This window comes from Myotis daubentonii, chromosome 2 (assembly GCF_963259705.1).
Source record: "Myotis daubentonii chromosome 2, mMyoDau2.1, whole genome shotgun sequence".
NCBI classification, from domain to species: domain Eukaryota; kingdom Metazoa; phylum Chordata; class Mammalia; order Chiroptera; family Vespertilionidae; genus Myotis; species Myotis daubentonii.
The window spans coordinates 22407941-22472273 of NC_081841.1; the positions used below are offsets into that span (position 1 = coordinate 22407941).

Sequence of the window (64333 nt, forward strand, 5' to 3'; positions counted from 1 at the left end):
GTTATAAAAGCTGAGGTTGTTTTTCCCTTGTTACTTCCTTATCATGTTTGGATTATGGTACCATAAAGGAAGTTCAAGAATCTGCCTGGACACTACCACAGAATAAGGGGAACTATAAACTGCCATGCTATATTTTTAAAGAGATTCATATTTTGCATTAAAAGATTTATATGGATTTTACTTAAAAGATAAAATATGTCACCAGGTTTGTTAACATTAACATGCATATTACAACAACCTATGTTAAAGGGACTGAAGGGAAATTACGCTGCTCAAAACTGGATTTTCTATGAAAATTTTGCTGATGTCTACATGAGCCTGGATAAACACATGTTTTAAAATATCCTATAACCTATGAATATACATAAATGGAGTCCCGGAAAATTAGTTTTTTAGTATCTATATATATAATAACTAGAGGCCCGGTGCACGAAATTCGTGCACTGGGTGTGTGTGGGGGGGAGTGTCCCTCAGCCCAGCCTGCCCCCTCTCACATACTGGGAGCCCTCAGGCGTTGACCCCCATCACCCTCCAATCGCAGGATCGGCCCCTTGCCCAGGCCTGATGCCTCTGGCCTAGGCATCCGGCCTGGGCAGCGGGGACCTGCAGTGGCAGCAGCGGGTGCTGTGATCACGCGGGCTCCGCCCCTGCCCCTGCAGGAAGCCTCTGGCTGAGGCGTCCGGCCCGGGCAGTGGGGACCCGCAGCTGCAGCGGCCCCACGATCGTGGGCTCTGCTTTAGGCCCAGGCAAGGGACCCCTAGCTCCTGGGACTGCCAGCTTTGACTGTGCCCGGCTCCCATCGCTGGCTCCACCCCTACTTCCTGCTGTCACTGGCCAGGGCGGAAAAGGCACCTGATTCTCTGATCATGGCTGGGGGGCAGCTCTTAGCTCCCCCCTGGGTTTCCGATCACTGTCAGTGGCAGGGGGCTTCTTCCTGCTTTCCCTTTCGCCTCCCTGCATTGTGCCTACATATGCAAATTAACCGCCATCTTGTTGGCAGTTAACTGCCAATCTTAGTTGGCAGTTAACTGCCAATCTTAGTTGGCAGTTAACTGCCAATCTTAGTTGGCAGTTAATTTGCATATAGCCCTGATTAGCCAATGAAAAGGGTAGCTCGTACGCCAATTACCATTTTTCTCTTTTATTAGTGTTGATATGCTAAGTCCCTCCCTCCATTCAACTGGTGGCTATGACATGCACTGACCACTGGGGGACAGATGCTCAACACAGGAGCTGCCGAGCTGCAGTAACTTGGCAGCGGCGGTTCTTGAGTGGAACCAGAGAGGAGGGAGCCTGATTCTCATGGGGCTGGGCGATTCCGCCTTTGGCTGTGGGTTATGCTGTTGCTGGGGCACTGTTGGCCTCGAATCTGGTTTACTGCAGACTTGTGTTTGTGTTACACACCCTGTACGACAGCAACTTTGCAGAGTGCCCTTTTGCACTCTGGGACCCCTTGGGGGATGTTGGACTGAGGGTTTTGGCCCGATGCCTGCAGGCCAGGCCAAGGGACCCCGCCTGCCAGAGGGACCCCGCTTACTCTGCAGAGCCCTTCAAGCCATGGTGCCGCCCCAGGTGCGGCTGACTGGGGAGGGACCATGGGAAGTTGGCTCCAGGGCATGTTCAGTCCTTCTTGCCCATTCCCGCCCCGGTGGCCACCTTCTAATGAATTTCCTTTCAATGTGCACGAATCTGGTCACTGGGTCACCAGTTAATAATACTGTGAAAAAAAAATGTTCAGTTTTCAGATGAGTTTGGAAAACATTGATTTAATTGATTTAAAACATTTAGTAGAAAACCAGAAGTGGCTTCTCAGCTCACAGTGATTGTTCTATGTTCTAATTGTCCTATATGTCGTACCAGCTTATTTGGAAACATTTTTCTCCTTGATGTTTGATATATTAATAATTAGAGCTTATATCTTACAAACCTATGTCCCCCTGATTATAAGGATAGGTCTAAGGAAAAGCCAACAAAGCCATCAGGGTGCTTATCTGGATTTTTCATACCATACTTCCATGTGGAGTAGGCTGATTAATAAAAATGAAGCTATCATACATCTTAAGTATTAAAACATTGAGTAGAGTTTCATATTTAGGGGACATATTGAGCAATAAGAGGAGGGAGGTGGTGTGCATTACTACTAACACCCTCTCAAGCAATGGTGAAAATTCTGAAAGTACCATCAATTTTCATTTATGTCCTACTAGAGTATTAGTAAGGAAATATTTTTTTAAAATATATTTTATTGATTTTTTTACAGAGAGGAAGGGAGAAAGATAGAGAGTTAGAAACATCGATGAGAGAGAAACATTGATCAGCTGCCTCCTGCACACTCCCTACTGGGTATGTGCCCGCAACCAAGGTATAAGCCCTTGACCGGAATCGAACCCGGGACCCTTGAGTCTGCAGGCCGATTGAGCCAAACTGGTTAGGGCAGTAAGGAAATATTTTAACAATTGACTGTATCATACACAACTTTGGTAAAATAAATCTAAATATAGGTAAAGACTCTACATTACATATTACTTTAAAATATGTACATAAAGATTTATATTAATTATTATATATGTGGGGTTCCTAGGTGTGTATACAATAATTGGATATATACAGAGGCCCGGTAGATGAAATTCGTGCACGAGGGGGAGGGGGGAGAGTTCCCTCAGCCCAGCCTGCACCTTCTCCAATCAGGGGCATCCTTCTCGAAATCTGGGACTGCTGGCTCCTAACTGCTCACCTGCCTGCCTGCCTGATCACCCCTAACTGCCTCTGCCTGCCTCTGCCTCCGGGCCTCTCTCTGGGCCTGATCCGGAGCCTCTGTGGCAGCTGCTGATCAGCCCTTGCCTCTCTCTCTCTCTCTCTCTCTCTCTCTCTCTCTCTCTCTCTCTTTCTCTCTGGGCTTCACCCACAATCATGGTGGCTGCTGATTAGGCCCTGCCTCTCTCTCTAGGCCTCTCTCCAGGCCTGATCCGCAGTCGCTGAGGCAGCAGCGAGGTCATTAGGCCTCCACCCGGACCGGAGGCTAAAAATCTCACCGTGCCCACCTTACCTCGCCCTGCCGTCCCTCCCCCCTCCCACCCCGCCCCCGCTTCCCTGCCCCACCCCCCACCACCTCCCCCCACCCTCACCTGGTGACCGGTTAGTTGTCTGCCTGGTCGTTTAGGATGTGATGGCCCCTGGTCTTTTTTAATGTAGATGTTATCCCAATAAATTTAATAAAAATTCTCTGCAAATTATGCTTACACTGAAAGTGAAGCACTTATCATTTTAATCATCACTATTGGTGTACCTTATAGGTATAAAATTTGGCTTCCACACTGTCAGCATTTCTTGGGGGCCAGACTTCAGAGATTTCATAGATAGTTCTGAGGTCTTTGGCCTAGCTCTGAAGTTACTGGCTGCCCAAGTTGTCACTTGAGGTGGTGAATTTTTCTACATTGTCTTGGTCTGTTTCTGGATTGTTTTTATTCAGTTCCTCATGTGGCCTGTGATGATGAATGACCACATATTGTTGGCTTTATAGCTTTCGTAGGTTTTCTTGAAGGGGTGAGAATTTTTGGAAAGGCTCCTTTCCTTGAACTCCCTTAAAGACATCTTTTCACCCCCATGGGTGTCTTTAGTACCTGGAAGGACAACAGAGTGAGCACAGAAGGGCATTGGTTTGTGGGTAAATGGCTGGGATGAAAGGGAAAAAAGTCTTCATGAGGAAAAGTATGGGTTGAGGATGGAATCTGCCAGGTAGACCAGGGAGTCTTGGGGATATGCCACTAAAGAAGAGGAGGAGAAGTTTGGGTGTGGTCCTTTCATCCTGGACGCTGGACCTGGGTTAACAGGGCCTCTTCCTCTTTTACCTTCTTTTGGTGAATGGGGTTGGTTGTTACATAACTGTGCTAGGAGTTTGTGGTTTCCTGGTCATCTTCACCATGTCAAAATTTCCCAGGGCCCTACCCCAGGCCTCCTGAACATATGCTTTTCTCTAGGACAATGAGGGGCCACACCCTCTAGGCTTTAATTAATCAGGAAGCCTCTCCTCCAGCTAATGGTAGCTCTGGGAGAGAAACTTAGACATCATAAAGCACCATCCTGACATTTCCAAGGGGAGGGGTGAGGAGGCCGAGATGCTTTGGTACGAAAGGGGGCATTTCTTTAGCACTCCTAATCCTTCTCAAGCTTATTGACCCCATGTTCAGTTCTGATGGGTCACATGGTAGGGAGATGATGCTTCCTCCAAACATTTCCCTAGGCCACCCATTTCAGTGGTTCATTGTTCTTTCTCATCCTTCATCATTAGCTAGTTTTCATAAGATTTACCTAAAATCTTTTCAAGGTAATGTGACTGTCTCTGTGGAGATGTGAATCATCCTGCTTCCCTAGTACAGGTTGCTCTTGAAAACCATTCACTTCTTGGCTACTACCAGAGAAATTTTCCATCTCACCCCCCTTTTCCCACTGTCCATGTGGCTCTCCCCAGCTTTCTGTTTTCAAGGTTGAAATCATTGCCTTTAGGCTGTCTTTAATGAATAGAGTTGTTCAACTGGTTATCTTAGCTTTGCTTAAAACCTTGGGGGTGATCATAGTAGGTATAGTATCTAGATTTGGGGTTTAACAGTATAAGGTGAATGAGGCAGGAATTTAAATTCCCAAAGTTGGGCTTCCTGTTTGTATGCTGAAAACTGCACCTCCTCCCTCCGACCCCCCACTTCCTCAGGGAACTTGGGTAGTCAGATCCTTGGTCTGAGGATTGCAGACTCAGGTTCTGAGGACAGGAGGCCCAGGCCCTGTCAAAGTATGGATCAGAGGCAGGGCTTAAGGACCCTATGGAATCCATCTCAGCCCCTGCCATCAGGCCTTGGAATTGCTGGGCTTGGTACTGGATGTGACCTACACTGACTTCCTGCAGAGGACTCAGGGCAGTGAGGCCTTGATCTGAGGAGTCTGGCCTTGGGTCAACAGAGGGAGGATCCCAGGACCTGCCAGGGCTCAAGGTGAGGAACATGAGGGAGGAGGGAGGGACCCTGGACCCTAGAACTACAATAGGCAATTTCTGCATCCGGGTCTCAGAGACTCGGGGGCTTTGGTATAGGGAGCGGGACTTCAGATATGCAGAGGACCATCCCAAGTCCTGCCAGAGTCAACATTAGGATGTAGTGACCCTGGATCACATAATAGAGGGGACCCCACAGAAGCCCACCTTTGCTGTCAGCCCTGGGAGTTCCCAGGGCGGGATGACCACATACAGTGTTTCCTGACTTCCACAAACGGGTCTGAGAGATCCTGGGAACATGGTATCAGGAAAAGGGCCTCTGGTCCACAGAGGGGAGGGCACAGGTCCTGCTGGGAGTCATCCACGGAGGCAGCGGCGAGGTTGTTAAGCCTCCGCCCAGCCCAGGCTGGAGGCTAATGACCTCACGGCCCCCCTGCCCCCCCGCCCCCCTCCCCCCCCCCCCCCCCCCCGCATTCGGTCGTCCCTCTGGTCATTTTGGACATGAGGGACCCTGGCTCATATATATATTTGCACACATATGTATATAGTTCCTAACATTGGACACATAGTACATGGCGTATAATTGAGTATAATTGAGTATTTAATGTACATACAATACTTGACAAATAGTAAGTGCTCAATAGATTTTGTGGAATTCACAAGAGGTATTAAAAATTGGAAAGTCAGACAGATATGTTTCTACAAGATAGTTGCTTTGAAGCCAAAAATGCCAGGAAAGGCAGTATGCAATATCTGAATATCAAGAAAGAATTAAAAATCAATTTGCATCTAACACTGATGCAAATTGAACAAGTTAATAGACTCGAGGCTTAGTGTTGAATTACTATACGTCTTATTACTATAACTCTTATTTGAATTACTATAACTCTTATTTAGATTTATATGAAATGTGGATAAGTGATTGTTAGTAAAATATAAACTTTCATTATAATCTATATATATAAAAGCTTAAGTGACTGAACGACTGAATGATTGGTTGCCATGATGTGCACTGATCACCAGGGGGCAGATGCTCAATGCAGGAGCTGCCCTTTGGTGGTCAGTGTGCTCCCACAGCCAACCTCCACTGGCCGGCCAACCTCTCATGGTACCTCCTCCCGGCCAGCCCGAGGGACCCCACCCATGCACGAATTTGTGCACTGGGCCTCTAGTAGTTATATAGAAAAGACATAATTTATGCATTTATTTCAGCTTCTGTTTTACCATCCAAAGGAATTGAGGAAGCGAGTTATTGAATCTTTTTTTTTCCTTACCAGTTGTTGCTGTGCATTTTTTGTCCATGACCAGAATTACAGTAACAAAAAGCAATTAAAGAACCAATGAGAATCATGCCTTGCAGAGGTAACCATATATTATTAACAAATCCTTCAATAATCACTAACTTTCCCTTTCTAACAAATTTTTGTTTTGATTTAATAATAATAAGAAAGTTATTATTTAGCCCAAACTATAAAAATATGTATTATATAAAAATAAAAACATTATCAAATAAAGACATCACATTATATTTATGAAACTCTAAAAAAGTCAGAAAGCCCACTAAGAAATATAGTCAAGAACAAGAAATTAAGACAAGTTTAAATCAGCAATATTCATTTTTATTTACGCCCCCCCCCCGAGAGTCTTATATACAACTTTTAGTAGTCACATTCATCAATTTAATTTTTATAAATTCAGCAGCAGTCTTTGGAATAGTAGGAGAAAAAGGATTGTATTGTGATCTTCAGTGAACCAGGTGAATTCTTGCTCCATTCAATAGTCCAACTCTTCAGATATCTTAAAAGACTGAATTAAAACCATACATAGAAAAATTGTTATATTCCTCTTTATACACACATGCTTATAAGAATTACATTATAATATACTGTAATGAATTACATTACCACACACTCTCACTCACTCCTTTGGATTACAAAACACAATACTTTCCTGGACAGAAAACTTAAATGCAACAATTTTCAAACTTCAGTGTGCATAAATATTATTTTTATTCCAAAGAACTACAGTGATGTCCAGAAATGTTATTTTAAAAGCACTCCTACATGATTCTGAAGCAGTTATTCATCAGTGATTACTCTTTAAGGAATAAGTAGTTTTAAACATTATTTATTATAATATTCATGCATTTGATATTATAAATCAAAAGTCATTCATAGTCCTCAGTTTATAATAGTGTTAGAATGTTTACATGTTTATATGTATACACACATGATTTTATAGATGGATTTAATTATTATATTCAATAACGTGAGCACATAGATGGAATAATATTATTGCATTTTCATGAATGGGTTTTCCTTTTTAGTTTTTCCATATCAGCCACTTCCTTACTGATTGCCATTTACTTTGTTTCCAACGTTTGCTACTACTAACAACACTGCAAAAAATAATCCTTTATATATGTTCTTATATACTAGTGTCTTTATCTGTATGGAAAAAATTCTCAGTGGTAGAATTGTTGGGTCAAAGGATCTGTGAAGCATTTTAAGTTTTTTAAAATAGAAGTTTCCATTTCCAAAGACTATCACACTTCTTATTTCCAAAAGCAATGTTTAAAATTACAGTTTTCTTTGTATTCCTACTAGCAATAAACATTGGTGCTTTTAAATTTTTGTTGGTCTGATTTACATAAAATGGCATCTCATCATTAGTCATAATTTGAATTACTAGTGAATTTAAGCATTTAAAAATGTCTATCATTTGAAATTCATTTTTTAAAAATGTTTTTTATTGATTTTTTACAGAGAGGAAGGGAGAGGAATAGAGAGTTAGAAACATTGATGAGAGAGAAACATTGATCAGCTGCCTCCTGCACACTCTCTACTGGGTATGTGCCCACAACCAAGGTACATGCCCTTGACTGGAATCAAACCTGGGACCCTTGAGTCCGCAGGCAGACGCTCTATCCACTGAGCCAAACTGGTTAAGGCTGAAATTCATTTTTTATGAGTTGTCTTTTCATTGATTTCCCAATTATCCATTAGATATTGTCTTTATCATAACAATTGATGAGATATATATGTGTGTGTAAAGTTTACATACATGAATTTACCCTTTTCATGCAATATACAAGTTATAGGTGCTCTATGTGTCTACATATGATATTAACACTTTATATTTATATACTTTTAAGAGTTCCAACTTTTATCCTTTGACTAAATCTGTATTTCTTATATGTCATAATATTTCTAAAAAAAAACACAACCCTTACTTTTGAAAGAATAGAAAATGTACCCACTAATTCATTTCACCATTTTTCTTTTTGATGTATAACTTAGCAAATTTTTTGCCTTGTTCACTTTTTTCTTGTTATACTTTCCTCAAGAAAGCAAATTATAAAATGCAAATCTGTTTCTTGACCAGCTTAATCTTCCATAGCCACCACTTCCCCAAGAATCACTAAAATAAAATATAAATATGAAATGTAGCAGATAAGACCATTCATTAGAGGGCTCTATACAGCCTTTTCATCTTAGGTTTTGCATCACTTTGCTTCTCTTCACAGAACCTCTCCGTACTCCTACCTATTTCGTTAAACAATCTTGTCTTTGTCAATAGTGTCTTTAATTTTTGTATTTTCAGCACTCAGGATACCACTTGTTACCATAAATATGTTCAATATATATTTTTGAATGAAAAGCTTGTTTCCCAAAGGTGTGCTTCTCTTTTATGCCTCCATATTTTGTACTTGCTATGTCCTTTCCCTAAAATGGTGTATATTTCAGTCATCTCCTATTTAGCTTGAACATTACATCTTCTTCATAATTTCTCCAAACTTTCTATACTCCTATAGTATTGAATACTTACCATAGCATGCATTATACAACCATAAATATGTCTTATTTCTTTCCTGAAATTACCCCATATATCTTTAAAAGATTTATTCATATTTATTTACCCAGTTTTTCCTTAGCTCCATTACATACCATTGTTATGGCTTAGAATATATAGGGTGTCCCAAAACACTATACACACTTAACAGCTGATAGTTCAATTGATGTTTCTTTTCAGATTTAACCCACTGGAATGAATAATTATTCAAAGTGTGCATACATTTTTTGGAAAACCCTTATTTGTAACTGAAAGGTGAAGTCATAGTAATAAAAACCTATTATATATTCTCTATATAGATATACATACATAAACATATATACATGTATATAAAATATGTGTCTATACATTCTTTCTAGTACCAGAGGAGCTCTCAATTTTCCAGAGGAATGTACTTGTTTAGAATGATGATGAATAAATTTTCCTCACTCACCTCACTGGGTTATAATTCTCATTTTCCTTTTCAGTGTATTTCAGAATGGTCCCCTAGGAAGAGATTTGGACATGGAAATTAGTTGAGCAGCATTAAAACCGTCTGGCTCATTGAGATTTTCCGAATGGAAGAAAATAATTATTGGGAAATAAATAAGACCTCCCCTCAAATGTCTTAGAAGCTCTTTGAACATTTAAAAACACCATCTGTAATTAGGAAAGGAAACAAGTGTGATGTAGGGGGCACAGAAAGTCTTTTCCATGCCTTAAACATTATGTTCCTGACATAGTTGCAGCGAGTATCAAATCCCTTGTACGGAAGAAGTGAGGCAGGCCCTTGTCAGAAGGTAAGAACTATCGAGAAGGCATTGCACCTTCATGAAGTAAGAAGGTATTGAGATATTTTTTTCCAAACCAGCAAAGTTATGCTTCCCAGAGGCAGAATTAGTACAGTGGTGCTAAATAGAAGTCAGAGGACAAAGAAAGAAGTATCATGTGATGGGAAATAAGGCTAGTGGCCTCTGATAGGATAAGATATAAAAAGTCCAAGCTTTTATGATTTTAGGAAAAATATGGTAAATATAAAGTTAGAGAAAGGAAAGTAGCAGGAGTTTTAATGGAAGAAACTGCAAAAGAGATATGTGAAAAGTTAAGCCATCTTTTAGAAGATTAATTTCTGTTTTAATAAAATGAGGTCCAAGTCATAATATTCTGCTTCATGGTTCTTTGTACCTCTGTCAGAAATATAGACCTCTTAGCCAGAGGTGTCCCCATGATTGCAATTTTCATGTTCTCGAAGAATAATTTTCAGTCCATTCCTGTCTTTTTCCTTACATGTATCATAAGTTTCCTATTAATACGTGTTTGTGATTTCTTTCCACGGTTATGCAAAGTAGATGCCTCAGCCTCAATTGCAGCTACTGGAAGCCCCGGGCCATTGACCCGTAAAGAACCACACACCTGAGGAGTTCAGCATGTCCAGATCATCTGCTTTCAGGCAAGAATTCATCTCCCGGTATTGAATTTGGTGGATAAAATTCTCTCTTGAAGAAACTGACAACAGACGTCTTAAGTTATAAATCAGCAGAAAATAGTAAAACTTCCCCTCCCTCTGTGTGCTTTTTCCTAGCAGTGCAAACATACCCAATCTTCATTCATACCCTTGTCTAGTTTCCATCCCATCCTACTACCAAGCTAAAGCTATTGCCATTGTAGAACAACCTACTTTCTTCCCCCCAAGGCAGCCAGAAGCTTTTCCGAATCCATTGGAGTGTTTCCTAAAGTCTCGCTAAAATCTATCTTCCCTTCATTCTCACTATAAAGTCTTTTTCATCTTTCATCCCAACTATTTAAAACTGCTATCCTTGTCAGTAATGTGATCCTTCAATTCCTCATACATCCTGTTGCCCGGAACTTTCTTAAAAGGCTGCCTGACTATTTCACTTTTCTACATAATACTCTTTAATACTATTCTTCTTACCATGGAATACAGAACTTCATGATTTTCCCCCTCTTCTCCAGCCTTATCAGTAGCTTCTCTCCTTGAGCTCAACTTTTATTCCCCCTTCCCAAACAACAAATGTTGCATCCTTTAAGCTTCTCTACACTTGTACATAGTTTTCTCTTCCCCTATAAATGCACCTTACCCAGTTATTTGAACTCTTAATCTTCAAAATTTATCTTGAATGCCTCCTAGAATAGGCCTCTGATACACCCCTTTCCCTTCCAGTTAATTATTCTCTTCTCTGTACCCTTATTCATATGAATATATAACACTACCCTGCAATTTATTTGTTTACATATATATCTCTTCCATTAGATTTGAAATTCTATGAAGACAGAAAACACTTGGTTATCTATGTCCATATCATAAGATCTTAGGCACATTGCTTGACAGAATGGCAAAATCAGTAATAAGTATATAGCAAAAGCAAATGAATCTTCGGGCAAAAAAAAGGATTCATGTTTAACTATAGAAGCATATTTATTCTAAACTAGCAATTCTATAATGTCCCAGTTAAATATATAGATGAAGTATAGGACTCATCAAAACAACCTAAGCCCTTTTTCTTTTCTAAAATCTTATTTCCTCTTTTTGAGAAACTGCTTAAGCCTCTTGTAGGCTCCATCTTTCTGGCCATTTGACTCTTGAATCTAATATTTTTATGAGTTGTTTTTTCCCCCCCAAGAATGTTCTTATCCCATAAAACATTGGAAAGACCATAATTTAGCTCAGACCTGCAAGTTGTTGTAGCTGTCTTCCCTTCTGAGACCGCAAGAAGAACACGATGAGACCAATCAACACAGTGACCCCAAGGACTCCAAATACAACCGGGAGCGCATTACCTAAGCGCAAGTAAACATCACAAGAGATGAGAATGTCTTAGCTAAAAGAAGTGGGTCCCTTTCTTAGGTCAGATACAGGATCCTTGAAGTAAGTGTCATATCCTCAGAACTTCTAACCTAAAGTCTCTTAACAAAAGGAATTCTAAATAATGCAGACAGTTGGTCCTATGCTCAGAAACCTCAAGATTATATACCTTTGGCATTTGATGGTTCTTTGACTGCATTGCCTGTAGGAGAAAAAGAGAAGGAGACTCAATTCTAAGAGTAATATATAGAACAAATATTTCTATTTCTGTATACTTAAAACTTATATAATGTCATTAACCAATGCTACCACAATAAATTTAGTCTTAGAAAAAAAAAATAGGACCTGGTGACTAACTGGGGGAGGTGATAGATCAAAGGAAGAGGAAGAAATTCAAACGAGAGATTTGGATGGGTGGTGGTACCACTTCCTGGGTTACGGTATATTGACTTTTATTGAAAACAATTAACTTTTTAGTTTCTATGTGAGCCTTGAGTGGCCTCAGTCAAGCAAACTACTGTTTCCAATCTAAAACAATGTTGTTCTTCTCTTTCTTCCCTCTGCACAGGAACACAGATAAGTAATATGCTTTACCTTGGTGAAGGCCAATGTATAACCCCAAATATTTTCATCATTTCTTCAGACTGAAACATTATGACTCTTTCCCCACTAGATCCCTATGTTGGCATATCCAGTCTTTACACAATGCACTCGATGACTCACCCCTTCTTAGCTACCAGAAGTTGCAAGCTTAACCCCGTACCCTGGCACTCACCTGAGCATATCACAGCAGCATCTTCCTTGTGCCCACAGTCACTGTGCCCCCAGGATTTGGCAGGACAATCCCACAAGGAAGACTCATTCCCTTTGCACTTTACTTCATTGAGCCATATGGGCCCAGTTCCCTGACCAAATGCCGCCTCTTTGAGTGCCTTCAAAGCTGAGCCACAGCCCAGCTGTCGACACACCACCTGAGCATTGTCGAGGTTCCAGGAGTCATCACACACTGTCCCCCAAGAACCATCGTGCCAGACCTCCACACGTCCAGAACAAGTAGTGTTTCCTTCTTGAAGTCTTATCTTGTCTGAAAAATCAGAGACCCAAGGTCATTTTTGAGAAGATTAAAAACTCCTAAGAGGTCACAGGGGAAAAGAGATAAATTTGAAACTCTTTTTAAGACTATTTTAAAACGTTGCTTATTTAATGCACATTTAACAAATAAATTTTAACAAAATGTATCTTTTATGAAAATACATGTCCTTTCAGCAAAATATTTCATATTGGACATAAGAACAGTAGCGTGACTCACAAAATGTCAAATAAATAATGTGAACATTGCATAATGTTAAATTTTCTCAAATATAAAAGAGCTTGAGAGATTGCCAGGTACATAGAATATTTCTTCCAGTTTAATAAGATGGAGAATGGGGAAATACTTTAGGATTGGTCTTTATGACTGCTTCTTGTTTTATATTAGTACATCAAAATGAAATTGAAAGAAAAATTAAAAAGGTAAAGTAGACCATTCAATAGTAAAATACTGAATCACATATTCTCTGCTCCTCATTTGTTCACAGAGAAAGCAATTGAATAGGACTTTCAGGAAGACCATGGGACGTATAAATATTCTATGGAAAAATGATCTCTGGTCTTGAAACTCTATAGATCAAATGAAATAAAACCAATTTTACGATCCAGGTAGAATAGGTATTAACTAGAGTTTACTCATTCCTACTTAATGAGATCAGAAGATCACAGTGGAGTCACAGAATGGAATTTTCATATAGGCGAGAATGGAATTTTCAAATACTCACGGGCACATGTGATCCAGGCCTCCTCTGAGGGGCTTGCCAGTCTCTGCTTCCATGGAGATGATGGGCATGCCCATAATGTGTCAGGCCCTTTCGGACACTGAACATTGTCCACCCACATGTACCTGGACGTGGTCTTGGCTGCAGATGCAGGGCTGAGGTTCCCTTTGTCTGCACAGCCCAGCTGCCTGCATACCACCTCCACAGTGGTTGGAGACATGTTACTCTTGCCAATGCTGCCCCATGTTCCATTATAAAAAAGTTCCAGACGTCCTGCACAGGTCTCTCTGCCGGTTTCGCTGGTCAGTTTCAGAGACAAGAACTCTGGAGTGAAACACAGAGTGAATAGTTTCACATCTTCTCTGAAAATTCACAAGGCTCCTTCCCTTTATTCTGATGTGAGAATGACTTCAAAAATGAGTGCACTAGCCCTAGCTGATTTGGCTCAGTGGATAGAACATTGGCCTGCGGACCAAAGGGTCTTCAATTACGATTAAGGGCACGTACCTTGGTTGCAGGCTCCTCCCTGGCCCAGGCCCTGGTTGGGGCTCATGTAGGAGGCAACCAGTCGATGTGTTTCTCTCACATCGAGTTTTTCTCTATCTTTCCCTCTCTCTTCCACTCTCCCTAAAAAAATCAATGGAAAAATATCCTTGGGGGGGGGGGGGGATTAACAACCACAAAAATAAGTACACTATATCAATTAGTAGTAATTTTTTTTAGTAACTATGGGGTGATTTAGTAGATTTTAGTAAAATATAGTATTTTTCTATATCTTCTGCTTTTACCGTCTTGGGTTTTGTACTCGGGGACCTCTTTAGAAGGCCACCAGTGATTTTAAGTTGACTTCTAGGTCTCAATAAAAGGCTCGAATATTTTATTAATTACATAGTTTGGACTTTCTACCTAAGTTACTGTATTTTATCCTCAAGAATTTTATTCCATTCATTTTTTTTGCAACTGCCCTTGACAGTTAAAATTTACTGAGATATTCAGATACTAAACCCAAGATTTTGTGTACATTACCTTAAAATGAAATAGCCCCCTTTCTGACACATCACAGTTTTATCGCTTATGTTCTCTACCAAATGTGTGTCATTAAATGTGGTTGATGTCCACATCACTTCTGGCATATAGAATTTTTCACTTCCCTAAGTTACTGATCATAGTACTGTTTTCCCCAATATATTACAACTGAGTTCATTTTTCTACTTCACCATAGTTTCTGAAGCTTGCCATGTATACAAAATAAGATCAGTGGGTTCTTCTGATAATTTTTGCTCCTATGACAAATAAGTTTTATTTGTCTGTCATGAAAAATTACTTGGGCATGATAGTTATCTTTTTCTCTGTAGAATGTAGTGCTAATGTATTTCTTCTTGTCTCTTAAACCTACTTTTTTATTAATACAGTGATTATCAAGAGGTGCACTGAATCTTTACTCAATATTCAGCTCTACCTATATTTATAAAAGAACTTCTCATTATTAGTTTTGTTGTCATTTTTGTGATATGCAAGCTCATTTCTGAAATTTTCTCCTTCTAATTTTATACTACCTTGCACAGGAGGTAGCACTAATTCATCAAATCTGTACTTCTGGGATCATGACTCTTGCAATAGTTTCCTCTGTACTTGTTTTTCAGGGAATTCTTTCAGATTAATACCCCCCACTATCCTTTGCCCTACCTCAGTCTTTTCGTATGTAATTGTCACCAGAGGTTATGTGCAGAACTTACCTGAGCAGATAGCTCCTGCATCCTCCTTATGCCTGCAATTGTGCCGCCCCCAGCCATGTGAAGGGCACTGCCAAATACGAGCTTCTTTTCCATTACAGTTTATCTCATCCAGCAAGACGGGCCCTGTTCCCTCCCCAAAATAAGCAGAACCAGTGGCATTAATGGCGACCCCACAGCCTAGCTGTCTGCACACCACATGGGCATCGTTCAGGTCCCAGCTGTCATCACAGATGGTGCCCCAGGAGCCCTCATGAAAGACCTCTACTCTCCCAGCACAGCGACCACCTCCATTTACCAGGCGAAGTTGACCACTCTCTGGAGAGAGAAAGTAAAATATTACTAAAAATGCATTCCTAAGGATTGAGATAGTTTTTATAGATTGATCACTGATTCTCACCTATGCAAGCAACAGCTCTTTCTTCCGAAATGGTAGAGCTTGTTGGGTTCAAAGATGTTGAATTGCACGGGGATAGTGTCTGACTCTGGTTTCCTGCAAATACCAAACTGCTCAGTCAAACAAGATTCAAAAGGTAGAGTGAGGAAGGGAGGCCAGACAAATGAAGTATTAGATAGGTGAGCTGGGAACAAACACAGCTTTAGAGAGAAAGAAATGGGGCAGGTCAACCAGGCCAGGAATTTACCAGGTGCTTTAAGAAGCACTAGATAACTATTAGACCAATGAACATCAAGTTCACACTTTCTCTAAAAAGGTAAGTGAGGTGAATATTCCAGTACGTTTCTCATGACCCCTCACAATGGATCTTTCCCTTTTACGTTTGTTTTTCACCCCTATAGGTGCACCTGCTCTGAAGGCCCAGCACCGTGGGAGAGGCTCGTCACTGGCTGCCCTGGATCCTCTTACCTGAGCAGATTACAGAGGCCACTTGCTCTGCAGAACATAGTGATGCACCCAGAGCAGTTACAGGACAATCTCCCATGTGTTGCTCCATTCCAGTGCAGTAAAACATGTGCCTCCAGATCTGACCACTTCCTTTCCCAAAATGTGCTCTTCCTGGGATAGAAAGGGCAATTCCACACTTAAGCTGCTGGCACAAAACGTGGGCATCTTCCATGTCCCAGTGAGAGTTGCAGAGGGATCCCCAGGTCCCTAGAACCTTGAGCTCCACTCTTCCTTCACACGAGGACTTGCCATTCACCAAGCGCATTTCTGTGTATCCTGGAAGGAAACAGGGCTTTAAAAAGATGTCTGTGATTACCTAGCCCTGCTGTCTCCCAAGCAAGGGAACAAACTGAACATGAACTCTGAGTCTTACTTGAGCAGACGACGCCAATGTCTCTGCTGTGACTGCAAGTCCCATCTGGGCGGGGTGCGACTGGGCAGAGTGAAAGGTGGGACTCATGCCCCTCACACTGGAATTCTTCAGCCCAAATCCGTCCATTTCCTTCTCCAAAGTAAGCTCCGCCCAGGATAGAAATAACGGTGCCGCATTGTAATTCCCTGCACAGCACAGTGGCAGATTCCAGAGAGAAGTCAGAGTCGCAAACAGAGCCCCAAGTGTCGCCATATTTAACTTCAACACGACCAGAACAGGGAATGTCTCCTCCAACCAGTCTGGGTTCCCTGTGGGCTGAAAAATAATATTTCAGTGAGAGGAAACATAATTCCAAGATTATTTATTTATTTTTTTTATTTTTTATTTTTTATGATGGAAGTAAGGAAGGAAGTGAAAGTGAGAAAGGGAATCCAGGATGATTAGTCATTTTCCACACTTGTTCCTCCTGGCTTCTTTGCCTAGAACTGGGCATAGCAAATTCTAGAACTCCCCATTCCTCATTAGACCAGTTCATTTGAGGGAATTCTGAAACTTTGCCTCCTGAAGCCAGCCTTTCTGTATTTTCCTTACATTGTTCATAATAATGGAGACCACAGATAATGTGTAGTCACTCTATCTTTTAACCCTGTACTTAATCCTCCACCTACTGCCATCTGGGGTCTGCCCCAAACTTTTCAAATGGTTTTGGAAAGTTTTTCAATATGCTTCCTGTTTTCAAATGAACCTCAGACCCCCCTTTTCCCTTTGATATATTGCACTTGATACATGAGACTCTTCTTTCTCCTGTTTTCTCCTCCTTCCGGCCTGACAGAATCTTTCATGAATTCCTTGACTGAAGGTTCTAGCCTCAACTTTCCCATCTTATCAATGGACATTTTCTCTTAACTGCCAATAAATGTTTTCATTTATACTTTTCTCTTTGAATTTATATTCATAAACGTATCTACTTGGACATCTGTAACTTTATGTGTTCAAAATTGAATGAATTATCTACGGACAAGCCCACTGTGTTCTTTTCCCAATTAATGATATCTAGACCAAATTAGAATGACCTGAAATTGAACCACTTCTTTATCCACCATAAGCGCAATAATAATGATATTAGTGAATACTAAGTGAGCACCTATTACATATGGTATTTTACTAAGTATGTAACAAACATTATTTCATCCTTATAATTGTCTTAGGGGGAAATGATTAATATCATTCCAATTTTACAGATAAGAAAAATGAAACAGAGAGAGTTGTAGTAATTTGCTAAGTTCATACAGTGAGTTAGTGAAGACTGGGATTTGAAGTTACGCAGTATATTCCAAAGCCTAGAATCTTGACCCTCACACTACACTGCACATGTGGAAAGTCACCAATCTCTGTCAGTTTTCCAGCATATTTCTTCTGCATAATTTTTGCTATTGCTTTAATTAACATGTCTACATATATCAGATAGTCTTTTGAAATAGCTTTCTAAGTCCTCTTCCTAAAAAGTTTATGACACAATCACAAATATATTAATTGCACAAATATTTTCACTTTTTTATCTTTAAGATAATTCAATATTTCTTTACTACTTATACCATAATTTATCATTTCAACAAATATTATTAAGCACCTGCAATGTTTTTAGGCATTTGGGTGGGTTTGAAATCACAGAGTTCAGTCTATCAGTGAAGACAGATAATACTAACACTACGAATAATTATCATAACCATTTATCCATCACTTGATGTGTAATTCCTGTGAAATGGGTGTTTTGTACCACCATTTTTTCTTTTGAGGAAATTGCAGCACAGGGAGCTTTGGTAGACTCCCCAACATCACCCATCTATTAAAATTAAGGAGAAATGATAAACACTAGTAAGTTAGCATACTTTAAAATACTGTATGATGTTACCTTAAAAGCCTTAATATCTATTTCTCTATCAATCATACCCAATGCCCCACCCTAAAGATGCTTGGGCATAGCATGGTTTTTCATGCTTTTGTTCCTCTGCATAAAGTTTTCTCTCTACTTAAAACACATTTTTCCTACCTCAAATCAAACTTCTTAAAAAATTGACTGAAAGTCTTATCCGAGCAGATCTGGCCAGTGTTCTCAGTAGTTAGAACATCGGCCCATAAACCAAAGGGTCTTGAGTTTGCTTCCCGGCCCCAGTCAGGATGTTTGAAGGAGGCAACCAATTGATGTGTCTCATATCAATGTTTCTTTCTCTCTCCTCCTCCCTCCCTCCCACTCTCTTTCAATGGGAAAAATATCCTTGGGGTGAGGATTAAAAAAAAAAAAGTCTTACCTGAGCAGGTAACTTTAGCTTCTTCATAGTGGTCACAGGTAAGTCCACCCCACTGCCAATTCTTGCAGTCCCAAATAGAAGTTTCATTTCCTATGCAGTTGAGTAAAAACAGCCACATGTTTGTTGGCTTAATTTTGGAATAACTTTGATAGGATATTTGGAGTGCAGATCCACATCCCAGCTGTTGGCAAACCACATTAGCTTCTTTCATCCCCCAGTTTCTGTCACATACTTTCCCTACTAGTTTCTGAATTTCCACCTCCACTGTCCCAGCACAGCGGCTGCCTCCTCCTATAAGTCTCAGTTCCAGATCTGATCCATCTGCAAAAGAAACATAAATTTAGGTTATAGGTACATGTGCAGGTTAACTCCCAAAGGATTTAAAAAAAAATCTTGCTCCTTTCCAAATAAGGAGGTACTGGAAATTAAGGCTTACCCATCTTATGGCTTTTCTCACAGCCAGCATAGATCATACATTTGGTTAGAAATAGGATGATAGTTTCAAGGGTTAATAAAAACTGTCAATGGCAGAAAAATATGAACAAGACAGCTATTTTAAAAATATTTAAAATTCATATTATTATCTGTCCCAGAACTCCAGGTAGATTTAGAACCCAATAGCAGTCACAATAATTACTATGAAAAATTGCACCAGACAACCCTCCAAACTAGTAAAAAAAAAAAAAAAAAAGAAGAAAGAAAATGTTAAAAATTCATCACGCCCTGACTGGTTTGGCTCAGTGGATAGAGCATTGGTCTGTGGACTGAAGGGTCCTAGGTTCGATTCCAGTCAAGGGCATGTACCTTGGTTGTGGGCACATCCCCAGTAGGGGGTGTGCAGCAGGAGGCAGCTGATCGATGTTTCTCTCTCATCGATGTTTCTAACTCTCTATCCCTCTCCCTTCCTCTCTGTAAAAAATCAATAAAATATATTTTTTAAAAAATTCATCACAACTGTAAAAGAATTCCCAACAAAGAAATTATTAGATATTTCTATCTCTCAGACATATTCTTACTCCTAAAGAATACAGGTCTTTCCTTCTCTGTTTTTGTTTTGTTTTAACTTACCAGAACATATGACACCGGCATCTTCATGATGATTGCAATAATGCTTTCCCCATTCATGGTGTCTGCACTGCCAAATAGCAGGTTCATGTCCTTGGCAGGAAACGCTGTCAAGCCAAATGTGTCCAGTTCCCTCACTGGCGTTAACTCGACCAACACCAGTGATGGTAGTTGGGCATTCAAGTTGCTTACAAGCCACCGCGGCATCATTACTATCCCAGCCATCATCACACACTGTCCCCCATTCTCCTTGGAATTTCACTTCTAATCTTCCTGAACATTTAGTGACTCCATCAACCACTCTCAGGCTCAGATCTGTTCCATCTGTAAGGAGGACACAAAACAAGTCAGTGATAAAGAAACAGTAAGAGACTTCTGGTCTACATGGTGGAGCAGGTAAACTCTGTGCTCACTTCCTCCCATGACCACATCAAAATTACAACTAAATTAGAGAACAACCATCATTGAGAAATACCTGAAGACTGGCTGAACAGATCCTATAACTATAACTAGCTGATCCTGTAACTAAGGATACAAAGAAGAAGCCACGTGAAGACTGGTAGGAGGAGTGGAGACGTGGGATAGGCAGGTCCCATATTCACAATATGGCAAGTAAGAATCCAGGGGGATATTTTGGCTGCAGAGGTACCCTGAGGAACAAAGGGTTCCAGCCCCCTCTGTGCTCCCCAATCCAGGGCATCAATGCTGGGAGGAGGAGTCCCCCTAACAGCTGGCTGTGAAAACAAGTGAGTATTGTGTCCAAGAAAGATAATGAGCTGCTAGAGACAGAGGACTGCAGATCATAAAGGGCCTGTGCACAGACTCTCACTTTTTCACAATCTCAGTCACTCACAATCTCACTCACTCCAAGCTCCAGGACACGGGATGCATCTTGGAAAGTTCCAGAGACCTATGGGGAGAAACTAAATTGACTAACTTTAGGGTGAGAGCTGGAGTGACAGGGTTTGGGGTCAACTCTGTCTGGGAACGGACATTCTTTTATTGAACTCTCTTCCCACCCTGCCATCCAGATGTAGGCGGGCACCAAATCTGTGCTCTTCATTAATCTGGCTAACACCATTCTGCATCCTGGTGACTCCCTGAGACCCTGCCCCACTCAACTAGCTCCTCTGGCCTGAGCCTCTTTCAGTGGCTCCTCCATACAAGTGGCCTGCCTTGGCTCCCACTGAAGACTTTCCCCCAATCTCTAAAACCCAGGACAAGCAACAGCCTGCCTCAGTTTGCTAAGTGGCCCCAAGCCCAGCATAAGCGGTGGCCAGTCTGGGCCTATAAAGTAGCCTCCACTAAGGGGACACAAGCTTGGCACAAGTGACAGGTGGTTTCCATTTGCCGCATAGATTCTTCTAAGCACCTCTGAGTACAGCACAAGCGGTAACCAAGGAACAGATCACTTCGTAGGTTCTACCAAGAGGTCCGAGAGAGGCACAGGTGGAAGATGACCTTGACATACATAGGAGTCTCCACCAAAAGGCTTAGTAACAGACCCATTGTTTTTACAATAATAAAAACAAAAAGGGTGACACTCAAGCACACACCCATTAAAGGAATGAAAAATAATGACAAAAACAAAAATGTGGAGGGGTGAATAAAAATGGTAATGATTTTAGACTGTGTTTGAACTTAAGTAATCATTAACTTAAAATAGACTGCTATAAACATTGCTTAATATATGTGAAGCAAATGACAAATCAAAACCCCCAAATCTATGAGAAATGTACAAAAAATAAAGATAAAGGCAGCCAAACATTACACTATAGAAAGTCATCAACATAAAAGAGAGGCAAACAAGAGGATAAGAAACTGAGAACTATAAAAACAATCAGAAAACCATTAATAAAATGTCAATAATTACATACTTACATGTAATTATTTTAAATGTGTATGGACTAAAAGACATAGGGTGGGTGAATGAATAAGAAAACAAGATTCATACATATGCTGTCTACAAGAGACCAACTTTAGATTGAAAGACACACATAGACTGAAAGTAAAGTGATGGAAAAAGATATTTCATGCAAATGGAAATGAATAAAAGCAAAACAAAACACTGGGACAGAAATACTTATATCAGACCAAATAGACTTTAAAACAAAGGCTATGACAACAAAGAAGGGCATTTCATAATGATAAAGGAATCAATCCAACAAGAGGATAATATCTCTTGTAAATATCTCTGCATCCAATGTAGGAGCACCTAAATACACAAAGCAAATATTGATAGACAGAAAGGGAGGGATCTACACTAACACAATATTAGTAGAGGATTTAACACCACTCTGACATCAATAGATAGATTTTCCAGACAGAAAATCAGCAAGAAACAAAGGCCTTATAGGATACATTAGACCAGATGGACTTAATTGATATTTTTAGTACATTTCCTCCCAAAGCAGCAGAATATATATTCTTTTCAAGTGCACATGGAACATTATCCAGAATAGACCATGTTAGGTTACAAAAAAAGTATCAATAAATTTAAGAATATTGAAGTCATATCAAGCATCTTCTCCAACCATAAGGGTATGAAATGAGAAATCAATTACAAGAAGAAAACTGGAAGCACATACAAACATGTGAAGCTAAAAAAAAAGGCATCCAAATTGAAAAGATGCTCAACATCATTAATAGTTAAGGAAGTGTAAATCAAAACCATGATGAGATATCACCTCATACCTGTCAGAATGGCTAATGCACAAACCAATGTTGGAGAGGATGTGGGGAGAAGGGAACCCTTGTGCATTGTTGGTGGGATGGTACAACCACTAACATATGACCCAGCAATTTCACTTCTGGCTATTTACCCAAAGAAATCCAAAACAAAAATTTGAAAAGATAATATGCACCCCTATGTTCACTGCAACATTATTTATAGTAGCCAAGGTGTAGAAGAAACTTTGGTATCCATCGATTAGATGAATACATAAAGAAGATGTTGTACATATGCACAGTGGAATATTACTCAGCAATAAAAAGGAATGAAATCTTACCATTTGCAACAACATGGGTGGTCTTAGAGGTATATTTAAATTAAATAAGTCAGATGTAGAAAGACAAATATATTATTTCACTTATATGTGGAATATAAAAAACAAACAACAAAACAGAAACAAACTCATAAATAGAGAGAACAAATTGATAATTGTGAGGATGAGTTTGGGGGTAGTTGAAAAAGCTAAAAAGGATTAAGAAGTACACATTGGAAGTTATAAAAACAGTCACAGGAATGTATAATACAACCTAAGGAATATAGTCAATAATATTGTAATAACTATGTGGGCTGGCAGATGGGTACCAGCCTGATCATGGTGATTACTTCATCTGTTGTTTAAATGTCTAACCACTACATACACCTGAAACTAACATAATATTGTGTGTCTGTAAATGAAAAATAAGTTTAAAAAAGAAACAAAATAATAAGGGGACTGTAAATAGTTGTATCTGAAATGAGTTCAGGAAAAGGTATAAAAAGATATAAATAGAGATAAAGAAAACAATGGTATACTTTGATTGAACATTCCTAAAGATGACCTGAAACTAATAAAAAATAATATTGAATATAAATTGTATTTTAAAAATAAAATAACACATGAATGCACATAAAATAAGTGTTAAGAAAAACAAAACAAAAAATATTAAAGATGGATGGAGTGGCTTGCATAAGAAGACAGGACTTCCCAGTATAGAGAGCATGCACTGTAACTCCATAACAGGAGTTCCAGGAGCTAAATTTCATCTAGCCATATGCTTTTTGACCACCAGAGTTTTTGTTGAAAGTGTTTGGTTGTTGTTGTTAAATATGCATTTGCATTAGATCAGTGGTACCCCATGTGGGGCACACACCCCTCAGGGGGGGCAATTTGAGTTTTAAGGGGGGCAATTTGAGAATGAGTTATTAACAGTGAATTTTTCGTATTTCTTATGGTTCTAGGAGCCTCATATACAGTATACAAATTTATATTGTGACATATTTATGCATTTCCATTCTCTGTTATATGTTTTGAAACTGTATTTGCTATTTTTTCCGTATCACTTCATGTTTTATTATTTTTTAAACAATTTCTTTCTCACTATTTCAACTGTCCTTTTGTTCTTTGACTTTTCTCTTTCATGAATGCCATGTTCTTTGGAAACTTGTTTAGACCAAGTTAATGTCCTTGTAGGCTTCCTCCATGTGAATAGGAGCTCACTTTTTGAATAATAAGAATTATATATAATGGGGTAGGGGGGAAGAGGCATCAGGGTTTTAGAGATGCTTAGGTGGGGCATGGCCAAAAGAGGTTGGGAACCACTGGTTTAGATGGTACCCACACACTCTAGTTTGCCTCAATACTCAACACTCACTTTTGCCTCTGGTTGCATTGCCTATCGACACTACCTAGTTAATATCTGCCTGGCCCTTTTTGTGACCAGTCCCTTCGTTTAAAAGTAAAGCAAAGCAAAGAGAAAAGGGACTTAACCTTCTCCCAGTCAATATTCCTCAAAGAACAGAACTGGATTCTGAGTAATATCCTATCTACACTAATAAAAGAGAAACATGGTAATTGGCGTACGACCGCTACCCTTTTCATTGGCTAATCAGTGAGATATGCAAATTAACTGTCAGCCAAGATGGCAGCCGGCAGCCAGGCAGCTTGAAACTAACATGAGGCTTGCTTGCCTCAGTGTCAGAGGATCGTTGGAGGAAACCAACGTTCCCCGCCTGGGGCTGCAGGCCTCTGAGCAGGCAGTTTAAGAAACATTGTAACAAATACCGCCGGACTTCAGCCAGCAGATTCGCAACATTGTAAGCAAAGGCCAGAAACCTATTTTCAGCCGCCGAGGCCTAAGAGCTGGAGCCAAGCCTCAAGGTAAAGCTGGCCCAGAATAAAAAAAATAAAAAAGAAAAAAAGGAGCTGTTGGGAACTTCAGTCACTCCCAGCCTGAAAACAGCCCTCAGCCCCTCACCCAGACTGGCCAGGCACCCCAGTGGGGACCCCCACCCTGATCCAGAACACCCTTCAGGGCAAACCAGCCGGCCCCACCCGTGCACCAGGCCTCTACCCTATATAGTAAAAGGGTAATATGCCTCCCGGCACCAGGATCAGCGTGACAGGGGGCAGCGCCCAAACCCCCTGATTGCCCTGCGGCTCTGTGCGTGACAGGGGGTGGCGCCGCAACCTCCCCATCCCCCATCGACCCTGCCTTGAGTGTGACAGGGGGCGGTGCCCCAATCCTCCAATTGGCCCTACCCTGAGCGTGACTGAGGGTGGCATCGCAACCTCCCGATCTGCCCTGCTCTGTGCATGACGGGGCAGCGCCCCAACTCCCCAATCGGCCCTGCTCTGAGCCCGACCAGGGATTGGGCCTGCCCTCTGCCACCCGGGAGCAGGCCTAAGCCAGCAGGTCGTTATCTCCTGAGGGGTCCTAGACTTCAAGAGGGCACAGGCTGGGCTGAGGGACCCCCCTCCCCCCCGAGTGCACAAATTTTTGTGCACTGGGCCTCTAGTAATAAATAATTTGGGGTTTTCCTCTGGCAGTTTTAGTTTTTGTTGCCACAACACTGGTTATTACGATTCCTCAGCATATATAAAACATTGAGAAAAAAATGTGCTGATTGGGGACATTTTGATAGGTAAAAGAAAATGGAAGGTAAAGATGGTGTTTTTTCCTACCCTCTCCCCACCTCATCCCTTTCATTTTCTTCAGCTAACAAAATCCATGTTTTATGTAGGAATCCCATTCTTTGTGGTTCAGACTATAGATGGTCCATTGTTCAACAAGAAAAAAAAAGCCAATTCAAGAAATAAAAAGAGTCAGAACCCTGATCGCATTGCTTAAGTGCTTGAATTCAGTCATGTACTTCCTGAAATTTCCAGTTTTCTGAGTCAGTGTTTTCTTATTTAAAAATGAGTTTGAATTGAGTTTCCTTCATACCCTAATTCCCTTACCCCCAAATAGCTGGTAAATACAGAGATATTTTTACTCTAACTATGTTTTCCTAAATGTTCCTTGGGGTTCACGACATACTAGATCTTCTTCAAACTAAGAACTCAAGTGAAAAAGGGAGAATGTCATCCCTGCATATCCAAATCCATTGCCCCCTCCCCTGGCCAAGTATGGAACATAAAAGTCTGTAGACAGACACAGTACCTGCTCATCCTATTCATACCAGAGTAGTAGCATAAATGATATTTGAATAGGAAATGAGCAATTTTGTTTAACCACTTGATTCTGTAAATTTAAAATGATAGTTTGGGAAGGGGTGGGTTAGTGTGGCTGAAGAGGGGACTTTTGTAGTTAGAGAATGATAAGAAGGAGGGGGGTGGTGATTTGATTTTAAACTCATACAGAAAGCAAAACTCGCTAGTTAAGCCATTTCTTCTTTTCTTTTTTTTTTCTTGCTTTTTTTTTTTTGGATTGAACTATTGCTTAAACAACTCCTTCCATCCTCATTACTTGAATCTCAATTTCACTATCCTCCCTCCTAATCCATCTTAATTTCAGTTACCATAAATACTCCACAAGTATTAGAACTGGAATCTCAAATTAGGCAAAAGTAAAGCAACATGTAGTATGGGTTCAGACTTTTAAGATTCTTACCCATGCCCTCCTTTTTTCCTCCCTTTTTTCTTTTTTGGTCTTCTCTTGAGAACAGAACAAACCCAGATCAGTCCTTACCTAAGCAAATCACTCCAGCATCCTCAGCATGATCACAATTATGCTTTCCCCATCCTTGGTGCTTGCAGTGCCAGAGAGCTGACTCATTTCCATGGCATACTAGATCATCAAACCAGATTGGTCCAGAACCTTCTCCAAAATTAGCTGAACCAGAGAAACTGACAGCACTTCCACATTCAAGTTGTTTACAAACCACAGATGCCTGATCCATGTTGAAGTTGTCATCACACACTGTTCCCCAATGTCCTTGGAATTTGACCTCTATTCTTCCTGAGCACCTGTTTCCTCCATTCATCAGCCTCATCTCCAAATCGGACCCATCTGGAATGGAGAAAAGACCAGAGTTCAACGTGATATTCACTCAGAAGTAATTTTAGAAAATAAGATTCCTCAGGACACTTGGGATTTCATGCTTTCTTTAAAATATTGCCTCATTTTGAATGCTGCCCATCTTCACATATTGGAATATTTAATCTTTTAAAAACAAACTAAAAATGAGGACTTTTATCTATATCTACTTGCCAAGGAAAATGTTTTACAGATTAATATTTTCTGTTTTATTTTGTTTGCTTCTTTTATGAGAACAGAGTAAATACTCTTTTATGTAGAAATAGATAAAATTGAGTCTTAAAGTATTTATTTTTAAAAAAACTAGAAAAAAATAAAATTGGTCATACAGCAAAATAGTTAAAATGACTAACTGGTAATTTGTTGAACATTTAAGATCTTTATTTTAATATTTCTTTATCATAAACAACTCAGAGCATGAATAATGAGCTTTAGTTGAACTTGAAATTAGAAAACAGGAATAAAAATAAAATGCATAAGCATGCATAACAGTTTTTAAGAACACACTGTTTTAGGCCAAATTATTAAATACTAGAGGCGCAGTGCACGAAATTTGTGCACAAGTAGGGTCCCTAGTGGCTGCCAGCTGCTGGCCAGGGCCTCCCTTCCTGAGGTTGGCCAGCCAGCCCCGCCTCCTGGTCAAACTCCGGGTCGAGGGGACAATTTGCATATTAGACTTTTATTATATAGGATTGAGGGAAAATCAATTAAAATAATTCATTTCTTACTAATTTCCTGTTTAAACCAAAAGTGTATTTTTGTTTGTTGTTTCTTTTCCATCCCTAAAGCATCTGATACCACTTTTAGCAAAAAAAAAAAAAAAAGTTCTTTTGTTAAGAAAATTTTATCTATTAAGAAAAATCTACTTTCCATTAGATTGTCTATTAGGACAAAATACCCGAGAAAAGGAAATTTGAGATGAAATTTTGGGAAACATGAAGGACAAAAACGATTTGTTTTTGAACAAATTGTTTAGGAACCACTTTTGAAAAAAGCAATTCAATTTTAAAAGCTCTAAACTCCAGGCAAAGACCTACACTTAACAAGATTTAAAAATTATGAACAATTAATAATAATAGCTCACAATCAAAATATGCATATGCGGTTCCAAGTGTATCAGCTACGTTCTCTTCTTTAGTCTTCACAACTTTAATCATCATGTGCTATTACTACTATCCCTACTTTCCAGATAAGCAAACTAAGGTTAAATAATTGGCACAGGGTGAAACACCTAGGATGTGGGAGGGAAAAAGCAGTGTGGCACCAAAGCCCATTCTCCCTACTGTTATGCTGTATTTACTCTGTGCATGTGATGACAATAAAAATCTCCCAAGAGGCAGAGGCTCTGAGGATAGAGCATTAATCAGGGTGAAGAATCTCAGAAATGCAGACTCTGAAACTAGTAAATTGAGTGGCTATGCATTCCTATTGGAGCATTAGATGTGTAAAGTTGTAAAAGCAAGTTTAAATAATTCCATCCCGAGGCATAAAAAAAAAAAGAAAGAAAAAGAAAACAAGAGTTAAATGTACTACCTGCTGTTTCTTAGCTTAAAAAGTCAACTTTAGAGACAGAATAATTATGATGAAAGCCTGGCAAGATTTATTATGACTTTCAATTTTGCTGTAGATGTTTGATGTACATGGTACTATTGCTTTTCCCTGAATAATGATTAACAAAAAAGACAAGAAGGAGGAGGAAGAGGAGAGGAGGGAAGAGGAAGTGATGGAAGAGGAATGGGGAGAATGGGAGGAGGAAGAAAGAAAAGAGAACTGAGTTACCAAGGTAATGAGGAGCAGTGAGCCATGAAGAAACTAACAATTATTTTTAATTTAAAAAATATTTTTATTAATTTTAGAGAGAGAGGAAGGGAGAGGGAATAGAGAGATAGAAACATCAATGAGCTGCCTCCCACATGCCCCCTACTGGGGATCAAACCCGGGCATGTGTCCTGACTGGGAATCGAACCAGTGACTTTTTGGTTGATGGGTTGACCCTCAACCACTGAGCCACATTGGCTGGGCGCTAACTTTTAGTTTTTAACACCTAGTACATACATACTGCATCAATAACTTTTTAATGTATTCTACCATTGAGTCCTCAAGAACTGAAGTTTAGAAAGATTTAATAACTTGCTCAAAATAATAGTATTAATGAGGGGCTGAGTTGGAATTTAGTCCAGCTTTTTTCTAGATACTAGCCTGTGTTGCTCCCATTACCCCACATTGCCTGGTGAAGGGAAATTAGTTTTTTCTAAAATCAGTCCTATGGAGAAGATGGTCTCTAAGAAGGAGGCTGGATGCTGAGAAGCCTGCATAAAGGCCAGCGAAGTAAGTGAGCAAGGAGAAACGAGAAGCCCAGGAATCTGAAATTGGGTCATCAACTTGACTTTAGGACTTGTCAGCAGAAAGGTCTGACACATGATTTTCTGAGTTATTGTAAGGTCAACTGAGATAAAACTTATTAAATGTTTTACAAATTAAGACCATCACATAAATAAAATGAATAACATTGTATACTGGGAAAAACAGTTATACTTTGTGATAAATTCTTCCTCCATAAAGAAGGATTAGTACTAAGAATATTTTATTTTATTTTATTTTTTTTAAAATATTTTTTATTGATTAAGATATTACATATGTGTACCCTCTACCCCCCCCCCCCCCCCGCTCATCCCCTCACCCCCCTGTTGTCCGTGTCCATTGGTTAGGCCTATATGCTATTGACTCAGTAAGTTGATTACCAGTTAGTGGACAAAAAGGTAATAATTTCTGGGTCAATGCATGAAAGCAGCATGTCACTGGGAAAGGGGACAAGGAATTACCTTAGATATGATGTTTTTTAAAATGTAGAAATAGAAGATTATAGTAGGAATATGAATACAAAATTGAAGCCAGTCACTTCGTCATTGATAGAAGTATTCAGAATCTCTTTTGATTTATTTTTTAATATGGGCATTGTCATGTGTTTTTCTGGCCTTTTAGCAATGGATTTGGTAATTTTATACGTGGACTTGGTTACTGACAAAAAACGAGCTCCTTTTTGTTTTTAAACCATCTACCTATTTCCTCCCCGCCCCCCAAAGCATTGCATGTCCAGAGTTTGACTTATGCAGGTCTTACCTGAGCAGGTTACGCCAGCATCCTGTTGGTGAGTGCAGTTATTATGTTTTCCCCATCCATCATGTTTGCAGTTCCAGATAGCTGATTCGTTGCCTCGACAAGAGACATGATCCATCCAAATGCGCCCAGAGCCCCCACTGGAATTAGTCCATCCAGTGGCTTGGATGAAGGTTGGACATCCCAGCTGCCTACAAATCACAGAGACCTCGTCCATGCCCCAGCCATTATTGCACACAGTTCCCCACTCCTCCTGCACCTTCACCTCCACTCTCCCAGAGCACTTGTTTTCACCAGCCGCTAGTCTCAGCTCCTTATCGGCTCCTGTCACAGAGGATAAAGGCAGCAATTGGTCAAGATCCAAAGAGCAAGTAGAAAATTATTATTCTTTACCTACTTATTTTCCAAACCCAGGTTTGAGAAACATTCCTGGACCTATCCATGGTACAACAGGAAAATGCAATTTCATAGGAATTCCAATACAAATATCGGCATCACAGGCCTCAAATTGAGCAATGGCATACACCAGTAAAGCTAACCAGCACAATACCGTGTAGTATCTTTCCATTATGGGTGATAGTCTTTATAATGTCAATTTATATCATCTTCATGGAGCGTTTACGGTTTAAATAAGACAGCACAAAATTTTAAAGGGATGAGCTACGTAAGTTCTCCAACATCCCAAGATCAAGAGAAAGAAGGCTGATGGTGAGGATGAAAAGGCCAGTTACAAGGAATTTTACACCTATTTCATATATATGTCAAATACTGTACATTTAAAAAATACTAGTTGAAATCTGACAGAAACGTATTTATTTAAATGGAAGTTGGGATGGAGATACTTTTCTATTATCTTCTATTACAAAATCAATCCCCTCTCCCTTACACTCCTTCCAAGTGTTGCAGCTACCACCTCATGATTATTTGAGCTAACACAGAAACCTGTGGTGTATACATTTTGCCTCCATCAATACAGTTTTAAACAAGTTTTGGCTTTTGAATTTATTAAAGTGTTCCAACATATTTTTATTCCAATAAATCTGAGGTGTCTCTCTGTATTGTTCCCTATTTTTTAGCTAGACATTATTTCAAATCTTTAAGTAAAGTGTATTCCTTTTTCCTGTGAGAGTTTATTATTTTTTTTTTGGCAGGGTCGGGGGGGGGGGGAGACTGTTATTATTTTGTTGATTTTTTTGGTTAGGTTCTTATTTTGTGCATTTAATATCTGATCCTTTGAAGCCACGAAGTTAGTTTTCAGATGCTATTTGGTCTTCAGGAGAATTTTTTGCTTTTCAATGATTTTTGTCAGAGTGGGCTAAGGCTGCAAGTAGATTTGACAAAGTACTCACCAAGAGAACCAGTGATCAAACAGGCACTAAGAACGGAAACCACAGCAATAATGAAGGGACTCAAGTGGACAAAACATCTTCTAAAGTCTGAGAAAAAAAAGAAAGAGGGCAAAAGTATAGTCTTCCCTCAAAGAGACTTTGGAGAAGGCAGATGGCTTCAGAGGTTTGAGATTAACAAAGAAAGTCACACCGAGACAGAAAACCTTCCATTCTAAATGGCAAGACAGACAGAAAAAAAAAAATCATACCCAGGATCATATAGTCTCAGTGAAATTGCTTTGAAAATGTTCATGTTTATAGGCAACCTAGGGGAAAACTTGGGGTGCAAACATAATAGCAAGAGCAGCCTTAAAACCTGGAAAATTGAAAAGGCATTAATGAAACTTAGAAGTGGGCAATGCTACCTGAAGGCACAGAGCACTATTCAACTAATGCTTCCCTCTCCAAGCCTACCTGATCCACACTGTTAGACGGTAAGTTCCATGAGGACATAGATTATTTCTATCAGGTTCACCATAATTTCACTGGTACCGGCACTGTGCCTGCTAAATAGTAGCCGAACAATACATTGATGGAATAAAGTAACAATGTTTATATTGGAAAAACCAAAATACTGGGTCTTATCTCCAGATGTAGCATAAAATGCTCTTTAAAGCTGTTAGCACTTTTCATTTCTTCTTTCTACATTAACCTGAAACTAATTTAAAAGTAAAAATGCTGTCAAAACCGTACAGGAGCACTTAGTGATAAGTCACTGAACTTTGCACTGATGATTTGTGCTTTCATGTGACATGTTGTGCTTCAATAAAAATTTTAAAAAGTAAAAATTCTAAGTGTGTTTAACATCCATTTAAATCATAAACTTGTTTTCAATACTAAGGGTGTTATTCTAAATTTCTTCTAGGTAATCAACTTTCAATTAATACTCATTCCTATGTTCTATCTTCTCTAACAATTATTGTCTTTAAACTTAATGCAGTTCAGTTAATTTCAATTCTTTACTTAATTTCACCTCAGCAATTTTTCAAAACTGATGGCAAATCGAATCCTTATTGCATGTCTTAAATTTAGGATCCATGGCAAACAAGTGGTGCCTTATGAACTTAAAGCCCTTTTCCCATTCCTTATGCCAATCACTGTTAAATCAGACCCATTGAATATTAGGATAATGTCATACTCCATTAAAGAAAAAAAAAGTAGACTAAATAAGAAGCTTTTACCAGGAGATGCAGAGTTTTCATGTGGCACCATTCTGAGTTTGTCCATTCCAGTCTTATGATTTCTAAATCTTCTTGTATTATTCCCTAGAAATGTTCTCCTAAAGAGGAAGACCGCTAAGAATTCTAAAATTCATCTCGCCTCCACAAAAAAACAGAAGGTTGCGTAATGGAGGTGGAGTCAACCCCCAAAGGGAAATCATTAAAAGGGTGAGGGGTGGAGTTAACCATTAAAAGCTGTTAGCAGGAAAGAAGGAGTCAAAGGGGGGAGGGGAGGGTATATCTGTATTATTTTCAGCAATAAAGATACATTTTAAAACGTAAAAAAATTAAATAAATAATTGGGCATGCCATTCCTCCTCCCCCCCCCCCAAAAAAAAAGAGAAAAGAGAAGTCCTTTTATACTCATGTTTTCTTTAATATGGGGGCATAAAACAACCAAAGGAAACTGAGAAAGGTTCACTATACATTTACAAAAATTGAAGGGAAAATATTACCTCATATATTGTTGTTGAATTGAATATTTCAAATTTCTGCACTTTGTTTTAGACCAGCAATTTTCAACCTTTTTTTTTTTAATCTCATAGCACACATTAACTAATTATTAAAATTCTGCACCACACCAAAAACAATATTGTATCTCCCCCCCTTTTGATAAAAAGAATAAGTATAATTTTGGTTCATTCACACCGGATGGCTGTTATTGAATTGGCTGTTGTCATTTTCTTACTTGACAATCTAAGGGAAAAGAGATCAGTGCCAGTGACCTTGGAGGCTTGGGGATAGCACCTTCAGAAAGGAGAAGAGAGACAAAGTCTCAAGGGAGAAAAAGAGAACCAGGCTGCCTTCTTCCAAGTGTGTTGCAACATGGGAGAAAAGCTGTGAACACCCATGAGTCCCCAGTCTCATTGTGGATTCTTTTTTTTTTCTTTATTGATTAAAGTATTACATATGTGTCCTTATCCCTGCATTGCTCCTCTACTCCCCCACTCATGCTCTCAACCCCCTGGTGTCTGTGTCCATTGGCTAGGCGTATATGCATGCATACAAGTTCTTTGGTTGATCTCTCCTCCTTACCTCCACCCTCCCTTACCTTCCCTCTGAGGTTTGACGGTTTGATTGATGCTTCTCTGTCTCTGGATCTGTTTTTGTTCATCAGTTTACGTTGTTCATTATATTCCACAAATGAGTGAGATCATGTGATATTTATCTTTCTCTGACTGGCTTATTTTGCTTAGCATAATGCTTTCCAGGTCCATCCATGCTGTTGCAAATGGTAAGAATTCCTTCTTTTTTACTGCAGCCTAGTATTCTGTTGTGTAGATGTACCACAGGGTTTTAATCCTCTCATCTGCTGATGGGCACTTAGGCTGTTTCCAAATCTTAGCTATGGTAAATTGTGCTGCTATGAAATGGTGTTTGGAAAATTGGACAGATATATGCAAAATGAAACTAGACCGTCAACTTACACCATACACAAAATAAACTCAAAATGAATAAAGGACTTAAACATAAGACGGGAAACCATAAAACTATTAGAGGAATCCACAGGCAGCAAAATCTCAGATATATGTTGAAGCAATATCTTTACTGATACAGCTCTTAGGGCAATGGAAACTAACGAGAAAATAAACAAATGGGACTACATCAAAATAAAAAGCAGCTGTGGACTCCTTTTAATTCTACTAGTATGGAGGTGTTAAGCATAAACTTGAAGTTTACTAGGGTCATTTTAGTCTCGGAGAGGAGGAACAGCTGACAACATGCAATACAAGTAAAACAAAAGAAAAAAAGTGGTCAGTGCCCCTGACTAAAATATGTCAGGTATTGGCATGTTTTAAAAAATTCTTGCAGCATGCCAGTTAAAAATCACTGTTTTAGATTTATATATTAGAAACAAAAATAGTGGTGGATGTGAAAACTGCAGATACAAAACTGCTGGTAGAAAGGGCAGACTGTATTGACTGAAAAAATATGCATATAACAGGACCTGCACAATTCAAATCTGTGTTCTTCAAAGATCAACTGTATCCTGTCCAAGACCTCAGAGACTGAATCATTTCTGTTACTACACTTGAAGTCCACTGAGTATTTCCTCTGTCATCTCCAATTTGCAAGTGAGCCCAACTGGGGTGAAAGCTACTTGCTTATTAAGGGGAAAACGTGCTGATCACTGGTCTTATCAGACATTGTTGGGTTCCTGGAGAAGTCAGAGAAATCATCTTTCCTGGCAAAGGTTGAAAAGAGGGAACATGCCCGTTTCTCAGGGATTTTGCAAGGTCAGCCCAGCTTGGAGGCAAGGGCCAGTGATCTGGGCTTATTGTAGTTCAATCTCAAGTGGATACTTAAGAGGGGCTCATGAGGACATGGCACACCTGAATGCATGGACCTGCCACACAGACCCAGTGAGCTTGATCCGGCTCCTCCAGACAACTGGCCCCACTGCCTTGACATGGCATGCCCAGCTCCATAGCTGTGATCTGATGCCCTGGATGCACAAACCTGCCACTGCCACCCAGTGTGCCTGATCTGGCACCCGCTGGCAGTTGACCCCATTGCTGGGACCATGCAGGCCACCACCACCACTGAGACCTGGCACCTCTGGACCTGCCCTGGGGAGCAGGCAGACCTGACCTGGAGCCCATGGAAGACCAGACCCTGCCAAGACCTGACACTCTCTGGACTCACTGACCTGCTGCCAAGACCAGGCACACCTAACCCTGCACTCGGGAAGACCAGGCCTGCTAAAATGGGGTGACAAAGAAACAACTCTCCAATTAAAGAAAAGGAGGAATTGCCAGAAAAGGAACTAAATGAAATGGAGGGAAGCAATGTTTCAGGTATAGAGTTCAAAATAATGGTTATAAGGATGCTCAAACAGCTTAGTAAAAACTATAAGCAACTTATGTAAACTATAAGGAGCTTAGCGGGAACTTCATAAGCATGAAAAAAAGAAGAAATCATGAATAAAAATTAACCAGAAGTGAAGAATGACATCAATGAAATAAAGAATACCCTGGAAGTAATTAATAGCAGAGTAGAAGAAGTGGAGGACCGAATCAGCAATTTAGAAGACAAGGTAGAAAAAAAACAACACACCCAATAAGAGCAGCAATTAGAAAAAAATTAAAAAGCAAGAGGATAGTTTAAGGGAGCTTTGGGACAACATGAAACATTCAAATCATATGGGTACCATAAGGAGAAGGATCAAAGCAAAGAGCAGAGAACCTGTTTGAAGAAATAATGACAGAAAACATCCCTAACCTGGTAAAGGAAAAAGTCACTCAAGTTCTGGAAACACAGACTCCCAATAAAGATGAACCCCAAAAGACCTCACACCTTAGACATATTATAATAAAAGTGGCAAATATTAAAGACATAAAGAATTTTAAAGGCAGCACTGTCAGCTGATTTCTCAATAGAAATGCTTAGGTGCGAAGGGAGTGGCATGAAGTATACAAAGTAATGAAAAGCAAGGTATGGAACCCAAGACTAGTCTATCCATCAAGGCTATCATTCAAAATTAAAGGTGAAATTAGGAGCTTCACAGACAAAAAGACAACAACAACAACTAAAGGAGTTTATTACCACCAAATCAGCACTACAAGAAATGCTAAAGGGATTGGTATAAGAAGAAGAAATAGAAAGAGAAGATATCAATAATAACCTTAAATGTAAATGGATTAAATGCTCCAATCAAAAGTCATAGGGTAGCGGAATGGATAAGAAAACATGACCCATATAGATACTGTCTACAAGAGACCCATCTTAGAATGAAAGACTCACACAGGATGAAAATGAAGGGATGGAGAAATATTTTCCATGCAAATGGGAATGAGAAAAAAAAAAGCTGGAGTAGCAATACTCATATCTGACAAAATAGACTTCAAAATGAAGGCAATCACAAGAGATAATGAAGGTCACTACATAATACTAAAGGGATAAATACAACGAGAAGATATAACCTGGTAAACATATATGTACCCAATTTAGGAGTTTATATATATAAACTTCTGGAGGAGTTTAAGGGAGAGATTGACAACAATACAATCACAGTAGGGTGATTGTATTAACACCCTAATGACATCACTGGATAGATCTAGACAAATCAACAAAGGAAATTGCAATTCTAAATGATAATTAGGAGTCAGGAATGGATAGCTAGAAAATTATTTTCAAGATGTTTAAATAGTATTCTAAAATATGAAAAGTACTCCTCCAAAAGGAAAAAAGAGGGATTTAAGACAAAATAAATAGCACATACAAAATATAAAAACATGGAAACATGATAGCTCATTATGGCATAAATTTCAGGTGTTAGTAGTGGCCAGCACTGGACAATTAAAGAAGCATTTCTAGTCTTACAAGGGGACATTGATTATAATCCAGTCAATAAGGGTTTCTTTCCATTTCTTGGGCATGCCAAATCTCGTATGCACATTCTTCCTTCTGTATGTACTGAATCCCCACCACTATTTTTCACTGACCGAACACACGCACACACACAATGTCTCAGTTAAACATCACTTCACTAGAAAAAATTAACTCTAACCTTTAATTATTTCAGAAAATATGCACTATGCCAACCCATACTTTGAAGATGGTAACTCATACTTCTTATAATTATGTATTCTTCATCTTACTTGTTAGTCTTAATACACCAAGGATAGGAACTGTGTCTTCTTTTTCAAGAAACATCTAGTCCCTGCCAAATAGCAGACTCTCAGTATTTTTGTTATTGTATTTTATCATTATTGTAGTAAATGTCATTGATAATATTGTTATTGTTTCAGAAGTAAATAAAAGCTAAATAAAGAAGGGCATTATACTTCATGCTAAAGAATTTTAAGTTTATATCATAGGCAAATAATGACAGTAAGTGGTTTTTTAAAAATATATTTTATTGATTTTTTACAGAGAGGAAGGGAGAGGAATAGAGAGTTAGAAACATCAATGAGAGAGAAACATCGATCAGCTGCCTCCTGCACACCCTCCTACTGGGGATGTGCCCGCAACCAAGGTACATGCCCTTGACTGGAATCGAACCTGGGACCTTTCAGTCTGCAGGCCAACGCTCTATCCACTGAGCCAAACCAGTCAGGGCACATTAAGTGGTTTTAAAAATAAGAGTATCAAGATGTTTTGTGTTTTATCTATCTTACCTTGGTGGCAATATTGAGGATGATTATTGGCAAGGGTGGAAATAAAAATAAAAGCAAGAGTAAATAGAATGAAAGTAGAATACTGTTTCAAAAACCTATTAAAAGCATAAGAAGAAGCTAATAAAAAATAGTAGGGGGTGCAAAGATAAAAATTTTGGTGAGCAAAAATTTCTGCTTCCACTAAAGATGAGGAAAAAATAAGTGTATTTACTCTTCCACATGTAACAACTGAAAAACAGACAAAATATGTGAAATAATGATTTCAAAACACTGCATATTGGGCAACAAAGAATAGTGACCTATGAAAGATGAGAAACTAACAAGGTGAGTCTCATGACTGCTTCAGTTTACTGCCTTGAGAGGACATGAAGTAGGGAACCTAGATAGTAATCAGAAGAAACCGTGAGTGGGGAAAAAAGCTAGGAATTTAGATGAAAATGGCAATAGAGCCCCCAGGAAGGAGTCTCATGAGGGAAGAGGAAAGAAGGTGGAGGGAAGATCGAAGAAGAAAAGGGGCACACTGGAACTCTGTAGATGGTCCCTTTGAGTATTCAGTTGAATACTGAGGTAGGGGGAAATACTATAGTTAACCATGTCCAGCACTCAAGCAGGGCTGGTCCTGGCAAGGCCAGGAAAAGCAACTGTTCCCTTCATCCAACATGGGAAACTCACAATTCATGGGGCATTGGGTAGAGTACACAAAATAGTCTTGCCATAGGGGCGGAGAATAATTAGTCCTAGATTAAATGCTGTTTTGATCCCACTTAGCAAATCTTCAAGGCAAGACCCAAAGTATCAAATTGTTACAACAGTATCCTAGTCTAAAGCTTAAGAAGGAAATTTTAAAAATTAAAACCCAGAAAGGCTTCATTCAGAATGTCTGGAATTAAAATATTACCTAGTATGGAAAGAAAGCAGGAAAATACAACCATAATGAGGAGATAAACTAAATTGAAACCAAACCAGAACCAATAAAGCTGTTAGAATTTGCAGATAAGGGCAATAAAACAGTACTGATAAATATTTTCTATAAATTCAAAAATCATGTAGAAATAAATATAAAAGATCAAAATTGGACTTCTAGAGATGAAAACTACATGAAGTAATATCTTTAAAATACTCTGAATGTGATTAGTGTCCATTTAAACATTGCAGAAAAAAGACTAGTGAATTTGAAGACACAGCAATAGAAATTACCCAAAATAAAACAGAGACACAGAGATCACTTACCACAGGAACATGGGTAATGATGAACATCTAAGAAACTCTAACATGGAATGGTTAGAGAGAGGGAAAAAGTTTTCAAAAGAAACCAAGAGGGGACTTAGAGTCACAAAAAGGAAATAATAGAAATCAAAACAGATGTTGACATATCAAATTAGATGAAGCCTGAAAATAGTTATTTTTTGGATTGTTATAATGAATTTGGTGAAAAGAGTTTCAGTGAGGTGATTTTTTCTCCTGTGAAATATGAATAAGCTACATAGCAATAATTGTGGTAAGTGAGCTGAATGATAGAACAGGGGGTCTGGGTGAGGATTGAGACAATTCTTTAAAATGGTCCATGACTACTCAGTTGTGTCACTTTTTCACCAGCAGTGATTACAGCCACAGGAGATGAGAACTAGGAGCAAAGCAAAATCTAGCCACAATATCTCCTTGAGTCACTCGCACAGAACTTCCTCATCATTTGTAAGAATTCATCATTTTTACTAATTCCAGAAACAATTGCACTGCAAACCTATCAAGAAAGGACTAGTTCCCGTATTTTCTATGCCACTTTTTTTTTTTAAACCACACCACTGTGGAAATGACTTAAAGCCCCTGTGAACACATTCTAAAGAAATGCTAGAGATGGCAAGTTCTCCTCTTACTCTTAAATGGCCACTGCAATTTCCAGGAACAGACACAGTAAAAGTTTGGCTGAAAGGAGGGAGAATCAAGAGTTAGTGGTTTCAGAAAGTGTGTCTTAAAGGAATATTCACAAGTCCAACTTGCATCACCATAGAAATTAAAAAAGAGGAAGGTAATTTTAAACTTAATTAATCATCAAGCAAATGAAGAGAGAAATACAGCAACACAGAGCAGAGGAAAACTTCTGCAAAGTTGTGTTGATTTCAGTTTTATATCACCATAGCATATGGGTATATAGCTCCAATGGCACCATCTAGAAACAATAAAGAATTTATGGTTTTAACCAATACATTTTTATGAGAAGTGGAGTCATCATGAACATAAGTTTGAATTTTGGACCAGCTAGGCTAAAGCGATAAAAAGAGGAGCCCTCCTTTTCTGCTTTAGTACTTGAAAGATCAATTTACTTGCATCACACACACACACACACACACACACACACACACACACACACACATTCTAAATCTACATGCATATTTGAGATTCATAGTCATCTCTACATCACTCTAAATCTTAATTCTCAGTATGTGAGAACATTATGTTTTAGAATCTCTTGCCTGTTTACTTTTATTTATTTTTATTTTTTTAAATATATTTTATTGATTTTTTTACAGAGAGGAAGGGAGAGGGATAGAGAGTTAGAAACATCGATGAGAGAGAAACATGGATCAGCTGCCTCCTGCACACACTCTACTGGGGATGTGCCTGCAACCAAGGTACATGCCCTTGACCGGACTCGAACCTGGGACCCTTGAGTCCGCAGGCTGACGCTCTATCCACTGAGCCAAACCAGTTAGGGTTACTTTTATTTTTAATTTAGAAAAATAATTCCACAAATTTTTGTTTTTTTCTCTTATGTAATCCCCTTTCAAAAGTTGTCAAATGAAATGTGACTTTCACCTTTAATCACTTTTTACTAAAGCATTTCTTACAACTTATTTTTTTTGTTTATGTAAAAACAAATTTCAACAGTTTTTACTAGAATTACTTTCAGATATTGAAAACTTTACCTGCAATAAGAAGATATTTATAAAATTTAACCATCTAGATTAAATGGTTTTTGAAATATGTGTCATATTTTACCTTTTCAAATGTAAGAGTACAATATATGTATGTGTGCAGAAAGCAACTTGACCTTGGGAAAAACTTTATCTAAAATAGGAAATATTGTAGGAAAAAAACTGGAGCTAATTTAGAGATTAGAGTGAAAATATTATATCACAAAATAATAACATATGAGCTCATTAGTACTTGTAAATAATCAAACAGAATTTATTAAGTAAATTGTTAATAGCATATGAAATTCTCAGAGAAGGTTAAGAAAAGCATAATTCAAGATTTTGGAATAACGTACTAAAGAGGAATATAGAACTGTGTCATTAAGATCCATAAGGAAAATTGCAAGGAATAGAAAATAACAGTAGGCATGCAGAATTTGAACCCCAAAATAAAATGATGAAAAACAAAATTTAGTTTTACAAAACAATTCACATAATAAGGCTAAAAAACAGTCCACATGTCAGTAATTTTATTGACCCTGGCACATAATTTTAAGTACTAAATGAAAATATGTTTCCCAAATAAATGGATAAAATAAGATATTTTAGTTTCAAAGTATTTTGTTTAAAAAAATTTAAAGTATAATCTCTTATTTAAATCTTGATCTAAAATAATATTTGAGTGCCATCGAGAAAATTTTCATTGAATGAATTATTAGTTCATTCATCATATAACTTAGTTGATGGAACTTAGTGTATGTCAGAAATTGTGATAAGTGCAAGGAAGAAAATAAATGTAATCCCTGTCCTCAAAGAATTTTCTATTTAATTTAGAGCTTAAGAAATTACAAAAAATGTCATGAAATTCATATACAAAGTCAGATGAGAGCATTAAAAATAGGAGAACCTATTAACATAGGTCTTGGTACTCTACTTGGGGGTTCAAAATAAATTCCAGTTCAATAATGTTAGATAATCTTATTTCCAATAATGCTATATAATAAAAGCCTAGGTGGCATCAGGCCCTCGCACGATGCCCTCACGCGATGTTACCAGAAGATGGCTGCCACAAGATGGCCTCGTGCACAGCGGAGGCAGGGCTCAGTGACTGCTCCATGCTTGAGGCCTAGGGGTCCCGTGGCTTTGTGCGGCGTGAAGGAGGCAAGTCCCAGTGTCTCTGCCACCTGGCACGGAGGAGGCGAGTTGTGGCAGGGGAGGGCAGTTGTGGGTGATCAGGCAGGCAAGGGAGAACAGTTGTGAGCAATTGGGCCAGCAGGGGAGGGCAGTTGGGGGCGATCAGGCCAGCAGGGAGGGCAGTTGGGGGTGATCAGGTTGGCAGAGGAGCAGTTAGGGGCGATCAAGCTGGCAGGCAGAAGTGGTTAGGGACAATCAGGCAGTCAGGCAGGCAAGCGGTTAGGTGCCAGCGGTCCTGTATTGTGAGAAGAATGTCTGACTATGGATCGGGCCTAAACTGGCAGTCAGACATCCCCTGAGGGGTCCCAGATTGGAGAGAGTGCAGGCCGGGCTGAGGGACCCCCTTGTGCACAAATTTCGTGCACCGGGCCTCTAGTTACATTAATAAATAAGTAATAAAATGAAAGAAAATGAAAATAATTTTAAGCTGACTATCTTATTATATTGTAAGTTACTCCTAGAGACCCTCCCCAACTGTGGTTACATTGCAGTTCCAAAATGTCTTTTGAGTTAGATGCTTTAGTTTTTTGCAGCTGGATTATTTCATGGCCAAGTTGCAAACAAGTTCAATTTTCAATCCATTTTAAATCCAGGCATATATGATTTCAAGTTAAAAAATAAAAAGAAGAATACAAAAGTAAGTCATTTTAAAATTAGATGAGTAAATAATGAAGGAATAAGAATGACTGAAATGGGAGAAAAATAGCAGGTTGACCAAATAAGAAAGACCACTTAGGACATAGAGCAGAGCAAGTGTTCCCTTGAGAATTAAAAACAGAAACATAGGATGGTGAGGGTGGGGGTGGAGCACAGTTGTAATGGTCAGACAAGGATGCAGGAAAGAGGGCACTTCCCTTGGTTTATCAAAATATGCTGGCATTATACATGAGCAAGAAAGCAAGATTGGCAGTGGGAGTGGGCTATAGAGTAGGATATCCAGAAGAGAAAGTGAACATTACAGAAGTCGCTTTACTTCCTGCAAAATCATAAGGTCTGGAGAATTGGTATCAAAATAAAAAAGAATACGCCTTTTTATTTTTATTATTATTATTATTTTTTAAAAGAATATACCTTTTTAAAAGATTTAAGAAAAAGACACTTAAAAATCAAATACTGAACATGAGGAAGTAAAACATATTCCAGGGACTAAGAGGAAAAGTAAATACTGACTTCTGACATGTACAGAAGAAAGAGAAAGAAACTAAGGCTTTTGTGAAAGTTAAGACAATCTTGTCCACTAACTCTTGCAGATGACCCTTTCTTTTTTTAAAAAAAATAATTTTTATTTCTTGAAGTATTACAAAGAGTATTACATATGTCTCCTCCCCCCCCCGTTGACACTCCCCCGACCTCCCCTACCCCCTAGAGTCTTGTGTCCATTGGTTATTCTTTTTTTTTTTTTTTTTTTTAAGAAGTTAAAAGAGAATTTATTAGAGTATTTAAAAACACAGCAAGTACTTTAGCTCATACATCGAAGAGCAGAACTGCTGCTACAGTGAGATAGCTCCATGGAAGAGCAGGGAAAGCCCAGAAGCAAACAGAAGTCTGTGTAAACACTGGGTGCATCATGAAGGCAGGATCAGGGATAATGTTCCCGGTGGTGCTGGTGCAGTGAAGTTTCCACGTTGGAGAGAAGGTAGGTTCTTAACTTACCTCTGCCATGCTGTTCCATACGCTATAAGCGGGCCGGAACAGGCAGAGGCTGGGCCCGGAGAGGCAGCGGCTGACACTGTTGCGTTGCATCGGTGAGTGTGGTCGGGGAGCCCATTGGTTATTCTTATATGCATGCATTTGGTTGATCTCTTAACCCCCGCAAACGCTCCCCAGGCTTCTCACTATAGTTTGACAGTCTGTTCAATGTTGCTCTGCCTCTGCATCTACCCCTGTTCATCAGTCTATACTGGTCCCCATTATCTGTCCCAACCTCACTGGAGCCGTCCCAACCTCACCGGGGCCATTTCATCCTCACCAGGGCCGTCTTGACCTCACCGGGGCCGTCCCAACCTCACCGGGGCTGTCCCGACCTCACCAGGGCTGTCCCGCCCTCACTGGGGTCATCCCTACCTCACCGGGGCTGTCCCAACCTCACTGGGGCCGTTTCAACCTCACCGGGGCTGTCCTGACCTCACCGGGGCCGTTTCAACCTCACCAAGGCCGTCCCAACCTCACCGGGGCCGTTTTGGCCTCACTGGGGCTGTCTCAACCTTACCGGAGTTGTCCCGACCTCACCAGGGCCGCTCCGACCTCACCGGGGCTGTCTTGACCTCACCGGGGCCCTTTTGGCTTCACTGGGGCTGTTTCAACATCACCGGGGCCGTCTTGACCTCACCAGGGCTGTTTCAACCTCACCGGGGCCGTCCCGACCTCACTGGGGCTGTCTCGACCTCACCGGGGCCCTTTCGGCTTCACTGGGGCCGTTTCAACATCACCGGGGCCGTCTTGACCTCACCAGGGCTGTTTCAACCTCACCAGGGCTGTTTCAACCTCACCGGGGCCGCTCCGACCTCACCGGGGCCGTCTTGACCTCACCGGGGCCCTTTTGGCTTCACTGGGGCCGTTTCAACATCACCGGGGCCGTCTTGACCTCACCAGGGCTGTTTCAACCTCACCGGGGCTGTCCCGACCTCACTGGGGCTGTCTCGACCTCACCGGGGCCCTTTCGGCTTCACTGGGGCCGTTTCAACATCACCGGGGCCGTCTTGACCTCACCAGGGCTGTTTCAACCTCACCAGGGCTGTTTCAACCTCACCAGGGCTGTTTCAACCTCACTGGGGCCGTCCCAACCTCACCAGGGCCATCCCAACCTCATCGGGGTTGAAACAGCCCTGGTGAGGTCGGGACGGCCCCTGTGAGGTTGAAACGGCCCCGGTGAGGTCGAGACGACCCTTTCTTAACTCTGGTAATATGTTGTACATTTCCAGGCATGCTGCCTCATTTAATCTTGCCAGCTACCTTGTAAAATAGTTAACAGTTTCTTCATTTTACAGATACAATTGCTGAAACTTAAATAAATTAAATGGCGTACCCAATATTGTTCATTATGTAGAAAAACAAGGGTCAAAACAGTGATGTTTTGCTTCCATAATCCATTTTCCTTTCCATTTAAATATATGCTACTCCAGAGTTAAAAAAAAAAACCTCTCTGAATTCTTTTTAAAAAGATCCTAGAAATCCTTAAAGTAAGAGGAAGCAAATCACACAGTGACTTTGCATCATGAAGAACAATGCCAGAGACCAGAAATTTTCATTTAGGCTGAAGAAGTTGAATAGAAGGGACTATCTGAACTCCAAGCAAGACTTAAATTCTTAGAAAAGTGTTTACAAATGGGCAAATATAGTTTATGAAATATTTATGTCTTTTCTTCTTTTCAGTGCTCCTGGTTTAAGGATGTTGTCACTTATTTATGGTAAAGGAATCTTTCCTTAGTCTCCTAGAAAGAAAAAGTCATGTTAGGTAACAACCAAACTTATTTTTTCTATTGGATTCTAAAAGTGGCATGTGAGCTCTATGTTCATCCTTGTAAAATTGGCTTATATGTATTTTGTCAGCATAAAGATAAATATTTTCATACATGGATTATTTTAGGAGTGCAATGTTCTTCCCTTTTTGAAAGCAGCTGTTTGTGAAAACCAGGAACATCACTCTCAGTTACTTGTTGAGAACCTCCGCCTATTATATCCATAACTAGAGGCCTGGTGCACGAATTCATGCACGGGTGGGGGGTCCCTTGGCAGAGCCTGCGGGGATTGGGCCCAAACCAGCAGTCCAACACCACTTGCTGCTCCTGCCTGCTGCTCCTGCCCATCCCGGCCCCACTGTGTCTGCTGCGGGCTCACACCCAGTCAGTCCTGATAGGGAGAGGCTCATGCTGCTGCAGTGGTGCTCGCCAACCATGAGCTCTGCATCTGATGCCCATCATGAGGGGTGTGGAGTGGGGCTGGGATGTGATTGGCCCTCCAAGCAGATGGTGGGACACCCTTGCTGGCTAGGGATCCGTATCTGTCCTTCTGACATTCATGCCGGTTGTCAGGAGCCACTGGCGGCCGCTTTTATATCATTTCTTCCTTGCGGAGCGTCTAGGGCAGTGGTCGGCAAACTCATTAGTCAACAGAGCCAGATATCAACAGTACAACGATTGAAATTTCTTTTGTGAGCCAAATTTTTTAAACTTAAAACTATATAGGTAGGTACATTGTTATTAACTTAATTAGGGTACTCCTAAGCTGGCCTTTGCCAAAAACGTCCTCAATCTGAGGGGTCGACCTCAGTGAACGTACCCCCACTCCTTCTTCTTTTTTTTTTTTTCCTGAGGATTTTTTTTTAAATTTATTTTTTAATTTTTTATTTGGTTTCAAACATTTTTTTTATTTTTTATTTTATTTTTTTAATTGCTTAAAGTATTACAAAGGGTATTACATATCCCACTCCTTCTAACGCCACTTCTTCAAAATAGATTCGCCCAGGCTGAAAACCGACTTCTGCGCATGGGCCACGAATTTTCAATCGCCCTGTACGTGCGTGCCCACACGTGGTATTTTGTGGAAGAGCCACACTCAAGGGGCCAAAGAGCCACATGTGGCTCGTGAGCCGCGGTTTGCTGACCACTAGTCTAGGGAGGTGAAGCAGCCATAGTGCCTGAGGCTGACCTCCAGGAGGCAAGCGGCACTGTGTGGATCATGCAGGTGGCACCGGTCCCTTAATGCCTGGTCTGTTCTCCGGAGATTGGACGTGCAGGACTATTGAGGGAGTGAGTGGCTGCCACCAGGCTGTTGGGCCACTGGGACGGGTCTGTCAGCTGAGCGGCGCTCCCGCTGTGGGAGCGCACTGCCCCCTGGTGGTCAGTGTACATCATAGCAACCAGTCAAACCGTCGTGAGGTCTTTTGGTAGCTTAGGCTTTTATATACAGAGATAAGAATTGAGTACAAAATGTACACAGTACAGACTTTCCCCCATGTTTACAATTAAATCATTCAGTCCAAGGCACTTAGGAATTATCATATGCATAAATCCTAAGAAATAAGTGAACAAGTATGCAAATATAAATATGCAGTTATTTAGAATAGTGAAAAATTTGAAACAAGCATGTTTCAATAAGAGAAGAAAGTTGTCAGTAAAATTTAGAACATCTGCTCAGTGGAATATTATACAGCTGTTAAAAATAATGTCACGTTCTCTGTACTGACTTGGAAAATCCATGCTATCTTATAAGTGAGAAAAGCAGGATACAGGATATTATAATATTCATTTTATAAATATCTGCAAGTACTTACATTTGTACATACATCTATGTACATACTAAAAGTTCTGAAGTGATCAAACAAAAATTGAATTATACCTGATTTATAACTGACTTATACTACATATTTAATTTTTATATTAAAAGTGAAAGAGTGTCTTTTGAAATATATTCTGGATCTCTGACTACTCTAATTTATTTATCCATTCAAATATTTACTGAACACCCAGTAGACACTAGTCTCTTGGCTAGGTGGTATCAGTTCATAGGTGAACAAGACACCATAAAGAAGAAAACAACTACAGCATATCCTAATTAAACATAAAAGAGGTCAAGAAAGCTCCATTCTGGGCTAAATCTGAAACTGATCAATAATAATAATGCAGATAAGGGGCAAATATTTCAGTCCTAGATATAACTAGTGCAAAGGCTTTGAGGCATGTGAAAATATAACACACTTGGAAATTTGGAAGTAGTATGAATAAAATAGAAGTTATTTAAAGATGTGGAAGAATTTATATTTGGAAGTTATAAAAAGGAAGCAAGGAATCTTGACTTTGTATGGGAGATAATGTGAATTTAATGAAAGAGTTTAGACAGAAAAATCTATACTGATAAAAGCCTAGGTGGCCCTCGCGCCCTCACATCATCACAGGATGGCTGCCCCCATGTTGTCACAAAATGGCCACCCCCACATCATCACAAGATGGCCGTCACAAGATGGCAGGCAGGGCAGGGCAGTTGGGGGCAATTGGGCTGGCAGGGGAGGGCAGTTGGGGTGATCAGGCCAGCAGGGAGCAGTTAGGGGGCAATCAGGCAGGTGAGTGGTTAGGAGCCAGCAGTCCCGGATTGTGAGAGGGATGTCTGACTGCTGGTTAGGCTTGATCCCTGCTGTGCCTAAACCTGCAGTCGGACATCCTCCGAGGGGTCCCAGATTGGAGAGGGTGCAGGCTGGGCTGAGGGACACCCCTTCATGCACAAATTTTGTGCACTGGGCCTCTAGTTTGATTATATTTGAAAGATAGAAAACACAGAAAGAGAATGAAGAACAATATAGAAAGTAGGATATGCATCCCAACTGGGCATAAAATTTCTACACAGCTAAACCCAACATTTGTTTTTAAACTCAAAAATATTTAATTGAGCCTTTATCTGCAGTCTTGCAAGTATTTCAGTCCCTTTGCCTAAAATTTCTGAAACTCTCCAGTGGTTGTTTACATGTCTTGATTACTTCTCAAACTACCTTGCCTAACTTCTTTATGATCACCACTGTTCTCTTGTCCATGCTTCTTCCCAATATTACTACAAATAGTTCTTAATAAAAACCTAAATAAATCATTAGGGAAACAAAACAAAAAATTTAAATTTCATATCAGCTGGTGCTTGTCTTTGTTCCCATTAACCCTGCCCTGTCACAAGGGTTTCCCCAACTTTCTGCTATGTTTCTGGAACTTGTTTCAACTCAAATCAGAGGCCTCTCTCTAACATTATTTCTCTACTAGGTCCCAGGGTTCCTAAGAGTAAAAAAAATAAAGTAATAATCCATCATGATTTGGTCAAACAATAATCTTGACACCTATAGTAGAAGAGAATGTTTTTGCTTTATTTGAAGAGCTTTTCCTACTAGTTTTAGTTAAGTGTCTTTAGCTTTTACAATCAAAGAGTAAGTAATGTTTTTCCCCCAAACAAATGAACCCCTAAACATGACTTGCTAGAATGTTGAAGTAACTACAGCTTTTATATCAGCAATTTTTGTTGTATTAACTATACAAGTTATTCAAGATAGTGAGGTTAAGAGTAAGTTAAAGCAGGGGTGGTGCACAGTGAGAGGAGATTATAGTTAAAATACATAAGAATAAAGAAGAAAATAGACTTGGTGAATGGATGAGGATGCTAATTGAGTGGTATGGATGACTTCCAGGTTTTCTGTTGAATAACTGGATTAGAGGGGAAGAGGTTTGAGAGATCTTCAAAATTATTGCACTTGCTGACACATGAGTTTCATTATAGGTTTTTAAAGCTCTTTGTGAAAGATTATTCTGGGAAAGTTAGTTGCCAGGGATCTGGTATTATAGAGAAAAAGGAAGTGAAAATCTTCAAGTATTGATAAAAAGAATAATTATTCCTATAGTTCAGGACCTGTCAATTGATTCAATTTACAAATACACAGAGAAAAAAATACCCAAAAAGTAACCACTGAAGATCAGTTGATAAAAAGTAAATATGTGATGGGTAGGTTAAAGAAACTTTTTATTAAACAAGAGTAAATGATTATTATTATTATTTATTTATTTTTAAATTTTGTTTTCTTGCTTAAAGTATTACAAAGAGTAGTACATATTGTAATTATTTTTGACAGCTTTTATGATCAAGACAAGTGATTTATTTTATGTAGGCCATCAAATCAAGGACTTGATTTAGATGCTAGAAAAAGTTGTTAGAGAACCAGTTTGAGCAGCTGTCTAGGAAATAGGACAAGATGGACTGCTGTTTAAGGCTGAATGAAGTATTTCTGGGGACTGATTCTAACCCAAATTTGAACTCAGCTGTAATTCTTTGTGTACAACCCACAGCAAAAAATATTTTTGAAAAGGCAGTCTGAAACAGGCATTAAAATCTTTCAGTGAAATGCTCTTTTCCTATTTTTTTAGACATTTCAGGATGTAAAAGGAAAATCCATAGATTAACAATATAGATTATAGGGAAAATCCATAGATTACCGATATAGATTCTAGGTTTGCACTGTCATGTGAAAGGAATGTTGATGACAATACCACCAATTTCTAGTTCTTTTGACCAAAATTTTTGCAATCATCATTATTTCCTCTCTTTCTCCCACATCACATACCCAATTCTTTGGCAAATCCTATTGTATCACTTTGGAAGTATATTTATTCTCATTATAATCACCCTGGTAAGAGTCACCATCATCTCATGTGTAGAAAGAATCCTGCTTCAGCTTTTTAACTCCCCTTAGGATTCCCAACAAGCATTCTATTCTCAACAAGATAACTAGGGCAAATCTCTTAAAATTTAAGTCAGACTTTGTCATAACTAGGGCAAATCTCTTAAAATTTAAGTCAGATTAAGTTCCCTAAAGGATCCCTATCTCACTCAGAGTACTAGTAAAAGGGGAATTACTGATGAGGGGCTATAGGAGACTAACCAGAGCCCACCTCTACCACCCTCCTTACATTTCTAAATCTACTGTGACTCTTTCCCTGCTGATTAATCTCCACCCACAGTGGCTATCTTGCTGTTTCTCAAGCACACCACACATAGTCCTGCCTTGGGACCACTGTATTAACTGTTCCCTTTGCCTAAAACATTAATTCTATTATCCTCTTCCAATCTCAACTCAGCTTCACAGTGAATCTTTCCCATAACTATTTTTAAAAAAGTATTTTTCATCTTTATATCTCCACTGTTGTGTTAATTTTCTTTTTTGCCTGCAGAATTTTCACCTTCTGACATACAATATAATTTACTTATTTATTTGGCTTGTTTTTATGGATGTCCATCTCTCCCTTTCCCTACTTACTGAATCTGCTTCCCTATATGCATCATAATGAGGAGGTAATTTGTTCTTTGATATATTCCAAGCACTTAGAAAACTACTTGACACTTTTTTTTTTTGAGTAGACTAATGGGTCAGTTATGACTTTATCTTAATCAGTTAGTGCTAGATATCCTAAAAATATAGTTCATAACAGTTTGTCTATTACATTGAACAACTGATGCTGTTTATTGGTATTAGCACTTGGTTGGGGGTGATGGGAAGAGCCATGTAGCATGGCACTTTTGAAACATCTTAATTTAATTTTGAAATTACTATCATTAGTTATATTTCTTGGGACCTCCTTTCAAAACTATTTATCTAGAGAAGGCATCATTGGTTGAGTTATTTAGGCCCTGCACCCTATAAGAATTGTCCTCTGCATAGTTAAATATTTCCACTCATGGATAAAATATGAATTAAATGAAGAATTATTTCTGTAAAGTAGAGCAACTTGAAAAAGTGAGTCAATAAAAAGAAGTTTTTAGATTGAAATGTGAATAAGAATAAAAAAAAGATGAGCAAAAAAATCCTCAAAATCTAGACAGAGACAACATACAGATTGCTTGAAAAATGTCTTTACCTCTGATTTTATTTAAAAGAATCTAAAACTGATACTCTTATAAAAGTCTTTACAGATATAATATTATTCAAGAATAAGGAGGTAGAACTACAGTCAGTGAAACCAATCAAAAGGAATAGCTTTGGTCCTATATAAAAATATTAGAGAATTAATGTATATTTATATGTTTTCAAACACACATTTTTGTTTCTCAATTATCTGAGAGTTAAATTGAAGACAAGAAGTTTTCACAGCCAGATGTTATGTGGGCATCTTTCTCAGTTCTGATGCTCTCTGCTGGGGAGAGGACCCAGCTTGGGGTTTAGGCCCCAGAGTTCTCAGTGGAACCCCCTTTCCCACAGCTGAGTTATCTCTGGGGAACTTCATTGCTGTCTGTGGGAGCCCAGCCAGCCCTTTCATGCTTCCACCCTTCCTACCAGTCTCTAAGTGGTCTCCACTTTCCATCCTTGGTTATCAGGATTCTCTCCAGCTAGTCTTCAGTTGATTATTCAGGATGGGTGCTTGTTTTTTTTTTTTGTTTGTTTTTTGTTTTGTTTTTTGTATTTCAGTTGTAATTCCAGTTTGGTCCTGGGAGCCTGTCTGTGTAGCATCCACTTACTCCCAACTAGTCCCTTAAAACAGGCAAATATTTATTATTTGTAATTTCTAAAATACTGACATTCTCTTTTGTACCTATAGTACAACTAGAGGCCTGGTGCACTCTAGTTGTGCATGAAATTTGTGCACTTGGTGGGGGTGTGTGGAGGGTTCCCTCAGCCCAGCCTGCACCCTCTCACAGTCTGGGAGCCCTAGGGAGCGGGCCTAAGCTGTCACTTGGACATCCTTAGCACTGCCGCGGAGGTGGGAGAGGCTCCTGCCACCCCTGCTGTGCTTGCCAGCTGTGATCCCAGCTTCTGGCTGAGCGGTGCTCCCCCTGTGGAAGTGCACTGACACCAGGGGAAGCTCCTGGTGGTCAGTTCATGTCATAACAACCTGTCATTCCACCGTTGGGCCGAAACTGGCTCTCTGACATCCCCTGAGGGGTCCTGGATTGTGAGAGGGTGCAGGCAAGGCCCAGGGAATCCACTGGTGTATGATTGGGGCTGTGGAGGCATGCAGAAGGTTGGCCAGCCGGGGAAGGACTGCGGGAGGGTTCCAGGGCATGTCTGGCCAGTCTCACTCAGTCCTGATCGGCCAGATCCCAGCAGCAAGCAAACCTACTGGTTGGAGCATCTGCCCCCTGGTGGTCTGTGCACGTCATAGAGACTGGTCGACGAGTCGACTGTCTGCCCCCTGATGGTCAGTGGATGTCATAGCGAGTGGTTGAGTGGGCTTAGCATATCATTAGCATATTACACTTTGATTGGTTGAACGGACAACCGGACAACCTGTCACTTAGCATACTAGGCTTTTATTATATCTACATATATAAAAGCTTCATATGCTAAGTGTCCAACCGAGTGGTTGACTGAACGGTCAATTGCTTGACCAGTCACTATGATGTGCACTGACTACCAGGGAGCCGACACTCAGACTGGTAGGTTTGATTGCTGCTCGTGCCCGATCTACCTGGACTGGGCGAGACAGCCCAGATTGGCCCTGATCGCTGGCCAGGCAGAATGACCCCACCCATGCACAAATTCGTGCACTGGGCCTCTAGTCTATATATATAAAAAGCCAGTGTCTGTGATGACCGTGATGACCTAACGACCGGTCACCATGAGGTGCATTGAGCATCTCTCAGTCCCTCGCCCAGGCCCGCAAGCGGGGCGGGGCAGGAATGGCGACTGGTGAGTGGGCTGAACAGCTGACCTCTTAGTCCTTGCCCCCAGCCTGCAGGCTCCAATGGATCAGCAACAGTGAATGGAGGAATCTGAGTGGGTGGCAGGAGGACTGGCTGGCTGTCAGGCCGCTGGGATCACCAGCTCATCCCCGGCTGCTTGGGGGCTCAGGCCTGTGGGAAAACAGGTGCTGGCGACATCACCTCCATGAGCATGCGCCGGGCCAGCCGCTGATGGAACGCGCTGCCTGCTGGGGGCCACTCACACCGGGGCAGGTAGGTCTGCGGGCATGCCCCGCAACTTCGGTCAGTGCCTCAGCAGCGGCAGTAGCAGAGCCCGCCTGAGCGGCCACGAGCAGGCAGCATGTTCCCCAGCGCACGGGCATGGAGGTGAAGTCGTCGTGCCTGCTTTCCCAGAGGCCTGAGCCCCCCAGCAGCCAGGGATGAGCTGGTGATCCCAACAGCCTGGCAGCCTGGTGGCGGAGGCAGCACTTGGCCTGGGGACTGGCGAACGGGCAGAAGATGGCCCTGATCACAGGAGGTTAGGCCCTAGAGACACTACCCGCATGACTTCGTGCGCTGGGCCTCTAGTAGAATTATAAAAATCAGAAGAAATTTACAAAATCAGGAGATTAACGTGAGTGCAATACTCTTATTTAATGTACAAACTTTAACACGTTTTGCTAATTTCCTCAACAATATCCTCTTTAGCAAAAGAAAATCCCAGATCATGTGTTGCTTTGCTCACTTGGTTAATGTCTACCATGTTTCTCATATTGTATCTGTATGAGATGAAGAATGCTAACTAAACTTACTATGGTAATCACTAACAATATATGTCATTCAAATCATTACTCTGTACACCTTAAATTTATATAGTGAAGTATGCCAATTATGTACAAATAAAACTGGGAAATAATAACTACAGTAAAAATATTTCTTGAATTATATTAGAGGGAAAATATTGATCTGTGAATAAAGATTTTGTTATTTTGTGAAATCTATCACTGGACATTAATAACATTAACAAACTTGTTTTGATTATTGTAAAATATATATTTTGTTAAGTGAATAAGAAATGTGTATTTTCATTCAGAGAATATAATCTTTCTCAGAATTTATTTAAAAGGAGATAGAGATATATGGTAATAATGGTTGTGAATTAAAGTGAAATCACATTGTCTAGTCTTCTGTTGCAGTTCATGGAGAATGGCCAGGGAGACCTAATCATCCTTTGTGATAGAGTGCTAGTACTCTCTTGGTTTCAAATTCTTTAACTATTCTTTTTCAGCCTTTCTGGAAAGTTGTTCAATCTTTGTATCTGGTATTTTTTCCCTTCAAAACCTCATAGTGCAATGTCTTCTGGTTATTATAAGCTTTTGGCCTTTATTAACTAATATTGTCCCCTTTCTCAGATTATTTTTCCTTAATATTCTAGCATACCAAGTTTAGGTTTGAACTACCCATTTGCAAACTCATTTGTACTAAACATATGAAGGGTGGATATTGGCATTATGTGGTACATAATGGTTGTGTACAAACAGCTCATTGCAAGCTGCTTATTGACTAACAGTTGGCTTTGATTACATCATTCTCTCATTTTTTTTCCCTCTCAATTCTAGTAAATGGACTTCTGCTTTATTCATGTCTTGTGACAGACAACCTTTAACATGTACCCTTTCCAGTAATTTGTTTCATAGGATCTATTTATGCTTCACTTACTATCTTGATGATCTCTCTGAATTAATGAGTGCTTTAAGACTTGGGGTCCTGGCTTTAAACAGATATTTTGAGACAGAAGTAAGACATTGTCTTCATACTGTCTTACCACCAGCCAGATACTGGGTATCTTTCCCTTTACTTTAACAATTACTACTCCATATTTTATATTTTTGCATTTAATTAACAATGATTTACCTGATTATGTCTGGAAAGAACTAGAAAAACATGTATATACATATAATACATACTTGGTCTCAAGATATTAAGACTGCTCATATTTATCTAGTGATTTTAAGTACACTTCCATTCCCACAAGTTATTAAGAGATTATTAGAATGAAGTAAGAGTTTTGAACACTATGTCAAAGATCAAATATCTTAATTGGTGTAAAGGTGAAATAATCAGCCTTCTCCCTTTTTTTCTAATAATGTTTCTGTTATTTGTCCTGGCTCAGCATTAAAATAAACTGGGAATCAGGAGAGAATTTTTAAAAATGTGCATACTGGACAAAGGAATATGAAGATCTGTCAGGATCCACTGCTCAGACTTGAACTTTAGCTGAAATTATGTTAGTTGCCATCATGAATAGTTATCTTTAAGACTTGATGCTTAGACCAACTGAGCAGAAATAGAAAATGAATTGGGATGTGGCCACAACCCTATGATATGGGGATGAGTTATACTTTTAAAAGTATTCCATAAGTTGAATATGTTAAAAACCAGATAGTATATGTAGGATGGCATTCTACTTAAATTGACCTATCTATACATATAAAAGGCTAGTATGCTAAGTGTCCGACCATTCGACCATTTGACCATTTGACCATTCAACTGTTCTACCGTTCAGCTGGTAGCTATGATGTGCATTGACCATCAGGGGGCAGATGCTCAACACACAGGCATGGAATGGAACAGACTGTAGAATCTCAGAGGGAAGTGGAGAGGGGAGAGGGTGAAAGGGATTAACCAAAGATCTTTTTTTTAATTTAAAAATTTATTTTTATTTTTTTATTGTTTAAAGTATTAAAAATAGTAGAACATATGTCTTCTTTTACCCCTATTGACCTCTCCTCAGCCTCCCCCACCCCCCTGGCACATGCCCTCAACCCTCTAGTGTCTGTGTCCATTGGTTATGTTATATGAATGCATACAAGTCAACCAAACCAAAGTTCTGATATGCATACTAGAGGCCTGGTGCATGGATTCGTGCACTGGTGGGGTCCCTCAGCCTGGCCTGTGGGGATTGGGCTGAAATTGGCCTGGTGCATGGATTTGTGTACAAGTGGGGTCCCTTGGCCTGGCCTGTGGGGATTAGGCTGAAATCGGCAGTCTGACATGCCCCAAGGGGTCCCAGATTACAAGAGGGTGTGGGCTAGGTCGAGGGACCCCACCAGTGTACAAATTCGTGCACTTGGCTTCTAGTGTTAAAGTAAAGGAGTATCTTCCAGAAATTTGGATTTCACCAGAAGCAGAATTCAAACTTTTCTCCAACTGTAGATATGAGAAAGTAAACATGAGTGAGGTATAGGTCCTGAATTAAAAAAAATCAGCATTACGTTTGTGAAGAATTACTGGGTAAGGCATAAAAAATCTTGATTTAATGTTTTAAACATTAGAGCATTGGAAGAAAAAGCAACTTCTGAGAAGGAGAAGCGGGCAAAAGAAAATTTAGATGTCTTATCATTCTCAGTAGGTTTCCGGATGTTGTAGTCTTTATGAGACATGAACAAACAGACATGGGAAAAGAGAAAGATGACATTAAATTATAATAGAAGAGTTGAAATGAGGGCTTGGTTAGCAAGGTGTATATAATGTTAACAATGTAATAGTGTGATCAAATTTTATATTATAGGAAGTAAGGAAGATAATTGAAAATACAGAAAAATAAATTTATGAGAGTAAGCTAAATCTGAAAAACTCGACTATTGCAAAGGACAAGAATGATCAATAGGGGATGAAGCTTAGGAATACAATTTAAGAAACAGAGATCTTCCCTAAGTATAAATCACAATAGATGGGATAAGAGAAATAATCAAATGTGTAATTAGAATAAAGTTTTCTAAAGAAAGATAATTAAATATGTAGATTAAAATGGATCATTATATTTTGGGAAAGAAATGATAATGAGATTCACAGATATTGTTTGACAACAAAGTTAAATTCTGAGGGGAAACACCATAAATTTTTTAAAAAATTTACTTACTGATTTTTTTTTGGAGAGAGATATTAGTTGTTCCACTTATTTTGTGCATTCATTGGTTCCTTCTTGTATGTGCCCTGACCAGAGATCAAACCCACAAACTTGGTGTATAGAGAGGACACTTCAATGTTGGTTGAGCTACCTGGCCAGTGCAAAAAAAAAAGCAAACCTACAAACAACAAACAAAAAACCCCCACAAATTTTAAAAATAAATAACCTATAATCTAAAGAAATGAAATAACACTGGCCTCAGATTTATTTTCTGCAATGGGTACCACTAGATATAGAGTAATACATTGTTGAAAGAAAATGTTTATGACCCAATAACTCTACTCAATCAACTTGTCTGTCATGTGCAAGGACAGCAGAATGTTTTAGTTATGTAATGTTTTAGAAAATGCACAGTCACACGCGATGCCCAAAATTACTTAAAAAATGAGAAACATACGTGACTAATTAACAACTATACGGGAAAGCAGAACAGGGAGGAAAGCAAGAAGAGACAGAAGAAAATGTGTATCAGCAGGAAGTTTCTTTAGAATCAGCAAAAGTAGGCATGAGAGGACATGCTGAGTTTATTATTTAGAAGAAATTGTGGTTGAATTTTTCACCTCTTGCCATACTTTCCTTCCTGCCCCAGTCCTTCCTTGGCTACTGTCTCTAAGGATAGTGAGGAAAGGAGAAAGTAAGCATGAAGAGGAAGTAAATTTGGAAGAAGAAAAATATGTAGTAAATATGAGGGCTACGACCTCCTCCTAAACAGGGTAAGGAAGTAAACGTGTAATTCTGAACTACAGCACTTAACATGAGGAGAAAAAGAACACACTTATAATGTGTTCAGAAAGGCTCATATCATTCTGAAGGCTATAACTTTGGGTTACAGAGCTAGTAATTTTTAAAAAATGCTTTATTGTTGAAAGTATTACATGTCTTCTTCCACTCACTGCACCCCTCCACCCCCCGACCTCTCCCAACCAGCTCCTGCCTCCCAGCACAGGCCCTCACCCCCCTATTGTCTGTGTCCATTGGTTATGTGTATATGCATGCATACAAGTCCTTTGGTTGATCTCTTACCAACCCCACCTCCCCTGCCTTCTCTCTGAGGTTGGACAGTCTGTTTAGTGTTTCTTTGTCTCTGGATCTATTTTTGTTCGTCAGTTTATGTTGTTCATTATATCCCCACATATGAATGAGATCATGTGGCATTTATCTTTCTCTGACTGGCTTATTTTGCTTAGCATAATGCTCCCCAGGTCCATCCATGCTGTTTCAAATGGTAAGAATTCCTTCTTTTTTACTGCAGCCTAGTATTCCATTGTGTAGATGTACCACAGGTTTTTATCCTCTCATCTGCTGATGGGCACTTAGGCTGTTTCCAAATCTTAGCTATGGTAAATTGTACTGCTATGAACATAGGGGTGCATATATTCTTTCTGACTGGAGCTTCTTATTTCTTGGGATGTATTCCTAGAAGTGGGATTACTGGGTCAAATGGGAGTTCCATTTTAACTTTTGAGGAAACTCTATACTGTTTTCTACAGTGGCTGCACCAGTCTGCATTCCCACCAGCAGTGTATGAAGATTTCTTTTTCTCCACATCCTCGCCAGCATTTGTCCTTTGTTGATTTGTTGATGATAGCTATTTTGACAGGTGTGAGATGGTACCACATTGTCGTTTTGATTTGCATCTCTCAGATGATTAGTAACTTTGAGCATGTTTTCATATGTCTTTTGGCCTTCCTTATGTCTTCTTTTGAAAAGTGTCTGTTTAAGTCCTTTGCCCATTTTTTTATTGGATTGTTTATCTTCCTTTTGTTAAGTTGTATGAGTTCCCTATAAATTTTGGAGAGTAAACCCTTATTGGATGTCACATTGGCAAATATGTTCTCCCATACAGTGGGCTTTCTTGTTGTTTTGTTGATGGTTTCTTTTGCTCTGCAGAAGCTCTTTATTTTGATGTACTCCCATTTGTTTATTTTCTCTTTAGTTTCCAATGCCCTATGAGCTGTATCGGTGAAGATATTGCTTTGGCATATGTCTGAGATTTTGCTGCTGTGGATTCCTCTAATATTTTTATGGTTTTCCATCTTATGTTTAAGTCCTTTATCCATTCTGAGTTTATTTTTGAGTATGGTGTAAGTTGGTGGTCTAGTTTCATTTTTTTTGCATGTATCTGTCCAATTTTCCCAACACCATTTATTGAACAGACTGTCTTTTTAAAAAAATACATTTTATTGATTTTTTTTTTTTTTTTTTTTTTTTTTTTTTTTTACACAGAGGAAGGGAGAAGGGTAGAGAGCTAGAAACATCGATGATAGAGAAACGTCGATCACAAGGTACATGGCCTTGACCAGAATTGAACCTGGGACTTTTCAGTCCACATGCCGATGCTCTATCCACTGAGCCAAACCGGTTAGGGCTGAAGAGAGTGTCTTGATTCCATTGTATACTCTTGCCTCCTTTGTCAAATATTAATTGAGCATAGTGGTTTGGGTCAATTTCTGGGTTCTCTATTCTATTCCAATGATCTATATGTCTGTTCTTGTGCCAGTACCAGGCAGTTTTGAGAATAGTGGCTTTGTTCTACAGCTTGATATCTGGTGTTGAGATCTCTCCTACTTTGTTCTTCTTTCTCCTGCAGACCTACTTTCCATAGTCAGACGCTATGCCTGTCCCAAGGGACCGGCCTCGGTGCTGTGCAGTTTCCCTCTGACCCTCTGGGCTCAGAGGTCTCACAGTTCTCTTCAGCCCAGATCCCTGATTCTACCATTCTCCGGATGTCCTCTGTCCTTCCCAGCTGTGAGTTGTCTCACCAGCTGTGTCTACTTTGCTAATTTGGGATGGACGTTATTTGATTTAGTTGTTTGTTCTATCTGCTCCAGGAAAAGGCTCTGGACACGTCCATCTATTTTGCCGCCATTTTGTCTCCTATCTGTCATATAAGGCTTTTATTATGTCCAGGTGTGATCCCTTTATTCCCACTTCGCTGAAAGTTTTTATCAAGAAATAGTGTTGGATTTTTTCAAATGCTTTTTCTGCATCAATTGATCTGATCATGTGGTTTTTGTCTTTCAATTTGTTTATGTGCTATATCACATTTATTGATTTGTGGATATTGTACCATCCTTGCATCCCTGAAATAAATCCTACTTTGTAATGGTATATGACCTTTTTAATATATTGCTGGATGTGATTTGCTAATATTTTGTTAAGGATTTTAGCATCTATGTTCATCAGGAATATTGGCCTATAATTCTCTTTCTTTGTAGTGTCTTTATCTGATTTTGGGGTTAGGGTGATGCAGACTTCATAGAAAGAGTTTGGAAGTGTTCTTTCTCTTACTCTGAAATTGGGTGTTAGGCTTTTATTTTCTAATATCATTTGTGAAAAACGTGAGAAGCACAACCAATTCTTTTTTAAGGACACTGTTGATTAAATAGATGAATCAACTCTTCTTCTGTATGCTTGTATCTTTCCTTTTCCAAAAAACCTTTGTATAAACATGCCTATCTTGAGCAGGCCATTTTATAGAATGTACATCTCTGAATTGTGAAGACTAGAATCCTATCTAATAAAAGAGAAACATGATAATTGGCGTACGATCACTACCCTTCCCATTGGCTAATCAGGGCAATATGCAAATTAACTGTCAGCCAAGATGGCGGCCGGCAGCCAGGCAGCTTGAAACTAACATGAGGCTTGCTTGCTTCAGTGACGGAGGACTCCAACGTTCCCCACCTGCTGCTGCAGGCCTCTGAGCTGCAAGCAACTATGTAACAAACATAGAAGCTAAACAAAACCCCAGAAACCTGCCGGGCTTCAGCCAGCAGGATCGCAACATTGTAAGCAAAGGCCAGAAGCCTACTTTCAGCAGCGGAGGCCTAAGAGCTGGAGCCAAGCCTCAAAGCTAAAGCTGGCCCAGAATAAAAAAAAAAAAAAGAAAAAAATGAGCGGTTGGGAGCTTCAGTCACCCACCAGCCTGAAAACAGCCCTCAGCCCCTCACCCAGACTGGCCAGGCACCCCAGTGGGGACCCCCACCCTGAAGGGTGTGTGACCAGCTGCAAACAGCCATCATCCCCTCACCCAGGCTGGCCAGGCACCCCAGTGGGGACCCCCACCCTGATCCAGGACACCCTTCAGGGCAAACCACCGGCCCCCACCCATGCACCAGGCCTCTATGCTATATAGTAAAAGGGTAATATGCCTCCCAGCACTGGGTTCAGCAGAGCCGAGAGGCCTCCTGGCACTGGGCTCAGCGTGACAGGGGGCAGCGCCCAAACCCCCTGATCGGCCCTACTCTGTGGGTGACAGGGTGCAGCACCCCAACCTCCCCCCCCCCCACGGGCCCTGCTCTGTGTGTGACGGGGTAGAGCCATAACCTCCCCATCAGCCCTGCCCTGTGTGTGACAGGGGGGAGCTCCCCAACCGCCTGATGGGCCCTGCTCTGTGTGTGACAGGGGGAGCTCCTCAACCCCCTGATGGGCCCTGCTCTGTGCATGACAGGGGGCAGCGCCCCAACCCCCTGATTGGCCCTGCTCTGTACGTGACGGGGGTGGTGCCGCAACCTCCCCATCGACCCTGCCTTGAGTGTGACAGGGGGCGGTGGTCCAAACCCCCAATCGGCCCTACCCTGAGCATGACTGAGGATGGCATCGCAACCTCCCAATCCGCCCTGCTCTGTGCATGACAGGGGATGGCGCCCCAACTCCCCAATCGGCCCTGCTCTGAGCCCGACCAGGGGCTGCACCTAGGGATTGGGCCTGCCCTCTGCCACCCAGGAGCAGGCCTAAGCCAGCAGGTCGTTATCTCCAGAGGGGTCCCAGACTGCGAGAGGGCACAGCGGGGCTGAGGGACCCCCCTCCCCCTTGAGTGCACAAATTTTTGTGCACCAGGCCTCTAGTCTGAAGATAAAAGCATATTTAAAATTAAGTTGTTCTAAGTAAATTGGACTCTATTTTCTGTCCTATTTGTTTGGGATACCTTAATTTTACACATACAAATCCTTCAACTCTAATCTTTGTTGGTTCCTGAGGTCAGCCTATTATAGGAAGAGATCTAATAAATTTGTTACTTAATCCTAGGCTTAATAATTCCCTATAACTTTTTTTTCTATCTCCTGAAATGAAACAAGTCATATATGGTTAAAGTTCTTGTTTCTACTTATTAGTTTATTAAAGAGCTTTACCATACATCTGTGATTAAAACAGTCTGGGTCTTTGAAATCTACAGTCATCACAGAGAAATACATTTATCAGAGACAACTTTAAAGTACATGGTATAATGAAAAGAAAAAGGTGTGAGATGAGAATACAAAGAAACAGTAGCTTAGTTACACAAATTCCCGTAACTAGGCAGGGATCAATAATGAGTGAATTGGAATATAAATTTTTCTTGTCAAAATACAGGTGGTTTTTTTTTTTGTCATTCATTGAGAAACTTCTGCATTATTCCAATGTAGCAGAAAAATGTTGCTGATTTTTATTTGAGGATGGTGAATTAAAAATATGTACTATAGAATCTTTCCTCTTGCCTAAAAATGACAAGGGAAGTATCCAAAGGAAATCAATGACCATGCTTAAATTCAGTAGGTGGAATCTCAGTAGATCCATATCTTTATACAATTCTTGGGGAGGGATAACATACAGAATACTATTGGATAAAGAATTCAACACCATATATAATAGTACAAAACAAATAAGTTGTAATTCCAAGACTGTTTCAAATTCAGTGCAGGAAGTAATCCAAGGGTAATTGGCAGTAATTACATTTGTACCCTAAAGTCAAATTCACAACCAGAAACTCTAGGGAGTCTAAAGGAAGACTTCAACATGAGAAATTAGTGCAGGGTCAAGAAGCACCAAGCATAGGGGTACACATAACTTTTGAATTAGTGTTTTGGTTTTGTAGCATCATTTGCAATAGTCAAGATATGGAAACAACTCAAGTGCCCATCAATAGACGAGTGGATAAAGAAGATGGGGTACATAATAAACAATTGAATGTTGCTTGACCATAAAAATTAATGAAATCTTAACCATTTATGACAACATGGATGGACCTAGAGGGTATTATGCTAAGTGAAATAAGTCAGACAAAGACAAATACCATATGATTTTACTTATATGTGGAATTTAAACGACAAAATAAAGGAACAGAAACAGACTCACAGATACAGAAAACAGACTGATGGTTGCCAAATGAGAAGGGGCTTAGGGACTGGGTGAAAAAGGTGAAGGAATTAAGAAGTACAAATTGGTAGTTACAAAATAGTCACAGGACTAAAGTCAATAACATTGTATGACTACTATGTACAGTCAGGGGGTATAGACAGCACAGAATCACTTTGTAAGTTATATAAATGTCTAACCAGTATGTTGTACACCTGAAACTAATATAAATTGATATTGAATGTCAACTGTAATTGAAAAATAAATTTTTTTAAAAGTACAAATCATCTGTGAAAAATAAACATTATAAGAAAACAAAACCAATAAACACAGCAAGTAAAACACCTTATATCCACCCTAGCCGGTGTCCTAACCGGTTTGGTTGCAATGTACAGAACATTGGCTTGTGGACCAATGGGTCCTGGGTTTGATTCCAGTCAAGGGTACTTACTTTGGTTGCAGGCTTATCTCTGGCTAGGGCCCTGGTCAGTGCTCGTGCAGGAGGCAACCAATTGGTGTGTTTCTCTCACATCGATGTTTCTCTTTATCTTTTCCTCTATTGTCCACTCTCCCTATAAATCGATAGAAATATATCCTCAGGCGAGGATTAACAAAATAACAAAATAAACAACAACAACAAAACACCTTACACCCAAGGAAACATTGAAAGAAAATGGAAAAGATATAGAAAATAGTATAAGTAACATTAAAAGGGGCATTAAAGGTTATTTCATTAAAAATTCATAGTTCATAAAATTAAAACTTGCCTAGATGAAACAGAAAAAAACACACCTCAAAATAGTAACTGAAGAACAAAATGGATACCTCAGAAGAAAAAATTCTTGATCTGGGATACATAAATAAGTAAGTTTCCAAAAACACAGTACATGAAGTGAAAAATAGATGGGAAATATAAAAATAAAGGTAAGAGATATAAAGGGTACAGATGGAGAGATTTCAACATCCATCTAATAGGAGTTATAGAAATATTGAAAGAGAGACAAGAGCACAAACAATAACAATTATGACAACAATAGGTGAAAATTTTCCAGAATTTAGCTAAAACATGAGTCATCATTCGTTCTTTAGAGCAGGAAAACAGATTATACTCAAAGAAAATTGAATCATATTGCTTTCTTATCACCAACACTGGCAAGAATAAAACTTAGGAGAAAAATTTTGTTCACAGTTCTTAGACATGACACCAAAAGCACTATTAATAATAGAACAAATTCTTAAGTTGAAGAACTAATAAAAACTTTAGTTATTCAAAAGACAGTTAAAAGAAGTAAAAGACAA

At 39.7% G+C, this 64333-nt stretch overlaps 1 protein-coding gene across 1 annotated transcript; it reads right to left on the reverse strand.

Moving 5' to 3' along the window:
• Positions 1 to 6578: 6578 nt before the first annotated feature.
• On the reverse strand, positions 6579 to 32703 carry CD163 (CD163 molecule). The gene is made up of 17 exons (XM_059682116.1): positions 32544 to 32703; positions 31324 to 31410; positions 29978 to 30298; positions 26510 to 26830; positions 19835 to 20155; positions 18767 to 19087; positions 16458 to 16772; positions 16046 to 16360; positions 15581 to 15673; positions 15184 to 15498; positions 13451 to 13771; positions 12412 to 12720; positions 11806 to 11838; positions 11504 to 11611; positions 10226 to 10318; positions 9267 to 9319; positions 6579 to 6787 (listed from the first exon to the last, which is right to left on the reverse strand). The coding sequence occupies exons 1-16, from the start codon at positions 32587 to 32589 to the stop codon at positions 9297 to 9299; spliced, it is 3342 nt and encodes a 1113-aa protein (XP_059538099.1). The 5' UTR covers positions 32590 to 32703; the 3' UTR covers positions 6579 to 6787; positions 9267 to 9296.
• Positions 32704 to 64333: the final 31630 nt, after the last annotated feature.

Bases quoted from the DNA above. Each gene is read 5' to 3' on its own strand.
- CD163 (XM_059682116.1), bottom strand. From the start codon at position 32,589: ATGGACAAACTCAGAATGGTGCCACATGAAAACTCTGCATCTCCTG. The intron at 30,299-31,323 runs GTGAGTACTTTG...CCTCTGTGACAG, and splicing joins TTTGATCACTGGTTCTCTTG to GAGCCGATAAGGAGCTGAGA. The intron at 12,721-13,450 runs GTGAGTATTTGA...CTGATTTTTCAG, and splicing joins GGCCTGGATCACATGTGCCC to ACAAGATAAGACTTCAAGAA.